This window comes from Lactuca saligna, chromosome 4 (assembly GCF_052625555.1).
Source record: "Lactuca saligna cultivar CGN05327 chromosome 4, ASM5262555v1, whole genome shotgun sequence".
In the NCBI taxonomy this organism is placed as follows: Eukaryota; Viridiplantae; Streptophyta; class Magnoliopsida; order Asterales; family Asteraceae; genus Lactuca; species Lactuca saligna.
The window spans coordinates 132,172,386-132,244,474 of NC_136420.1; the positions used below are offsets into that span (position 1 = coordinate 132,172,386).

At 36.9% G+C, this 72,089-nt stretch overlaps 1 protein-coding gene and 1 long non-coding RNA gene across 3 annotated transcripts; both read right to left on the reverse strand.

The window, feature by feature from the left end:
• Nucleotides 1-4,694: 4,694 nt before the first annotated feature.
• On the reverse strand, nucleotides 4,695-40,680 carry LOC145038817 (uncharacterized). The gene is made up of 3 exons (XR_013679583.1): nucleotides 39,687-40,680; nucleotides 38,690-38,801; nucleotides 4,695-4,882 (listed from the first exon to the last, which is right to left on the reverse strand). It is a non-coding gene; the product is annotated as an uncharacterized LOC145038817 (long non-coding RNA).
• A 20,237-nt stretch (nucleotides 40,681-60,917) lies between these two features.
• Nucleotides 60,918-65,650, reverse strand: LOC145042820 (dentin sialophosphoprotein, putative (DUF1296)). Of its 2 annotated transcripts, none has more exons than XM_078991302.1 (10): nucleotides 65,165-65,650; nucleotides 64,184-64,227; nucleotides 63,922-64,054; nucleotides 63,673-63,814; nucleotides 63,071-63,591; nucleotides 62,626-62,944; nucleotides 62,280-62,547; nucleotides 62,108-62,200; nucleotides 61,507-62,022; nucleotides 60,918-61,394 (listed from the first exon to the last, which is right to left on the reverse strand). In XM_078991302.1, exons 1-10 carry the CDS (start codon nucleotides 65,343-65,345, stop codon nucleotides 61,074-61,076), a joined length of 2,538 nt encoding a protein of 845 aa, XP_078847428.1. In that variant the 5' UTR covers nucleotides 65,346-65,650; the 3' UTR covers nucleotides 60,918-61,073. The 2 variants fall into 2 exon arrangements, with proteins under 2 accessions (XP_078847428.1, XP_078847427.1); XM_078991301.1 differs by having other exon boundaries at nucleotides 62,108-62,203; nucleotides 65,165-65,649.
• Between the last annotated feature and the right edge of the window lie 6,439 nt (nucleotides 65,651-72,089).

Genomic DNA, 72,089 nt, shown 5'->3' on the forward strand with positions numbered 1-72,089 from the left:
TATTTTTTATCGGTTCAAAAAATCTTTATATTTTATTTTTTATGTATGAAATTACATTCTGTAAAGTTTTAGTTAATCCATAAACATGGAAAATACTATTTTCTTTTTTGTTTAGTGTTATACCCAAAACATTTAGACTATGTTTGAATTTAGCTACATACATAACGTTTATTGGATATTTAAATAAATATATATATTAATTTTAAACAAACAATACAAAAGTTTTAAAAAACTTTAATCTTATTAAATAATAAAATTTTAAAAATATTTTACCCGTGGTTTCCACGGGTTGTAACCTAGTGTGTGTGTGTATATATATATATATATATATATATATATATATATATATATATATATATAAAATATAGTCACGTGATCTCTCTCTTACGTCTCTCTTCCTCTTATGTCCCTATACTTCTTTGATTGTGAAAGTCAAATGAGTTTATTAAGAATAATGTTGAACTACTTTCTTCTTGGTCAGATGCTAATATACGAAAATATGAAGCTTTTGTTATCTTCTTCTTAAACCTATTCCAAACTTCATCACCTAACATCATAAGAAAGGCTGTGTACAACTCATTTGAACGCCAAAGTAAACACGCTTTTGTTATTTATCTGTTCATGATTAAACAAGACCCACCTCCCTGGGTTTCTTTTTCATTTTCTGGCAACCCAAACCACCACTATGTACTTCCATCATTGTTAGAACAAACATCACCAGCCTCCATCCTTCCGCTTGGACCGTGACTAGCAGCCATCAAAGACCACCCACAGCCACCACCGAGCTGCTGCCAAGCTGCATCTCCGCTCCTTCCCTCTTTTCAGGTTATGAAATGTGTTTATAAACATGCTAAACATATACATTGGTTATGGAATACGCATATAAAAAAATATCTAGTCTTAATACTTATTATTGTCAAAATAATGTATTATAAACCGATTTCTTTACAATATACATGCGTTTAAAAATATTTAGTCATGTGCATAATTTATTTTGCTTACATCGAGCATGTACAAACATATTTATTAATTATATATGTACAAATTATAACAATTATATCTTGGGAATCATTCATCCATGTGAAGAAAACATTTTATCTATTTAAGCGAGTGACATACATTTTTACGGATTTATCGAACTTATTAAGCGTTTATAGTGAAACTTTACCGTATAGTGACACCCCCACCTGCAGTTGCTAGCTGCAACCTCGACTGATCAATCGAAGCGGGTGAATATTTATCTTTGGTATAACTACGACGCCTTATGAAGCGTTGTGCAAGGATTATAACTAGTCACGTCGCTCGGTTATAGGATTCACTATAGTCATTAACCAGACTCTTTAACTAGAAACCACGAATCCGGTTTCTCTGTTTATCAAGCATTTTAAGTATGAACTTACTTATGGTATAACTCTTTATCAAACATTTGAAGTATGGATTTACTTATGGTATAACTATTTATCAAACATTTTAAGTACGGATTTACTTATGGTTTAACTCTTTATCAAGTATTTAGTATGAGTTTACTTATGGTATAACTCTTTATCAAACATTTGAAGTATGGATTTACTTATGGTATAACTCTTTATCAAACATTTTAAGTATGGATTTACTTATGGTATAACTATTTATCAAACATTTTAAGTACGGATTTACTTATGGTTTAACTCTTTATCAAGTATTTAGTATGGATTACTTATGGTTTATCTATTTATCAAACATTTTAAGTATGAAATTACTTATGGTTTATATTTTTAACAAACATTTCAATCACAAAGTTACTTATGATATCTTTGTTTATCAAACATGGTTTTAAACACCAAATAAATACTTTCAAGACTCATAAAGTATCATTACTACGGTTAGCATAAAACCTGTAACTCTCACCAACCTTGTGTTGACCCTCAAATCACATGTATTCTCAGGAGATCAGTGAACCAGCCTTTGACAGAAGATTTGTTCATGGATTTTTGGGCAATCTAGTCTCATTTAGTTTTTGCTATGTCGGCCTACTTGTTAAGGAGAATTTACGAACCTATTAATATATGTATGAACCTTGTATTCGAACTTCAAACTTGAATGTAACTGCTATCTTGTTATTGTTGTAACTTGTGATGTATATTCAAATTTCTTGGGATCCATGAACTAAGTCGCGCAGCCCGGCGTATTCCGCCTCCTCGGCCGGGGGTGTGACATTAAAAATGAAATTTTTACCCTTGAATTTTGGCTTGTTACAAGTTGGTATCAGAGCCATGGTTTGAGGGATTCACGCACACTCTTGGTTGTGTCTGGACTCAGACTGAGGACTTGGTATGAAATTTTCCAAAAGAAAATGATTTTTCAAAAAGGAATTTGAAAAAGAAGCTAAAAGGGGAAAAGAACTTTGAAAAGAACAATGTGTGTGGTGTGTGCAATCAGCTGAGCTCAAGTAAGTTTCCCCATAATACCCACATATGGTGTTATGACTTGGTTTATGAATCTGTGACTTGCATGCTAGTTAGGGCTAGGGAGACGCCTGTATATGATGTATAAGCTGTGACAACCCGAAATTTCCATTTGTACGGACAATATCTATTCAATAGAAGCCAGTCCAGTTTCAGTGATTTTCAGACTTTTCCGAACAAGTTTGTGTACATTAGGGTTTACGTTTCAGGAGATATCAGGAGAGTGGATGCTCCTGGATTTGTGAAACTTGAACATTCCAAGTTTCATAATGTTATAGTCCAACTTCTGGAATAAAAATATTTTTTGTCAAAATATTTCAGGACTATAAATAGATTTCTGAATTTTATTAATTCATTATTCACAATTCCAACTAGAGAAAAGCCATTTTCTCTCGGACGGATCTTCGGGTTTTCATCCCGGATTGTGAGTCTACTTTCCTAAATGTGTTTTAATACTTGTTATATGCTTTATAACATTGTTTACATGTTTAAAATACAAGATCCGGGAGCTTACGGCCTAATAACGTTTTTGGGGTGTAAACTCCAAAACGAAGCCTAAAGGCTATCTAGTCTCGTTTCCTTGTTAGGTAACTAGTTAAGGACATTGTGTATAAACATTTGAGGCTAGAAATCATTCAAGAACACCAACCTTTTGGAGTTTACGGCCCAAGAGTTTCTTGGACCGTAAACACCATTTCCAAGGGCCAAAGGGAGCCCTAAATGACCCCTAAGGCTTAAGGCATTTACCCTCTAATGCTTGTAGCTAATTTGGACACCAAAACACTTCAAGATCATCTAGTTTTAGGAGTTTACGGCCAAGGATATGCTCTTGGGCCGTAAACCCCTTTTTCAAGGGCTAAGAGTGCCCTAAACACCCCTAAGGCCTTAAGACAATTAACCTTGGATACTTGTAACTTGAATGGGGAGAAAATGACATCAAAATCATCCCTTAAAGGGATTTTACGGCCAAGGAACATCTCTTGGGCCGTAAACTCCAAGTAAAGGTACAAATGTGTGCCTAATGTCCCCTTTAGCCTTAGACAAAAACATAGAAGCTATCCTACATGTGCAAGTGACTTAAAAGAATTAAAACCAACACCCCATAGGAGTTTACGGCCGTAAACTCTAGGGGATATGGTCCTTTGGCCGTAAACTCCCCAAAGGAGCATTCTAAGGCCTTAAACTACTTCAAGGATTATTCCAACAAAGCTAGGCTTATTCTAGGATCAATATAGCACTTCAAAACACCCAAAACCACCAAGTGTGGAGTTCACGGCCGTAAACTCAAGGAGTTTATGACCGTAAACTCCAAAGGTGGGGTTTGTTGGTTGGTGAACTCATATACAAGGTCATTGGTGCATTAAACCCCCTTTTGCCTTGTCCCGTATCAACTTAGATGCAACCATTAGGACCTATAACACTTATATAAAGTGTTTACATGTTCCTAAGTGTCTCAACTTATTTTGTTAAGTTATTATTTGGCTAATTAGTTATATATGGTCATTATATGATAACTAGGCTCGTACGTGTGAACAAGTCTCCGTTTGCCACCTAGCACGGTACCCGATACATCAATCCAATCTACTCACCACAAGTGAGTTCATACCCCTGTAATCAACCTTTGAAATGCTTTTAAATGTTTTAAATACTTTATGGGGGGGATACAAGTTAAATACTTATAGTTATTGCATCAATCACATGTGATTACATTAATCACATGTGATTAATAACTAGAAAACCAATGATTTTATCACTGTTCAAACTGTTTATCAAACTGTTTATCAAACTGTATCACTTCAAAATGTTTTACAAACTCTTTTTAATTATCAAATGCTTTTATTAAACTTTGTTTTACTTCTACTAAATTGCATGCCTATATATATATATATATATATATATATATATAAGTAATGTTTAAAGGGCTTAGGAAGGCCATCCGCCCTATTTCCTTTTCGCGCATTGAGATGTGGTCTGGTGGGATTTCGGGTGACCATCCGAGGGTCGTTTCAATATTAGTTATATATCATATATACATGTATAGACATAAAAGTACTTCCATATTCATACTTATCAGTACATCAATAGCTAGTTACCATCGGGGTAACACAGAACATATACAACTATACTAGAAACAGAACATATAAAACTATACTAGAAATAGAACATATACAACTATACAAGAAACAGTACATATACAACTATACTAGAAACAGAACATATACAACTATACTAGAAACATGACATATACAACTATATTAGAACGAGAAACATTACATATACATGAAAACGTTAACAATTGTGATCCACTGTGTCGGAGCATGCCTTAAATGTCATGGCCCGAGTTGTAGCCAGAACTCTCTTGGAGGGAGACCGTGAGTTTGCGTATAGATCTATATTGGATTGACTATCCTACACCTTGCTGCTAGCTACAGCCGGACCTGCAGGTTTGCGGGTGCCAAACGTCATTCCGTTATTACGACCATTCATTATGTCGTTGTTACCAGTCGATAGCATGGTGCAATTTATCACATTATACCTTAATATAAATCTGGTTTAAGGTAGTTAGTATAGCAGTAGTTCTTATAATACAAAACTACAGTACTATAATGATTTACCCATTACATATTTTAGTGATAACCTCACTTGAACGTTAATGTACAAACTATATCTTGTTAAATGATAGTTACACTTGAGAAATTACACACTTTTACATCAAACGAGCATACAAAACAGTTAAGCCTTGGTAGAAGGCTACTTTAATAGAAAATATTGATTTTTCTGAGAGATTCAAACTTTTACAAACAATTACAAACCTTTACATACATTTTACAAACTTATACTTGATACATGTTCAAACATTTTTGGATGACAAATACCGACACTAAAATACTTATGAACTCACCAGCTTAATGCTGATAAACTCTTTCAAAATAACTTGTATTCTCAGGTCATCAGTAGACAGGTACCGAGGCCAACTTTTGAGAAGATGGAGCGCATTCAAAACTCATCTTATTATTTTGATATACGTTATTTTTGGTGTCTATAATGTACAGAACACGCTTGTATTAAAATTATATATTTAATGCAATGGATGATGTTGTTTGCTTATTTACATTTACTGTGTTGTGATACTTTACATGACGTCCTCCGCCCCAGAACATTTCCGCCGTTCTTGGTTTTGGGGTGTGACATAAGCTGGTAGACTTGCATGCTAGTTCTGAGTAGTTAGCAATAGGTTGGCATTATATGTAAGGCTTGTAGCCTTGGAATATTAGATGCCATGCTAGAATGAGAATGATAATTGGTATTTGTAACTGTTGTGTGTATGCTTTTAAAATTGTATAAGGTTAGGATCTTATAGGCTTTGAATAATAGATTTAGCCTTATTTCCTATTCCTTGTTTGGTTGTGGTCCTAGGGTATAGTCTATTATTCGATAGTCTATTGGATCATGTTCTGTGTATAATTTGCATGCATAAGGCAGTCGGCAGTGAGTATTGATGGATGTGGATAGCGTGAGCGGAAATATGTGGACTGAATGTTTTATGGCAGTTCTTTGGGTCAGAGTGCAACTGCACGAATGTTGCTTGCTTTGTGCTGAGTGGAACTCTTAAGTGATGGGAGTCAGCTACTAAGTGGATGTGATGATATCGAGGAGGTAGATGACTGGCATCGTGGGGAGTTCTTCATCAACTGATGGCAGGGCGAGGTTGAGAACCTAGGAAAGCCTGGCAGGTGTTTTGGTGGATATTGTGTTGCTGTTTAGCAGATATTGGTGTATCACTGGGATAGATGATTTAGAGGATTCGAGAGGATTGCAGAGGAAAGTATGGATTGGTGTGGAAGGTAGTATGGGCCCATACTACTGAAAGAACACAATCCATACTCAAATCAGTGAGAGTCTTGGAGAATCTAAGAAGTTGATGGGAAGGGGAAATTCTTGGTTATGTTCTGATAGTGGGGATAGTTGTTGTGCAGATGAGGATGAGCACACATAATAGAGGACCAGGGTTTGGTCCTGGCTCCGGTAGTGAGCCAATTAGCGGAAGGACTGCCATGGTTTTGAGTTTGTCGTGGATCTCTTGTATCGAACGGCAGGGATCAATTATGCGATTTATTGCACTTTCGGGGTTTGGAGACTATGTCTTAAGGATAGTTAGTAGCCCGATGTAGAGCAGAGGTTACTCCAGCTATGACAATTCAGTCGTTGACGATTGGACTGGAAAATGGGTTAGGATGCGAGTCCCTAAATGACATGATTTCTAGAGCTCGAGAGCATGGAATTGGTTTGAGCACGTTAGGAAGGGAGAAGCAGATCGGGTGCCTATATTGAGGGTCCCGAAAAGAGACCCAAGAGTCCAGGTCAGCTTTTGAGAGGCCATCAAGGCAAGATTCAATGCAGTTCTTGTGGGAAACTGCACAAGGGTTTTCACTTAAAGGGTTTTAGTAAGTGTATATTGGGGTTTCTTTCCCCGCTTGTGCTTGGGGTTATACTTCAAACATTGTCTTATGCTATTTGCATATCATGAGTTACGGGGAGGTTAGTGAAACGTGGTTTACCTATTTGCTTGTTTGGAGCATTCAATGTTATCTGGGTCTAGGGTCGGGATCAGTTCATAGATACGATGCAGAAGGTTTACGGACAAGATTGGTGACTCAAACATTGTGCTTGAGTCGGCTTTTGGAGGCACTAAGGGAATTGGTTTACTGTTGAGGTTTGGCCTGGACATCGGTTATTTGGAGTTCAAGATATAAGCGGGGCATCAATTCAAGGCGTCTGGGATTATTAGTTTCACTAGGATTCGGGAAGTTTTTATCTGATCTTTAGGAGTGGCGTGGTCCTTGGGGGATTTAGGCCAGTAATAGAACATGCGCATGAACAAGAAAAAGGTTGTCAGAAGTTGGTTATTAAAGAGTAAGAAGGACCGGGAATCCGTCAAATCTCCTGTATTGTGAAGACTTAGTCGAATCTAAGTGGGGGAGAATCATGCAGGTATTCAGGATAGGGATAGGTAGGAGACCAGATGGGATTTCTCATCCTCATCGAGGGAAAATGGCACCTCTAGTGGCTATTTGGTTTGAGGGTTGTACGGTTTTGGGGTCTAGTAAGACTCCCCATCGTTTGAATCACGTCTTCTTGGGGATTGATAACAGAATTTGGGGAACAGATTGGGGCTCCAATCATGAATCGAGTTCATTTTGGGTGATCGGTCAAGTATTGATTCTGCATGCGTATGAATCGATAGATCAAGGGTAAGATATTAGGCTACGGTTGTGAGAGCGTTGTAAGACTGCGGGGGAGCTGTAGCATTCACTGGTAGTCAGTTAGTGTGTATAGTGTTGTAAAACTACGGGGGATCCGTAGCATTCACTAGTAGTCAGGTAGTGTGGAAAGTGTTGTAAGACTATGGTGGAGTCGTAGCATTCACTAGTGGCAGTTAGTATAGAAAGTGTTGTAAGACTATGAGGTTAGCCATAACATTCACTAGCGGTTAGATAGTTGTAGAGTGTGGTGAGACTGCGGGTAGCCATAACATTCACTAGGTTGGTAGATGGCATGACGTGTTGTTGGAACGCGGAAGGAACAGTAGCACCACTAGTCGGGTGTAGCACTGAAGATATGGAAATACACCGATTGGATTTTGGAATTACCCAGACGGATTAGATCTGGTTGAGCCAATGATAAGACTGTAGGAACGCCACTATAGTTATGAGATCAAGGAAGCAAAGAATTGCTTAAGGTCATTTTTGAGATAATTCTATCGTTGGTCATGTAGCAATCACTTTTATCCTTTGATTTGGTGACGCTAGGCTTTGATGCATGGACTCAATCTGTTAGATTGGAAGGTTGTTAGAGCCACAGTGGCATGATAACTAGTGGCAACTAGTTCCAGAGAAGGATTTTGTTCAGGAGTCATGTGGGACGACTAAGGGAGGATCATTTGGCTCCGCAACCGGGCTGAAACCCTATATATAAGACGACTGACGGATGAATTGAGACCAGGAAGGTCTCAATAGATTTTGGGAACCAGCTATGTAGAAGCATATTGCTTCAGGTAGTTCAGTGTTCGGGCAGTTCCAGCGTTTTCGATAGTGTTGGTATTTGTGTTTTGGATTGCAAGTATGGACGGAACAACGGATTCCTTGGGTTATGCCAAGTCAATCGCAGTGGGATAATCTGAGCCTTAGCCAAGTATAAGCGATATGCAAGGATATTTGGGTGTGTGACATTGTTTTATAGTGGGAACCGCGAGTGATCAGAAGTTAAGTAGTCAGTTGTGGGATAAACGGACTAGATTCAATGATAATGATTATGTACGAGTGGTCTGTCAGGGATTTAGACCATCTCGGGACAGTGGATTCCGGACATAGTACATGTGATCTTGTTGCGAGGAACTCATTCACCTACGGATTGTATGGCTTACGAAGATTGGTCACGGCTACCCTGAGAAGGCTAAGGTGTGCCTAGGGTGGTGACAATGTTACTAGAATGTTTAGGCGTGTAAGAAATGGTAAGGAATGATTTCGATGACGAAATCTAATTTAAGTGGGGGAGAGTGGTAACACCCCATTTATTAAATCGATAAATAACTGAATTAATGAATGAATAGTAACCCTAAGATAAATAATTATATATCAAAGGATGGTCTTGAGGGGCTAATTGTCATAAATTTAGAAGTTGAGGGTTGAAGGGTAAATTTTGGACTTTAACTGAAAAGAATTTGTCAAGCAAGGGGTAGTTTTGTAAAATCTGGATTAGTTTTGAAAAGATTTTAGAAGATAAGGGTTGTTTTAGTAAAATCCAAAGTTAAATTGTAAAGGGTTTACATGGATGAGGTTAGAAGGGTAAAATATGAGTTGACGTTGAAAAGAAATGTGAAGGGAGGGACTGTTTGTGACATTATGAAAAATGTTTAAGGGCGTCGGGTATATAGTGATCAAATCCTAACCCTAACCGGCCATATCATAGCCGTATCCCTCCATCCTGATAACCCCTCGTTGGCGCCGACACTATGACGTCTCCGATCAGCATCAGCCGACAATGCCTTCGGATCTCCATTCATCTCCTCCTTCTCCTTCCTTCATTCGCGACCATGTGAGGCTTCACCCACCGCCAGCCACTTCGCAAACTAGAGCGCCACCCCTATTGCACCTCCCTTCGGCGCCGCCAGTCATCGAAGCACCATCACCTGACGTCGTGTACAACCAAAGAGGGTCACCGAAGTCGGAGCCTTGAACGTAGATGCTTGGGCGATGAACAATGGGAGCCGGTGATTCGTTCCTTCTCGTGCTCCATCGCCGCTATTCTCCCCCTATTTTCTCTCCAACCATTAGTGTCGGTGCTGCTATTTGCTTGAAGACGAGCATCGCGGGTTCGCGAGTTATCTGCTTGGGGTTGCGTAACTACCAACGTGAGACCTCATGCGTCACCACGGGGTGGCTGAGACCATTTTACAACATAAAACGTAGGTGTGTGTGTCTATTGCAGTTATGTGGTGTTTGGGTATTGTCTAGCCGGAATTCTCAAAGAACAGCCACCACCACCGTGAGGTGGTGGCAGCCACCGCATGCCACCGTCGACCACCACAATGGTGGTTGCGTGTGTATGTTTATTTAGTGTAGTGTCTGTGTTATTTTGTGAGTTCATTTTAAAAATTGTAAAAAGCCAAAGGAATAATGGACGTAACTCAAAACCACCACCGTAAGGTTGTAGAGACATAAGAACATTGTTTGGCATGCGGACTTAGGGGGTGTTTGGCTTAGCTTTTCAAAGCCAAAATTGCTTTTTGGAAAAGAAAAAAAAAAGCAAAAGATGTTTGGCAAACAAGTTTTAGAAGCTACTTTTGAAGTTTTTACATAAGGAAAAGGAACTTTTTGGAAAAGTCAGGAAATCCTGACTTTTTGTAACTTTTCCAAAAAGAACTTTTGGGGTTTGAAAAGGTAAGCCAAACACCCACTTAAAGTTTGCACAGTGAACATGGTGATTTGGGTGTTCAAGAGATGTATTGATTATGTATGGTGTTACATAAAAAGGAATCTAGATCTAGTCTACATAAATAACACACACTTACACACTCAACTTTTACATCTCTCAAACACACCTTTACAAGTGGTATGAACCCACCTTATATAGAGGTGTTTATATGTCTTTCTCTCACTCTCACTAACGCATGGGTCTAAAGGCTAATGCATCACATGCAAGTGGGTTTTACAAAATTCAAACAATTACAAATTCAATTATGAATAACTTTGTACCCCAACATTCTCCCCCTAAAAGTTAGGAATGATGACCCACTTCAATTCTTCCAAAATCGAGAAACTACGCGGTCCGAGCCACAAAGGTGACACATGTCGAAACGAACTTCAATCTTCAATACTTCCATGATTCTTCAATTTGTGCTCTAGGATGTGAGACCATACAAACCGAGCATCAGCGAATGATCACGAGCTTCTCAAACTCTAAACTGATCACCCAAAAGTTGAGCATAAAAACACACCCCAAAAATCTTCAATGATTCCAAACCCATTTCAAAAATAAAGCATTTCCGAAATTCCAATTGCATCATTTCGTAAGCTTCAAAAATTCAAGGTCACTTCGGTCATCAAATCTGCGTAATATGAAAAATTCAAGTTCGAATTCCAATATAAATTTCTCCCCATTTTTATAAACGAAATTTGATTATAAAACCTGCAAGGAAAGAGAACGTGCTCTATTCGGAATTTTTTGTATCAAAACTCCTCTTTAACATGTGACATAAACTTTGTGCTTCAATCTGGAAAACCCAAAAAATATTCAATTTTTATCTTCGTTCACGGATCGCCTTTGACAAAATTTCTCAAAAATGGGTAGAAATTATCAATTTCAAAATTCTGCAGTGGCCCGGTGCGCCCAAAACAGCAAAATATGCAAAACTCTCCCCGTTTTCCAAAGCTGGGTAGAAAGCGTCAATTTGCACAAATTACAAGGGCATGAAATGTATTTTCTTCAATATTCAGCAAAATCAATCCTTTTTTCGAATTTGGGTACGAACAGCCAAACATTCGAAACCTCAGGAAAATTCTGTCATTTGTCTTCAAATCATAAGAAGAGTAACCCCAAATATACGATGAAACAATTTTCGAAGTTGGGTAAAAAGTGAAACATCCAAAACTTCTATTAATTTTCGAAGTGCCATATATTTGATGGTACAGGGGTTGAATTCGAAACACTGTCATTTGTTCACATCATACGTAAGCTTTATCAAACATTTTTTAAAATTTGTCAAACTTTCACAACTTTGATGACCATTTTCGAAACTTGTTATACCCTTCGCACAAATTCCAAACACCCCTTCGTTCAAACAAACACCATTTTAACATACGCAACATACGAAGCGTTACCCAATGAACCGTAACCTCTTAATCATCCATCTGAATCTACTGTAGATACCAACATCAACAATCGATTCATCGTATCTTCAAAATCTAAACACAGAAACCCTTCGTTATCATTTAATCATTCAAAACGAAAACATGGATTTTTTTACTCCATAGCACCAACGATCGACTCTCGACAGTGATCCCATCTCTTCGACTCCAAGCACATAGACCCTTCGTTTTCCATATACGAACACAGCTTTGCTTTTTCATTCAACATCATATCGACGGTTTATATCAAACAAATCCAGCAATCGATTCCTATTACTCTCGAAATCAACAATCAATGTGCTTCACCTGTTCGTTATCAATCCTTGACAATCGTAATTGATTTCCATTTGAAATCGGTTAAATAACAAACCAAAATCAATTTCAATTTTGACTTGTCACAACTGCGTTTGACTTTCACGCAAGAGATATTTGACACGAATGATCAACTAAAATCAACGAAATCATCATTTACCAAGACTCAATCAACAAATATTAGTAAAATTGAGTTCGATTTGATGCTTTAATGACTCAAGCGAAGTTCAATTTCAATCAAAATTGATTCCATATGAATCGTATATGAATGAGAAAAGTTACTAGAACTGTTTTGAGCTCGATGTGCAGTTAGCATCACAGATCAATGGTAACAAAATCAAGATAAAACAGAATCGATTAAATCATGAATGATGACTAGATAAAAAAAAATAAGCTCAATGAATCTGTTTGAATTATCATTTGACTATCAACTTGGGCTTCCAATGGATCAATTGATCAATAAAAGATTTTATATTGAGCTTCAATTATATGAATAGTAATCAATTTAGAATTTGTTTTTGGGCTTGAATAATCTGGTGAACAATGAAAGATTAAGGATATTGGGCTCATAAATTGTTTTCGAATGAAAAAAAAAATTTTAATCAAATGATTTTGAATTTGTTTTGGGCTTGATCAATGAAAGAAATAGATTGGATCTACAATTGGGCTTGAAACAAATTCGATCCAACAGAGACAAAATGATCAAAAAAATCAAGAACGCAATGCATGAATTCAATAGAATTAAGAGAGATCATAGAGAGAGACTCACCAAAAATTCTTCAATTGTGACAAAAGTTGTCAAACCGAGAATCGTTCATCAAAAATCACCTTGATCTTAAAGACCCGCTCTGATACCAATTGTAGAGACATAAGAACATGGTTTGGCATGCGGAATTAAAGTTTGCACAATGAACATGGTGATTTGGGTGTTCAAGAGATGTATTAATTATGTATGGTGTTACACAAAAAGGGATCTAGATCTAGTCTACATAAATAACACACACTTACACACTCAACTTTTACATCTCTCAAGCACACCTCTACAAGTGGTATGAACACACCTTATATAGAGGTGTTTACATGTTTCCCTCTCTCTCTCTCACTCACTCACTAACTTATGGGTCTACGGGCTAATTCACCACATGCAAGTGGGTTTTACAAAAGTCAAACAATTACAAAGTCAATCATGCATTACTTTGTACCCCAACAGAGGTGGTGGCTGCCGCCACTAACCGCCGTGCGGGTGGCAGTGTGTTTATTTGTGTTTGATTCGTCCAGGATGTATGAAACCCTAATGGGCCTAGTGAAACCCTAATGGGTCCAATGGCCTCGAATTGACCTAAGGATAACCCTAATGGGCTTAAGGACCTGGTTTTGGGCCTATTAGGCTAAGATGAGTTAGAAACCCTAATTAGGGTTTGGAAAACCCTAATGCCATGAAACCCTAATTTGGGACTCATCGAGACCGCATTGGGATTATTTAATGAATTTAATATAATAATTAATAATCATTTGCAACCAACCTAAGTCAATATTGGACTGAATGGATTAAGTCCTTAATGGGTTAAGTAGGAAAACTTAACCCTAATCATCATTTTATGTGAACCCCTAATTTCACTTGGGCCTTAAGTTAGACCTTTCCATTGGGCTTTGGTTACATGATTATTAATGGGTCATCCAAGAATAATCATATGGACTCTAGTATATGTTGATGGGCTTAGGGTAAGGCCCATATGAGATTTTGGGCCTAATTTGGAAAATTGGGCCATAGTTTGGGCCTTAAGGATTATATAATATTGGGCCATTAGAATGCCAAATGTTTGGATTGGACTAAATGGTTGGGCCTTTAAATGAGACCATGTAAAGGTTGGGCCCAATTTTGAAAATTAGGCCATATGATTGGGCTTTGGCCCAACTTGGACTTTAGGTCTTTAGAGTATGATTTGGACCTTGGGCTTGGAACTCAATTATTAATTAGGTGCTGTTTGATGTTGAAAGTTCGGGAGCCTGTCAACCAACAGCTAGAGTTTTATCTGTGGGATTTCAGTAGTGCGAGGTGAGTCTTCTCACCATACCAATGGGTCTAAGGCACCAAGGCCGGCCCATTTTATGATAGTTGGTATGCTTGCTATGTATAGGTGTGTGATATGTATGTATGCATGATATGCGATAGAAATAGCCTTTGAGGCTAATGGTAGAGACAGCCTTGATGGCTGATGGTAGAGATAGCCTCTATGGCTAATGGTAGATATAGCCTTATGGCTAATGGTAGAGACAACCTTTATGGATGATGGTAGAGATAGCCTTGTGGCTAATGGAAGAGATAGCCTTTGTGGCTAATGGTAGAGATAGATGCTATAGCTAGTTGATATGTGATATGTGGTAGCGGTAGCTCTTATAGTTAATTGATATGTACTGCGTTGTAAAGATAGCTTTTGTAGCTAACATGATATGTGGTAGAGATAGCTTTTGTAGCTAATGTGTTATGTGGTAGAGATAGCTTTTATAGCTAATACGATATGTAGTATATGGTAGAGATAGCTTTTATAGCTAATACGATATGTGGTATGCGGTAGAGACAACTTTTAAAGCTAATATGTTATGTGTTATGTGGATTGTGTGTGGGGGATGCTCTAGGGGACTCACTAAGCTTAGTGCTTGTGGTTTATAGTTTCGATTTCAGGTATCGTCGATTTGGAAAAGAAGGGCTCAGATTGATCGCAGTGCACACACCTATGATTTCGCAATGAATGATTTTGGGACGAACTCTGATAAATGTTTTAATTAACAATGTTTGGAATGTTTGGAATAATTGGTAACTATGTTTGGGTGAGATTAAAAATGAAATTTTTACCCCTGATTTTTGGGTCGTTACATCTCTGATAAGAGAATTGTGAAGTTCAACAACATTTGTAATAGCTACGGCAGCAACAATATCAACCTTCATAATGAGAGTTGAATAATTGCGATCAAGATTAACAACCTCCTTATCCATTTCAGAAGGAATTTCTTCAATGTTCAAATTGACATCCTCTTGTACTTGTTTCACTGCCTTAACAAAAAGAACATGTCTATCTTTTGCAATGATTCGCAAATCCTTTACTTCATGAACAAACGAATCAGGCTGCTGCTTCATACATTTTTCATTTTTCATATCAAATTGTTCCATCAAAGCTTTCAAATGGATTTCTTGAGCTTTGAGCATGAAATCAACCTCTATCCCATATACACTATTTCTATTACCAACATCATCTTGAAGTTGCAACAAAGAGTTGAGATTTTGATTGAGGATTTTGAATACCTTACCAAACATAAGCTTGTGATCAGGAATGTTCTCTTCTTCATGATCAAATTGTATGTCAAGAAAAGAAACCATATAATCATCATCATCTTGACCAACATCTGAGGTAGACTTTGGACCATCAGTGGATTGTGAAGAAAATAAAGATGTGATAGGTTGAACCATGATGTTCGAGAAGGTTGATGATATGGTAGAAGTAGGTAAAGATGTGGGTATGGTTGAAACAAATGGTGGTAGCGAAGGGGATGTATCCAAAGTAGTGGTTTCAAATGTGGATGAGAGAATAATTGAAATTGGAACAGATGAAGTTGTAACAGTTGAAATACCATGGGCTTCATGTGTCAGCACCCCTTCACCCATATTGACATTTATGTCTATAGTATATATGTCCACAGGGATGCCTAAAGTTCGAACCTCCTCCATATTGGACTTGGCAGTCGAAACCTCGGTAGGTAAATGACGATTTACCAATTTCCACCATGAAAAACGAAATTTATTATTAAGTTTTAAATGAATTAAAATTCCTAGATTCTTTTGAGATTCATTGAACTTTTCAATGGCATGTTTAAATCTCGATTATGCACTTCAAATTTATCACTGGGATGTCGAGGATCACAAACAAGGTGTGAATAACCATGCAAATTAGCTTGGTACACTTAATGTTACATATCACCTAATCAATCTTTCGGTAAACCACACACGCTCCATTGATCCATGATTAACATCAACCTACCCTTTGCCACACATTTTCAGTCCCAAATTAGTGTGTCGGTTAACCACATACGCTCCACTAACAACTTAATTAACGGGGTTTTGAGCATTCTAACACTCCTAAGGTGTGCATTCAACCCTAGATAGAATGACATACCTTTCTTGTAGCTTGATTCCTTAATCCTAAGGTGTGCATTCAACTTAATTAACGGGGTTTTGAGCATTCTACCCTTTGCCACACATTTTCAGTCCCAAATTAGTGTGTCGAGGATCTATGTTTTCTCTATTATACATGCAAACTTTCATTTTTCCAAGGTTTCATCCTAACTAGCATACTATGAAGTATATGTAATACAAAATTCTAGATAGAATGACATACCTTTCTTGTAGCTTGATTCCTTAATCCTTTAAGAGCCTAGCACCAATAGTGTGAATGCCTCAAATGGAACCACAAATCACCACCAACAAATGGAAGAATTGAGATAATATTACCTGCAAACAAAATCGGATATATGCTCTTCCAAAACTCACTAGTGATGATTTCATGTGCTAGAGGGTTTCTTATATAGTGTGGCTACATTAGGGTTACCCCATGCAAACCCTAATGTGCATGACTTTCTACATTCCTCATGCTCCATGGGTTTTAACCTCCCCAGAGTATCCATGGGTCACCACATGGGTTTAACCCAGTCGTAAGGAGTCAGGATTATTAGCCCATTTTATAAGAATGAATGATTTACACAATCAATCTCTATATATTTAATTAGTCTCTTTTGATCACAAAATTAATTCGAAATTAATTCTTGATCAACACTAATTAAATAATACGATTTCATATTAATAGATTAGAACTTATAATATATTAATAAACCATAAATAACCTCTTCTCAAAAAGTCCATCCATACAGATTGTTCTGGTGAAGTGCAACCCAAATGGATCATGCTACTCTCGGGTCAAGTACATACCAAATATAGTTATGGACTTAGACACATTATCCAACAGTCTCTGTAACGCCCCATTTCTGGTATGTAAATTTAATTAAAGTATCTTCATTTCCTAAGGAGTACTCGACGAGTTTGCACCCCGACTCGTCGAGTTGAAGCGGGATGAGCTCGCGATTTAAGTTGGTTACTCGGCGAGTCCATATGTTGCGACTCAACGAGTTTGCCTGTCTGGATGAAGCCCTAATTTCAAGGGTTTTTACCCTATTTAAACTTCATTATAGCCTCCCACCCCAGCCTACAACACCTTTAGAGCATTTCCCCTGTAAACCCTAACCCCCATTGTTGAGTTTGAGTGTGTTTGTGCTAGCTTGGAAGCTTTGGACGAGAAGGAAGGAAAGAAGGTCCATAGAAGAGAAAGGAGATCCAGGAGTTAGCTTCCATTTGTTTCTCATTCAGGTAATGAAGTTATTACCTTGTGTATTCCTCCATTAAACCCTATTTTATGCTTGTTATGTCTTCTTTGGAGCCTTTTATGATTCAAAACTTGAGATATGGACTCTCCTTTGGATGGAAACCTTAGATCTAGACGTTATTGAACTCCAGGAGCTCATTATTCCCACCTTTATGTAATCTTGGCCTTGTTCCAAACCCTAAGTGCTTAGTATTTTATGATTTTGGGTATTTTAGCCTCATACTCTTGTGCATGCACGTAAAGTTGGAAACTTTACGCGTAAAACCAGTCCTAGAAGCTCAGATCTATGATTTAGAACCACTGAAATCGATTAGAATTGACTATATAGTAATAGCATGCTTGGGACTCGACAAGTTATTCTTCAACTCGGCGAGTTGTTCTTCAGACTTGATGAGTTGTTCATACGACTCGGTGAGTCACAGACTGGACATGTTCATATGTTGAAGGAGAACTCGACGAGTTGTTCATACAACTCGGTGAGTTGGATGAAGTTAGATTCGATGTTAGCATCGAGGAAGAGCTCGTCGAGTCTTTGCCAAACTCAACGAGTAGAAGCAGGTAAAGGACTAGAATGGATGATAGGGACTCGGCAAGTTGACGGCCCAACTCGGCGAGTCCGGTCAACAGGAAGTTAACTTTGACCAGGAAGTTGACTTTGACTTGACCAGGGGTAAATAGTCATTTTACTCTCAGATTAGTTATCGGTATTTGATTTAGTGTTTATGGGATTTGTAGTAGAGGAGTTCCGGAGCAGCGGTCAGGCAGTTTCAGATTTGGCATCTCGGCAGCCAGCGTTACGAGGTGAGTTTTCCTTCTAGTAGGAACGGGTCTACGGCCACAATGTCGACCCGTCTAGTTAGCAGTAGTTCCGGACTTCGGTCTGATGCAGTAGTTCAGTGTGCTTGATGTCTGTGTGATTCAAGCATGTCTTTGTGTTATGTGTTCCGGACTTGGGTCCGATGCAGTATGCAGTATATGTGTTTATGCTAGTAGTTGTGATTATGTTATGCTATGTACAGTCAGTTTCCGGACTTCGATCCGATGCAGAAGTGTAACACCCAAAGTTTCAAAGACCAAGAAAGGAAAGAAAACCCTAAGTTTAGGGGTCGACTCGGCGAGTCCAAGGAGGGACTCAACGAGTCCGAGCGGGATCCGGGTCGGGGAGTAAGTGACCGACTCGGCGAGTCGACCAAGGAGACTCGGCGAGTCTGGTCTGTGCGAGGAAAACCCTAATTCTGGTAGTTGTATCCTATATAAAAGGGAGTTATGCCCCTCCCTCAGCCTCCATATCATCCTAGAGAAACTGTAAACCCTAGATTCGTGGGAGCCTCCATCATTTGAGAGAAATAGCTTTGGGGGAAGGAAATCTTGGAAGGGACTTGAAGATCAGGAAGGTGGCTTCAAAAGAGAGGTGTAGATCCAAGATCTACTTCAGTTTGTGTTCTTCTTGGAGGTATTAAGCTGCCATTTTCCCTTCCTTGCATCCAGATCTATTTTGTTATGAGTTTTGGGGGTTTTATGGTTGATTAAGACCCATTTCGAGTGGGAAGCTCAGATCTGAAGTTGCTACTCCAGATCTAAATGTATCATGGCCTAGAGACTCATAAAGCATGAGTTGTTGGGTTGATTGTTGAGCCCCTTTGTCTTAAACCCGAGTTTATAGTGTTTTGAGCCTAGATCTCCTCAGCCACACGTAAAGTTTGCCACTTTACGTAAGGAATAGACCTTAGAAGAGTGGATCTACAGTTTGGAGTCCATGCATGACTCAAAGGTCCTCTGCATGTATGTAGAACCGAATGGACTCGGCGAGTCCTTCGAGTGGACTCGGCGAGTAGCTTGAAGATGAGGAGGAACTCGACGAGTAGGATGAACAACTCGTCGAGTCGGATGAAGTTAGGCATGGACTCGGCGAGTTGGATGAACAACCCGACGAGTTGGTTGAAGATTGTCTAGGACTCGGCCAGTCTGTTCTTGGACTCGGCGAGTCAGATCGTGAAACCCTAAACCCTTCGAGTGGAGACTTGAATCAGTGAGTCGGGTGGTGACTCAGCGAGTTGGACAGGACAGGACTTGGACCTAGTTGGACTCGGCGAGTCATGGATTGACTCGGCGAGTCGAGTCGCGAATAAGAAAGACCCAGAGCAGATGAACTCGGCGAGTCAGTAGATAGACTCGGCGAGTAGGGTTGACCCAGAAGGTTGACTTAGGATTTTGACCTTGACCATAATTGACCTAGTGACCTTTGGAGGTCAGTTGGACTAAGTGTTATATTGATATTGGTAGCTTGAGGAGCTAGTGGAGCAGCAGTCGAAGTCAAAGGTCAGGTAGCAGTCAAAAGGATTAGCAGCAGCAGTTCAGCAGCATCAGGTGAGTTTCCTTCCAGTAGGGACGGGTCTAAGGCCACAATCCCGGCCCGTTCAGTTAGCAGAAGTTTCCGAACTTCGGTCCGATGCAGTAGTTAGTATGTTTGATGCCTTCGTGGCTCAGACAGGATTTATGTGCTATGTGTTATGTGTTATGTGTTATGTGTTCCGGGCTACGGCCCGATGTAGTATGCAGTATATGTGTTCATGCTAGTTGATATGTTATGTTATGCTATGATTTAGTCAGTTCTGGACTTCGGTCCGATGCAGGGGGCAAGGCCCTAGTTAGTCCGGACTTCGGTCCGATGCAGGGGACAAGGTCCCAGTCAGTTTCCGGACTTCGGTCCGATGCAGGGGGCAAGGCCCCAGTTAGTCTGGACCTCGGTCCGATGCAGGGGACAAGGTCCCAGTCAGTTCCGGACTTTGGTCCGATACAGGGGACAAGGTCCTAGTCAGTTCCGGACTCCGGTCCGATGCAGTTTCCGGGCTTCGTCCCGATGCAGTGGGCAAGGCCCAATATGTGTTTATATGTTATTGTATGGTATGTGGTAGTTTGGGGGAGCTCACTAAGCTTCGTGCTTACGGTTTTCAGTTTTGGTTTCAGGTACTCAGTTTTCAAAAGAGGAACTCGGGGAGATTGCAGTGCACACACCATAGTCAGTTAGCCTGGGAATGTTTGACTCTGATAATGATATTATGTTTTGAATTAATACTCGAGAATTTATGTTATGACTTATGATACAATTTTTATAATGATTCTAGTAATGCTTTTAAAGAAATTTTTTTTGTTGTCGTGATTTTTGGGTCGTTTCAAGTTGGTATCAGAGTCTTGGTTTGAGGGATTCAGATATGCATTCGAGTGTATTTGAACTCAAACTAAGGACACGATAAAGGATTTTTAAAAGAAAAACATTTTTGAAAAAGGGTTTTGGAAAAAGAACATAGAAAGAAAAGAGTTTTGAAAACGAGAAAAGGGTGTGGTGCATGCAATCAGCCGAGCTCAAGTAAGTACTCCCAATTTACCCATACAAGTTATGTTATGATCATCATTATCAGTTTCAGTTTCAGCTTCAGTAGAACAGCATGCTAGAATAAGACCAAGGATCTAGGATGATGCCTTATGTGCCTGTTTTATGTGTTTCAGCTGATAAGAATTGCATGCTAGTATTGAGTAGATAGTAGTAGGATAGCCTGTGTAGGTTATGCCTGATAGCATGAGCTTAGCATTGTATGCTAGTACAGTGTCTTGTTATGAGAATAGATTTGCTTGAGTAGTTTCCTGTATCCGAATGCTGCTTGCTTTGTGCATTATGGGATTTTGAGTGATGGGAGTTAGCCATTAAGTGGATACGCTACGTCACATGCGATCAGGGTTGAATAATCTCAGAGTGCTGGATTTGGCCCTATTGCGCAGCTCTCGTTTGAGTCTAACTGTTGTAGGGACGAGTTTGTTACTCGAAGGATTATCTGAGCCTCGTCACATGTGATGGTATCCAGGTGATGGCTAATTGGCATCACAAGGAGGCCTTCAGCAGCTGAGGACTGGTTTGGGTAGAGTCAGAGGTTCCCTAGGACAAGCCTAGGATGAGAGTAGCAGAGATCAGTAGAAGAGTAAAGGGGACTTGGTGGAGTTGAGGTAACTCTTGAGGAAAGTACGGATAGATGTGGAAGGTAGTAGGGGCCCATACTACTGAAAGCAGAGGATCCGTACTCGATTCAAGAGGGGCCGAGGCGAAACCAAGGAACTACCAGAGTATGTGAGAGATCCCTCAGCAGTAGTATGTAATTGGTCAGGGATTGTTATATTTTCAGCATGGTGACGTTGCGCGAGATATCAGTTGGTAGTTCAGGTGCAGGGGAGGGGTCTGGCTCGGGCTTTAGAGCCGGACAACTTGATGATCAGATGAGGGATTTCATCTCTGCAGAGATTATGCGCAACATCATCGATCAGACTCCAGTGATTTTCGGTTCAATTAGAGAGGCTATTGTGGAGCTCATGGACAGTCATCTTGAGGCCTTTAGGGCCGGGTTAGTTTCAAGACAAATTGGGGCTCGTCTAGGTCCCGAATCTTATGGAGTTCAGGGATCCATCAGGGAGGGAGATCCCATTTCTAGTTTCTGCTATCGGGGGGCAGGGGTGTGTGGGGCATTCTATCTCCAAGAGAAACCATTGCATGATTGGATAGTTGAGGAAGTTTCGCGAGCCATTCGCGAGGGTCTGCCAGTCATGGTCGTGAGGATCACTGATAGATTGATAGCGAGGCTTCAGGATCAGACATCTGTTGTTCAGTCAGAAGACGTTGTCGTTAGGGTAACGCAGGAGCGAGAGTCGGGCAGTGAGTCGGAATGAGGATCCGGAGGAACGATTAGCAGGAGATGTCTTCGTATTAGTAGCCGGTGGTAGAGGCAACATGTAGGGTTGTGTGAATTCAGGAGTTGGAAGTTTGGAAACTTCCCAATGTTAGTTTCATGTTTCTGGATTAGTAGATGATTGGTTTGGGAACCAAGTCGAAGAATTCCTCAACGGAACGCTAATTTCATCAAGGATATAAGATGTCAAGGTTGATGTAGCATCTGATGATTGAGGACTGATTTTGAGAAATCGGGATGAGGAATCACTAGCGGGACTAGGGATAGTCAGGATGTCCTCGGGATAGTAGTAGTAGTGTTGTAAGCCTGCGGGGGTAGCCGTAGCATTCACTAGCAGTCAGATAGTAGTAGAGTGTTGTAAGCCTGCGGGGGTAGCCGTAGCATTCACTAGCAGTCAGATAGTAGTAGAGTGTTGTAAGTCTGCGGGGGTAGCCGTAGCATTCACTAGTAGTCAGATAGTAGTAGAGTGTTGTAAGTCTGCGGGGGTAGCCGTAGCATTCACTAGTAGTCAGATAGTAGTAGAGTGTTGTAAGCCTGCGGGGGTAGCCGTAGCATTCACTAGCAGTCAGATAGTAGTAAGTGGTGTTGTAAGTCTGCGGGGGTAGCCGTAGCATTCACTAGCAGTCAGATAGTAGTAAGTGGTGTTGTAAGTCTGCGGGGGTAGCCGTAGCATTCACTAGTAGCCAGATAGTACTAGAGAGTTGTAAGTCCGCGAGCGTAGTCGCAGCCTTTTATCAGATTGGTAGCAGCATGAGCGTGTTGTTGAACGCGGGAACGTAGTAATTCCCACCCGTTCGGGTGCAGCAGTGGGAATATGGGAATCCACGGGTTAGATTTCGGATTTCCCAAATGGTTCAGTTATGGCTAAGTCAGCAATTTGGGCTATAGATCGCCACATCAATTATGAGATCAGAGTAGCAGTGAACCGTTGGGGTTCAGGTATGTTAAGGGCTACCGTCAGTCTGGGAACCATCATGTTGATAGACATGGAATGGATGATGTCAGGATGTGATGTATGGACCCGATCGGTTGGATCGGAAGGTTGTTAGAGCCACAGTGACAGGATAACTAGTGGAAACTAGTCCTAGAGGAAGATTTCATTCAGAAGTTGTGGAAGCGACTAAGTGCGGGTCCCTTGACTCCACAGTTGGGTTTGAGTTTAGTGTTTCAGGCAGCTCAGTGTTTCAGCTAGTTTAGTGTTTCAGGCAGCTCAGTGTTTCAGCCAGTTCAGTGTTTCAGGTAGCTCAGTGTTTCAGCCAGATTCGGCGTTTTAGGCAGTTTAGTGTTTCAGGCAGGTTCAGTATTGCAGACAATTCAGTGTATGGAAGGTTTCAGGGTTTTGGGTCAGTATTGTATTTGTGTTGGAATGCAAGTGTTGACGGTATAGTTGGTTGATTTGGAAATGGCAAGTCTCTCTCAGTAGGATCAGTTGAGCCTTCGGCCGAGTATAGTGATATGTAAAGATAGCTAGGCAAGTAGCTTTTCTTTCAGGATGGAAGGCTCGAGTTAGTAGGACTTGAGTAATCAGATGGGATATAAGCAAGCTATTTCCAGCAACATCGTTTCAGTATGAGCGGAAGAATGGATAGAACAGTTATAGATAGTCGAAGTATTTTCAGGAGTCGCTGGAAGCGACTAGGAGATTGCGAGGGGGTGTAGTAACCGGTAGGGTTCGGTAACCCAAATATGGAGACGTCAGTAAGGACTGGGGTGGCTCAGTTCATCCGAAAGGCGGATGAGGAACAACAGAAACTTTCGGTCAGTAGTAGTGCGGGTAAACAGTCTATGGTGGTTTTCAGTTAGTCGAAATCGGGGGGGGGGGGGTGCTCGGCACCAAGTTATGTCAGATAGGGGCGTCGGTGGTTGTTGGTGGTATTGACCCGTACTGGAATTGGCGGGGGTGATGGAGTTGGTGAAGTATAGGACCTTCACAGTTACAGAGAAATAGTTGGTTATAGAACCTTGCCTTGGGAAGGCAAGGGATTTGCGCAAGGACAGGAAGGGGTGAACCCCTATAGGTTCAGTTCAGTACTCGGTGAGTACCAGAAGGATTGCCGGTTGAGTAAGTTGGGTCTCCAGGATGTTCAGGGTCAGGGTTGACCCAAGATGTTATCTGCAGGGATTAAGGTTAGTCGGAAGGATCGAGCAAAAGCCAGCAAGGGTAGGCAGCTGGTGTTGGAATAGTTGGTTGGGTTTTAGAGGAAGCTCGCAGGCAGTGGGCCATAGCAGACTTCGAGGATGAAGTTTAGTTTAAGTGGGGGAGAGTTGTAACACCCAAAGTTTCGAAGACCAAGAAAGGAAAGAAAACCCTAAGTTTAGGGGTCGACTCGGCGAGTCCGAGCGGGATCCGGGTAGGGGAGTAAGTGACCGACTCGGCGAGTTGACCAAGGAGACTCGGCGAGTCTGGTCTGTGCGAGGAAAACCCTAATTCTGGTAGTTGTATCCTATATAAAAGGGAGTTATGCCCCTCCCTCAGCCTCCATATCATCCTAGAGAAACTGTAAACCCTAGATTCGTGGGAGCCTCCATCATTTGAGAGAAATAGCTTTAGGGGAAGGAAATCTTGGAAGGGACTTGAAGATCAGGAAGGTGGCTTCAAAAGAGAGGTGTAGATCCGAGATCTACTTCAGTTTGTGTTCTTCTTGGAGGTATTAAGCTGCCATTTTCCCTTCCTTGCATCCAGATCTATTTTGTTATGAGTTTTGGGGGTTTTATGGTTGATTAAGACCCATTTCGAGTGGGAAGCTCAGATCTAAAGTTGCTACTCCAGATCTAAATGTATCATGGCCTAGAGACTCATAAAGCATGAGTTGTTGGGTTGATTGTTGAGCCCCTTTGTCTTAAACCCGAGTTTATAGTGTTTTGAGCCTAGATCTCCTCAGCCACACGTAAAGTTTGCCACTTTACGTAAGGAATAGACCTTAGAAGAGTGGATCTACAGTTTGGAGTCCATGCATAACTCAAAGGTCCTCTGCATGTATGTAGAACCGAATGGACTCGGCGAGTCCTTCGAGTGGACTCGGCGAGTAGCTTGAAGATGAGGAGGAACTCGACGAGTAGGATGAACAACTCGTCGAGTCGGATGAAGTTAGGCATGGACTCGGCGAGTTGGATGAACAACCCGACGAGTTGGTTGAAGATTGTCTAGGACTCGGCGAGTCTGTTCTTGGACTCGGCGAGTCAGATCGTGAAACCCTAAACCCTTCGAGTGGAGACTTGAATCAGTGAGTCGGGTGGTGACTCAGCGAGTTGGACAGGACAGGACTTGGACCTAGTTGGACTCGGCGAGTCATGGATTGACTCGGCGAGTCGAGTCGCGAATAAGAAAGACCCAGAGCAGATGAACTCGGCGAGTCAGTAGATAGACTCGGCGAGTAGGGTTGACCCGGAAGGTTGACTTTGACCAGGATTTTGACCTTGACCAGAATTGACCTAGTGACCTTTGGAGGTCAGTTGGACTAAGTGTTATATTGATATTGGTAGCTTGAGGAGCTAGTGGAGCAGCAGTCGAAGTCAGAGGTCAGGTAGCAGTCAAAAGGATTAGCAGCAGCAGTTCAGCAGCATCAGGTGAGTTTCCTTCCAGTAGGGACGGGTCTAAGGCCACAATGCCGGCCCGTTCAGTTAGCAGAAGTTTCCGAACTTCGGTCCGATGCAGTAGTTAGTATGTTTGATGCCTTCGTGGCTCAGACAGGATTTATGTGCTATGTGTTATGTGTTATTTGTTATGTGTTCCGGGCTACGGCCCGATGTAGTATGCAGTATATGTGTTCATGCTAGTTGATATGTTATGCTATGCTATGATTCAGTCAGTTCCGGACTTCGGTCCGATGCAGGGGGCAAGGCCCTAGTTAGTCCGGACTTCGGTCCGATGCAGGGGACAAGGTCCCAGTCAGTTTCCGAACTTCGGTCCGATGCAGGGGGCAAGGCCCCAGTTAGTCCGGACCTCGGTCCGATGCAGGGGACAAGGTCCCAGTCAGTTCCGGACTTCGGTCCGATGCAGTTAGTTCCGGACTTTGGTCCGATGCAGGGGACAAGGTCCCAGTCAGTTCCGGACTCCGGTCCGATGCAGTTTCCGGGCTTCATCCCGATGCAGTGGGCAAGGCCCAATATGTGTTTATATGTTATTGTATGGTATGTGGTAGTTTGGGGGAGCTCACTAAGCTTCGTGCTTACGGTTTTCAGTTTTGGTTTCAGGTACTCAGTTTTCAAAAGAGGAGCTCGGGGAGATTGCAGTGCACACACCATAGTCAGTTAGCCTGGGAATGTTTGACTCTGATAATGATATTATGTTTTGAATTAATACTCGAGAATTTATGTTATGACTTATGATACAGTTTTTATAATTATGATCCTAGTAATGCTTTTAAAGAAATTTTTTTTTGGTCGTGATTTTTGGGTCGTTTCAAGAAGGCAAGGCCCTGGTTAGTTCCGGACTTCGGTCCGATGCAGTTTCCGGACTTCGGTCCGATGCAGAGGGCAAGGCCCTGGTTAGTTCCGGACTTCGGTCCGATGCAGTTTTCGGACTTCGGTCCGATGTAGAGGGCAAGGCCCTGGTTAGTTCCGGACTCCGGTCCGATGCAGTTTCCGAACTTCGGTCTGATGCAGTGGGCAAGGCCCAATATGTGTTTATGTGTTGTTGTATGGTATGTGGTATATATGGGGGAGCTCACTAAACTTCGTGCTTACAGTTTCAGTTTTGGTTTCAGGTACTCCCGCTAGCAAAGGGAAGAGCTCGGGTTGATGGCATCACACCTACCACAACTTCAGTTTTATCCTGGGAGTTGTATTCATACATTTTGTTATGATTGATACAGTTTTGTTTTGAGACCATTACTTTGACTTTTGAGTACTCATTCCATGGTTCTTGTGATATATGTATTGGATGTGATTTTTAGTAATATCAAAACGAAAAATTTTGGGTCGTATTTTGGGTTGTTACAGTCTCCCACTTGGATAAGTCTAATAACTATAGTTATAAGTATAACTTCAGGATCTGACTAGAAATCGTGGCTCTTAAATGCCTTTGTCGAACTTAGACGTACCATTTTAGATAATTGATCATAAAATCCTCTGTTCTCAAGATATCAGCCAGACAAACACATGGAACACAGTCAATCTTATTGTCCAGCAGTTTGTTTCCCGATTTCTGATTCGTTTGACATAGAACTTAATTGAACACATCAATTTAGTTCTGACCAGGCCCAACACATAAGTTAAAACAAAATCATCGAGAGGCGCAAGATATCGCTTTTAATCCTCCAAGCACTAAAAGGAACATATAAACTTTGATAGTGTATGCTTGTGCTAACTATTCATTGAACCATGCACAACAGCACGTTTTATAACATCGAGTTACCAATGCGTTTTCGTACTATCAATGTACGACCAAATCATAGTCAACAACTTATATATCTAGGTTTGAAGATTATATGATATATCTTCTCACAATCACTCGAGAAAAATTCCATGAAGTGATACAAGTGAGTGTGGGTTGATTCCAATACTCAGACCTTATGAGCACTTATGAATGTCGTAGCAATGTCCAACCATTTCTGCCAATCTACAAGCTAAATTCATGACAGTCTTGATTCAATACCTACTTCCAAAGTATGATCAACTATGGATAGTTTGAATAAACTAATTATTCTGGAAGTTAAAACATGCAAAATGAAACAATATTAAACAATTGACATGAGACGGTACCATACTAGTAAATAAAAAGCACCTTTTATTTAAGCATAAAATGTCAATTACAGTCTATCTATTACAAGTTTCGAAATAGCTATCTAATCATTAAAACTAATATCATCCCTTAGCCCAATGTGCCTCGCATGCTATAAATACTTAACCCTACTCAGTCCCTTCGTGAGGGGATCTGTCGGGTTCTCATCTGATGATACCCTCTTTGACACGAGGAGTCCTTCTATCTTGTGTCTTATGAAGTGATATTTCCTGTAGATGTTTATGGACCTGCCATGATCCCTTGGTTCCTTCGCTAAGGCAACTGCACTATCACTGTCACAGAAAATCTCCACGGGCTCCTTTATAGCTAGTACACTCCAAGGTCTCTGATGAAGTTCTTCATCCATATCGCCTCCATCGTCGCTTCGCTTGCTGCTATGTACTCTGATTCGCACGTTGAATCAGCTATAGTCTCTTGCTTGGAACTTTTCCAAGTAATTGCTCCTGTATTCAGGGTAAACACCCAGCCCGACTGAGAGCGGAAATTATCTCTGTCAGTTTGAAAGTTGGCGTCCCTATACCCCACCACTCTCAAGTCATCACTCCCACCAAGGGTAAGGACCCAGTTCTTAGTCCATTGCAGGTACTTGAGAATGTTTTTCACCAAAGTCCAGTGAGCTTTTCCAGGATTCCCTTGATAGCTGATGACCATGCTCAAAGCAAAGGCCACATCAGGGTGAGTACAAGTAGGCCTGTCGAAAAAACCCGAAACACGTTCTACCCACCCAACCCGTTCCGAATTCGAGTAGAATGGGTTAGGTAGAACGGGTAACGGGAATGAACATTCGGGTAATAGGTTAACCCGATAATAATATAGGTCGGGTTTTAGGTATGAATATTTATTTTCCGGTATACCCGAATACCCGAATTCGTTTTTTTAAATAATACCAAATATACAATGCAGTCACGTACACGCACTTCAAATAAAAGAAAACCCTTCGTTTCCTTCTTATGAACGACGACACGAAATTCGACGCAAACTTGCAAATAGAATATGACGTTGAAGCTGAAGTCCTGAACCATCATCACAATTCTCAGTTTCTCACTATCGCACGGAATGGAATTAAAAAAGTACATAACATATTATAATGATTTGTATTGTTATTATATATGTACTTGTTAATTGTTTTGAGTATTATCCTACCCGATTCTTTATTAAATCAACCAACATGTAAAAATAAAAAAAAAATAAAGAAAAAAATATCAATAAGTGTCATTTAAGAAATTTTCGGGTATACCCGTTCTACCCGAAACCCGAAAATTTTACCTGTTGACACCCCTAAGTACAAGTCATAGCATACATTATCGAGCCAACAACAGAAGCATATAGTAATTGACTCATCTCATCTATCTCATCCTCTGTACTTGGACTCTGAGTTTTACTCAGTTTGGCATTGCTCTGGATCGGTAAGTCTCCTTTCTTGGAATTATGCAGGTTGAACCTCTTCAACACTTTATTCAAGTATGTACTCTGACTATGTCCAATTAGTCTCTTACTTCTGTCTCTCAATATCATTATCCCAAGAATATAGGTAGCTATCCAAGGTCCTTCATAGAGAAACACTTTCCAAGCTAGGACTTAACCTCCTGCAAGGTTGGGATATCATTTCCTATGAGTAGTATGTCATCCACCTATAGTACCAAAAAGCTAACTATAATCCCACTAGCTCTGACATATACACAGGACTCATCCTCACTTCTCGAAAAGCAAAATTCTTTAACTTTCTCATCGAAAAAAAGATTCCTTCTGCGAGATGCTTGTTTCAATCCATAAATGGATTTATCAAGCTTACACACTATACTAGGGTACTTTGCATTGACAAACCCTCTGGCTGACTGATGTAAGCATCCTTAGCCAACTTCAAATTAAAGAAAGCGGTTTTGACATCAATTTTCCATATTTCGTAGTCATGAAATGCAGCAATTGATAACATAACCCTAATAGATTTAATCCTCGCCGTTGGTGAGAAAGTCTCGTCATAATCAACTCCTGGAGTTTGAGAAAAGCCCTTCGCAACCAGTCACACATTATATGTGTGTACTTTCCCATCCTTGTCGGTCTTCTTCTTGAAGATCCATTTGCACCTGACTGTGTTACGACTCGGTACATTGTCAACCAAGTTCCAAACTTGATTTTCATACATAGACTAAATCTCATTGTCCATAGCCTATTTCCATTTAGCAGACTTGGGGCCTGCCATGGCTTTCTTGAAGTTTTTAGGTTCGTCCAAATTTACCAATGTGCTATCACTAATAAATGTATCACCTTTTGTAGTAATATGGAAACCATAAAACTCAGGTGGAACTCTAACTCTACCGGAACGCCTCAGAGGCACAGACTCGTCAATCGGTTCAACATGAGTTTCCTCCTCAGGTTGATTGGTAGCGTTTGAGGTTCCTTCACCACTTGACTCTTGAATTTCTTCAAGGTCAATTTTCCTCCCACTGTCCCCTTGGAATACCAGCTCTCTTTCAAGAAAGAGTGCTCTCCTCGCAACAAAGACAACATTGTCACTCGGTGTGTATAAGAGATAGCCAAAGGACTTCTGCAGCTAGCCGATGAAAATACACCGGATCAATCCGAGGTTCGAGCTTGTCATGAGTCTCACGCCTCACGAAAGCTTCGCAACCCCAAACCTTGATGTGTGCTATCGAGGGAGTCTTCCCTGTCTACATCTCATGAGGTGTTTCGGCAACCTTTTTAGTTGGGACTCGATTAAGGATATGGGAGGCAGTCTCCAAGGCATACCCCCAAAATGAGACTGGTAACGAAGCTCGACTCATCATGGAACGAACCATGTCCAACAAGGTTCGGTTGCGCCTCTCAGCCACACCATTAAGTTGTGGTGTCCTAACATAGTCTAGGAACTCGATACTAAGATACTCACCACCCCGATCGGATCGACGCATCTTTATCTTCCTGCCCAACTAGTTCTCCACTTCTTGTTTATATTCTTTGAATTTATCAAAGGTTTCTAACTTATGCTTGATTAAGTAGATATAGCCATATCTACTGTAATCATCAGTAAAAGTCACATAGAAGCAGTTAGCATCCCTAGTGGCGGTTCTGAAGGGCCCACACAGATTGGTGTGTATGAGATCCAACAAACCCTCACACCTCTCACAAGAACTAGTAAAGGGTGACTTAATCATTTTTCCAAGCAAACAAGACTCACAAGTGTCATCCGACCTTAAGTCAAATGATTCTAAGACTCCAGCTGTGACATCCCCAAATTCACGGCCAGAAACGGCCGGTTTTGTTTATACTTTATTTCAAAATTAGAGTAACCTTTTAATAAAAGAGTTGTGGAATTTGTCCCAAAACAATAATATGATAAAGATTTATCAAAAGCATTTCCTTATAAATGTATTTCATTAAAAGACTCGGGATGTCATATTCGATACAGTACATAAGTATAAACAATACAATATAAGCCTTACTACATTATTTCCTATCTACAGGCCTATATCCGTAATCCCTCATCTCAACACATCACAACTATGCTCGAGCGCCACTACCTGTAATACATAAAACTGAGTGGGTCAGGCTTGGGAGCCTGGTGAGCACATAGGGTTTTCAACCCACAATAAATACTTTATTAATTTCATCAACCAACAATAACCCGATTACCCGTTCCCGTTATCCTCACATTACGTCCCTAAATACCTATTATAAGGGACCTATCCTAAGGATCATCATCGGGATGGACACTATTTCTTAAGGGGGTTCCTTAGCAATAAATGTCCTAAAGTAAACCATGTGGGGGATGGGGTACACCGGTGAACACATCGTTCACAACACCTACAGGTTGCGAGCCTGCCAGCGTTCCACTGGACTGTCTAGAAGAGTCTGTGGTTGTCATCTATACTCCGCTAGATGACTCGATCAACAACAACAACATCAAGGCCTCTCATCATTTTATCACACATCGTCTTATTACATCTACCCATGTTTTACCCCAACATTATTGTAGATATAAAATACATATACAATTTAAATCATTTAAAACTTGTATAAAAACATTCATCCAGCATAGATAGCAATTATATAGAAAATATGCACACATATCACGTAATATATAAAATACTTCATATCTATGTGTAAGATGAAAGTAACTATGCACTCACCTTAGTAGCGGGAGTAGATAGAATCTTAAAACGGTCAACGGCTCGTGATCATCGGGCTTGGGACGCGGAATGGCTTCAGAAAACAAGAGAGAGAAGGAAGATTTGGTGTAAGGATTGAATGAGCTTCGATCGCTATTTATAGGGCGTTCTGGGGCCATTCACGTTGTGAACATGATAGGTTCACATCGTGAACTTCCATGAGTCATCCCATAACCTTAACGCATGTTTTCTAGCTCTGATTAGTGTTTGTTGACTCCTCACGTCGTGAATTTTTGATGCTCACGTCGTGAATTTTTGATGCTCACATCGTGAGTTCAGTCAAATTAGGGTTTCTGACAGCTGCATCTTCGGAAGGCCATAACTTTTGCATACGAACTCCGTTTTCGACGTTCTTTATATCCACGCGTAGGTGGAGACGTACTCTACAACTTTCATTTAGACTCCTAAGGATAAAAAGTATTTTATCATAAACTAACTTTTTATGTTTCCCAGTGTCGTGCCAGTTTTGACGTGAAACTTCGACATGTCATATTTTCTTCGTTATAACTCGGATTTCGGCGTTCTTTATATCTCCAGAATCCTTGTCCCGGCCACTACAACTTTCTTCATAGATATTGGACCTATCTATTATTTTATTTTTGATGCTTATTTTTATTCTTGACTTATTATATCTTATAATTAAATATAAGGCACATAAAATCACATAATATTCAAATAATTCTTATTTATTATTTTAAAGTAGGTTATAAGTGTTGATCCTAACTATTACACCATTAAATTAATGTTTAGCCTAGAAACACGGGCGTTACACCAGCCTTCTGGAGTTGGCCTATGCGCTTCTTGTTGACATGTCCAAGACGACAATGCCACAAGGATGCTTTATCCAAATCATTAGAAGAATCGATATGCAACACATTATTTCCTAAGTTGTCTACAACCATCATAGTTTCATATACATCATTACAATGTAATGCTCTAAAATAAAAAACATCATTATAATAAGGATTTATTGCACCAATTTCATTATCAAATGAAAATGTGAAACCTTTTTTGTACAAACCATGAAAGGAAATGTGATAACTTGAACCTTTTTCCGTTTCCACTAAATGATTGTCGTTAATAAAATTTGAATTTTTATTAATTTTCCATTAAACTTCTTGGTTTAGAAAATCGTCTAGTTTTATATAATTAAATTTTATATACGAGTCGGAATCGAAAATCACGTGAAAAACCCGAAGTTCCATGAAAAACAGCACGCTAGCGGCCAGAACGAGTTTACAGCCGTAAACTTGTGTACGGTCGTAAACCCGTTTGCGGTTGGTGAAAGGTTGACCCCACCACCGACCATACCCTCAGTCTATAAATACGGGACCCCCGCCTTCATTTGAACCTTCTTGGCCGAAAACTCTTTCATTCTCTCTCTAAACTCTTGACCGTAAACACACTTTCTCTCGAAAATCATCAAAAATCATCATTTGGTGTCGATTTGGAGCATCTGGAACACGTTTTCTTCGAAATCAAACACCCTTGTTCTTGAGAGTACGGCCGTACACCTTTCAAATCTGCAAAGACCGTAAACCCTTCAAAGAGGAGTTCATGGCCGTAAACTCTTCACGATCGTAAACCCTTGTTCACGGCCGTACACACCTCTTAAGTGGTGAAAAACCCGTTTCCTCAATTCGATCAAGTCCCGGTAATATTACTTTACCAAAAGCAGGTCTTTTTCTAACACTTTATCTAATGAAATTGCTAATTTAGATACATATATGTATTTATTTGATATTAGGATTTCGTTAAGTTCCACGTACACCAACTCGAGGGTCTTCGTTTCCAGTTCGTTGATTCGACGCTTGCACACAACTAACGGTGAGTTCATACCCCTACGCTTTCATGATTTTTAAACGTTTTCAGGGGGAATACAAGCCAAACATAAACGATTTTTGGTGAACAAAAACAAAAGAATTTCAATAAGTTTAAAACTTATGCAATTGATTTAGTCCAATGATTTATACAAAATACATAGATATTTTTATCCCTTTTTTATTTTGCGGAGCATAAGGGTCTCTTTCTATTAAACAAATATATAATTGCATAGTTTCCAGAAACAATACACTAACCAAGTACAATACATTTCAGGAAAACTATAATAGGTATAGTTTGGGGTTTTCAATACACAGTTTTACGAATTCAAAGTTGAACATTGCTAAACATATAAACTATGGAAGATTTAGTTTATGATATACATTACTACATTTGGATTTCAAGAGTACAACATTTAATAATTATTTATGTATAATTATTATACTACAAGTATACAATAGATTTCAATACAGTAGATCAATACAGGACTGCACGTAAACTAGATTATACATAATTGTGAGACTCTACTTCAAAACTGTACCCTTAGGTGCACTAAACTAAATCCTATCCCAATATAACCAGAGTCTCCTGGAGGGAGAGTGTGAGATTTGTGAATAGATCTATTCGGGACTGACAATCGCACACCTGAACTACTAGCTACAGTTAGGCATGCATGCCTGGGGTGACATATGTCATTTAACCAACACCTGAAGAACGTTGTAAAGGTCTCTAGGTCATATCAAGCATGTTATATGAACTCACAATAGTATAAACTAATCATGATTTACGGGATTCCATTCTTCATTAGTTTTATTTTAATTAATAAAACTACTATACATATTGGTGGTAGCCAGGGTTTTCAAACAGAACATACTATACATACTGATGGTAGCCAAGGTTTTCAAACAAGAACATACTATACATACTGGTGGTAGCCAGGGTTTTCAAACAGAACATACTATACATACCGATGGTAGCCAAGGTTTTCAAACAAGAACATGCTATACATACTGGTGGTAGTCGGGGTTTCATACAAAGCATACTATAAAAAGGATTTTTTACAAGAATACACACACATACTATGATTGGTAGTAACCAGACATAAAAACTAATGTTTTTCCTACAGTGCAACAGGATACAGTAACAAGCATTCATAGTTAACTCTATAATTCATTAGTTTACGTATCAGGGCCAAGTATGGAGAATATTCGATAGATTGTGGAATGTATGGTTTCTGCCTCATTTCTTGTTCCTTGTTTGGTTGTGGACTTAGGGCTGATCCACATAATCAACTGTGTGTTCGATATGGTTTATACTCGGCTAGCATGAACTAAGTGGTCATAGATGGAACTGATATTATCGCACTTTTACTAAAGAAAATATTGGATTTTATTGAGAAGCATACACACATTTTTACTAATTCAAAGACAAGTTTTCAATACAAAAACATGCTTATGAACTCACCGTCTTTATGCTAATACTCTTTCAAAACCGCTTGTATTCTCAGGGAATCAGTAGACAGGTACTCCTACGACATTTTGAGAAGACGGAGGTTATAAGGACACGTCTTTTATATATTGTTATACTTTTGATGTATACGAACAATGAAACGAACATATATAAATATTCTTATCTTATGTAATGGTTGTGTTTACTTTGATTACTATGATGCAATTAATATGATAGTACACATGACGTCCTCCACCTCCGAATGTTTTCCGCCATTTCGGTTTGGGGTGTGACAGGAAATAATATTTCTTGCCATATCTCGCCATATCAGACCAGTAGCAAAAATTATTCAAATCTACTTCTAACCCACTACTAATAAATATAGAGTAAACTCCAATCTTGGTGATAGGTGAAACCTTCCTATTCCCCATTATCAAGTTTATCTTCTCGTTCTCCACATTCTTACTTCTTTTTAGGCCCTACACATCAGAACAAATGTGAAATCCACAACTTGTGTCAAGAATCCAAGAGTTAGTATGTGATGAGATTTTTTATAGAATAGTATAAATACTTGCATGGGTGAGTTTAACCTTCCCATCCTTAACATCCTGCAAGTACTTGGGGCAGCTTCGCTTCCATTTCCTTTTTTCAGGGAAATAGAAACACTCTACTTCTTTTGGGATGGTCTAGGGAGTAGCAGAATCTCCTTTGATTCCACTTGAAGAGGATCCATCAAGAGACTTTCCCTTTCGGCTCTTGGAAGGACCCTTCCTCTTCTTCCCCTTACCTTGCCTAATTACCAGAAAAGGGGCATTAGCTGTAGGAGTGGTTACAACAGAGTTACCTTTGAGACCGCTTTCGGCAGTCCTCAAAAGGCCCTGAATCTTGCTCAAAGTGACTTCTTCCTTGTTCATATGATAATTCATACAAAACTGAACATAACATGGAGGTAAGGAGTGTAGAATAATATCTATAGCCAGCTCCATAGAGTTCACATTCAATTTGAGCAGACGGTCCACAAACCTTTTCATTTTCTGCAAGTGGCCCGTGATGGGTTCACCATCCTTAATTTTTGTTTTAATCATGGAGCAAATGATTTCATACCGTTCTTGACGAGAACTCTGATGGTATCTTTCCATCAGGTCCTGGTGCATCTCAAAAGGGTAGAAGTCCTCATAGGACTTTTGGAGTTCAGGAGACATGGTGGCAAGCATGATACAAGCTACATTGGTGGCATCTTTCTCATGTTCCCTAAAATCAGCAATCTCCCGAGGAGTAGCAACAAACTCATCAATTTCCTTAAGCTACTTGCCGAGGACATATTCCTTGTCCTCGTAGAGAGTGACCATCCTGATGTTCCTAATCCAATCATTGAAATTAGTCTCATCAAAGATGACTCTCCCACAAAGGTTCATGAGAGAGAAGGAGTCGGTAGGTTTTGAGCTAGAAGTAATGTTAGAAGACATCTAAAAGAAAGAAAGACAAAGTTTATATTAGATAAAGAATCCTTAATATAACACCCAGAAAGAAATATTAAGGCTAGGACCCAACACAATATTTTACAATTTGGAAGAGGGATGTCGTAATCCAACTTGCAAAATATTTGAAGGTAGGTAAATGACGATTTACCAATTTCCACCATGAAAAACGAAATAGTTATTAAGTTTTAATTGAATTGAAATTCCTAGATCCTTTGAGATTCATTGAACAATTCAATGACATGTTTAAATCTCAATTATGCCCTTTAGGTTTGTGATTGGGATACCGAGGATCACAAACAAGGTGTGAATAACCATGTAAATGTACTTGGTACTCTCAATGTCAATTATCACTTTAATCAATGTGTCGGTAAACCACACACGCTCCATTGACCTTATGATAAACATTAAGCTACCCTTTGCCACCCTTACTAGTCCAAGTTAATGTGTCGGTTAACCACACACGCTCCATCAACGACTTGGTAAGGTGAAAAGTGTAAATTCATGGATTAATGTCAATTTCACATTTTCCTAAAGAAACTAAGATTGGGAATTTATAAAAGGTTTAGTTACTTTATAATTATCATTATACTTTTAATGAGAATTATAGTCTTTTTCCTACCTGTTCGGCTAACGACCCTCCACCAGTCAAGGAAGCGATGGGTGAGAGTGGACACCCATTAAACCAACATTTTATAGGCAGTAACCTTATAAACCCCCCCCCCCCCCCCCCCCTTATAGACCGGCTTCGTGAATGAGGCCTACGAACGGTAAAACCGACTTGTCTTATATATATATATATATATATATATATATATATATATATATATATATATATATATATAATACGTATAATATTATAATAGTAAAAGGGTTGAATTTTAATTCTTTAAAATTCGAAGGATTGGCATTAAAGTTTCATTTAGTGAGACTTTACAAATTCCGAAACTTGAGGGCATGTTTTGAAATTTGTCAAAACTCTTCAATTCCATAACACATGAGTTTAATGACATCTTTATTAGAAAAAACCTTTCATGTACCATAACATCCATAACTTGAGGACAAGTTATGGAGTCCATTAAAATCATTTGAAACATTATTTAACTAACACAATAATCAAATAATTCACAGAAGATTCAATCAAACTCATATGAACAATTCAAATCAAAACAAATTTCATGTAATTAGCCTAACCATATAAACTAATACAAAACATGAAACTTTTGACAATTATCTTTTAAATTGGATTAGCATGATTATTACCACATCAAAAACAGGTTTATAAGTTCAAAAACAGTTTAGGGTAATGATCTTAGTCCAATTTCATCCTTAAAACTCAAAAATCTACACTCTGGAGCATCAACTCGTCGAGTGTATTAATTGACTAGGCGAGTTGGTCAGAATTGTGAAGGTATTCGACGAGTTCCCCAGTGGACTCAGCGAGTCCACTGTCCAGAAAGCAGAAATTTGATTTTTAAAGCATTTCCAAGCAAGTAGCATCAAGTATATTGGAAAACAATCCTAGGCTCTTATACCACTGATGGGGTTTTGAGCATTCTAACACTCCTTAGGTGTGCATGCAACTCTAGAAACCTTGGATCTATGTTTTCTTTATTATACATGCAAACTTTCATTTTTCCAAGGTTTCATCCTAACTAGCATACTATAAAGTATATGTAATACAAAATTCTAAATAGAATTGCATACCTTTCTTGTAGCTTGATTCCTTAAGCCTTTAAAAGCCTAGCACCAATAGGGTGAATGCCTCAAATGGAACCACAAATCACCATCAACAAATGGAAGACTTGAGAGAATATTACTTGCACACAAAAAAGGTCGAAAATATAAGTATTGTGTTTGTACTTTAAGTTTTCCCATAATAATAATAATAATAATAATAATAATAATATTATGCATATTTTCTTTTGACTTAACAATGGTAACTTATTATGGTCAAGTGGACCAACTGTAGCATAATAAACATCAATTCTCTTTCCACAGTAAATGAACAAATACGTTAAGACAATAAATAATTTTTTATAAAAAAAACACGAAATATAAGCATTGTGTTTGTACTTTTAATATCCTTTTTCATCAAATAAATGGTGTTCATGCCCGGAGAGATACATAAATCATAAATTGAGTACATGTAAACCCAAAATTCCAACAAAAACTCCTTAATTGTTAGTTAAAATCTATTAAATTATAAATTAATTACTAAAAGAAGAATATAGAAAATAGTTACCAGTTCCATAAAGAACACGACAGTTTGCAGAAAAAAACCAAAGAGTGTGTGCACTCGTTTTAGCAGCCAAGATTATTATACTTTTGAATGCAGCAGGAAGATCAAACAAAATCAATTTCACCACTATTGAGATCAATGTTTACACCGATCAAAGTAAATAAACTGAATTGGAAGAAACAAACACAAGGTCACATGAAAAAAGTAATTCAGTTAGAGAGAAACGAAGATAAAACATGATGGTTTTCGACCACATTGTAACATATTACTGAAATTCAGTGAGACATATTAACAAACACTTGGTATGCAAATCAGAATTTTTTCAATTCCACCACAAGTGATGTCACCATTTATGATATACTTGTAAACCTACCAACGTAAAGGGAAAAAACAATGAAAAAACTTATAGTAAAAACATATAAAACACGAAAATATAGAAGAATTTAAAGGAAACGCCCATACCGCACAGACTAGCGGTGAATAGAGGAAAGAAGGAGTCTGTTAGCCTGAAGTCGATGAAGAAACGGAAAGAGGGCTGGCTGTATATCATGTTTTTTATTCCGATGGTGAAGGCGATAGGTAGATGATGGAGACGAAAGCAAACATTGTCCATATCCGACTGCGACCGCCGCTCCTTAGCGTGACTAGATCAGAACAAAAGAAGGGAGACTAGCCTCCTTTAAAGAAATAGAGGCGGTGGGAATCTGTAGAAGTAGAGATAAAGGAAACGGTGGAGCAGGAATGTTGAGGTGTCGAGGAAATAGAAGTGGTAGTTTGACTGTGTAAGCTAGCGAAGGTAAGCGATTGGGGTCTGACGACGTCTTATTCGCAAAATAGGTCTGCAAAAAGCCCTCGATTTTTTCAGTTGTGCAAACGATGCAAAATACTAATCGCATGAGTAATCGTCGGTCGGTGGGGGTTGATTTGTATTACAGAAAGATCCATTGAAGTAGACGATGAGGAGATGCGGTGGAGAAAAGTATTAGGCAAGAGATCAAGAAGAAATGGTGGACAGCAATCCAATTCCTATTGGCACATCTGGGATGGGTGAGGCGGTGGAAGGCTTAAAAGAAAACCACGTAGACAGTCGAGATAGAGGCAAGTATGAACAGTAGCGGCCAGGAGGGGTGAAAGTATGACGGAAGTATGACTGAAAGGGTTTTAGGAGAATGTTGAAGCAGCTGACGATCCCAATGCCGATTTTGAATGCCGGTGGCGAAGACCACACTATAAAACACTTCATCGACTACGCCACCAACATCGCCGACCATCATTCATGCAATTAGTGGTGTCGGCGTATGACGGGTCGAACTACTCCCCTACTCAACAGATTCGCCACCATCGAACCATCCTCCCCACCTTCCTGATTTGTTTTGTTCATCTACAAATAGAGGATCTGCTAAGAGAAACCTTGTGGAAGGATGGAGATGAAGAAGCGGTGGGAGATAAACGGAAGACGGTGGAAGGATCGGGATATCTAGGGCCGAATACTAACCACGGTGAAAGTAAGTTACCCAAGCTAAGTACGCTGGTTAGGTACTGTAGCTAAGGATAGAGAATTTTAATATATATATATATATATATATATATATATATATATATATATATATATATATATATTACTACTATATGCCACATAAATTGAAAGCAAATATTGCATATAATGAAAAAAATATTTCATATAATGGAAACAAATATTTGAATAAATGATTACTTAATAAACATATATTTCTTTTTCAAAATAGAATATATCCAATTGAAAACACAAAGTGAATTTATATGTATATATAGTTATATACAACACGGCCTTGTGTGACTAAATCTTACTTCCTTCAAAACAAAAGTGACTGTCACCGATTACCTGAAGTTGAACGAGAAAATTGTAAGTAATGCCCTTTCAGTAATTAATTTAGTTTTTATTTTTAGTTCGTTTCGTTTCTTGAACCTTGATGTATATGGATTATTATTCTACGTTTAAATTATTTTTCGTTTTTTCTTCGTTTAATACTTTTGAGATGTTTAAAAAGAGAAATCAAATGTACTTGGCTTCCTCTCGTTCGTTCATGTTTACTCTTTACTCACTAGAACAAGACAAGCGTAAAAAAAAAAAAAAAAGATTAACCGAGACAATTAATGGATTTCATATGTCATTAGTTTTTACTAGTAGGAAGATGAATAGGAGAAAAAATTAGAATAATATTTAATTTATTTTTATAAAGAATATGATTAATGTCTATTCAACTTTGTTTTAAAACTAAAAAATTAACTTTGTTTATAACAATTTGTTTGGTTAATAAGAATAAGATACATGTTTTAATTGATGTTTAACCTTTTCAGCAAACATCAAAAATGACGACTCCGGTTAAATATTTTTCAAATTGACCCGTTCCATAACTGTGAAGGATGCATACAAAAAGTCAGAAAAACATTGTCTGGAGTTGGCGGAGTTATACTAGAATCAATGAATCCTGACAATGGGGAAGTCACCATCACAACTACTTCTCAATCTCTTGAAGTGATACAAAATGCTCTTAAGCGTACATTTCGAAAAAAACAAATCTTTCTATTACAAGAAATTGTTCATCAACATCCACCATCTACTCTTGGCAAACAACCAAACCAAGGTCAAGGGACTTCTACTACATCTACAGTCAACAATATTCATCCTACATTAGCTAACCATCACCAAATATTCAATGATCAGGGAAATATAGTTGAGTTTACAGAATTAAACGAATAGTTGATAACTCAAGATCAACATTATACATACCCGACTATTAAAAGGGGAGAATGAGTTTATATAAATTTATTATTTTTTTATTTTGAATAATAATTAATACATAATTTCAATAAGTTAATGAGTTTGAGACAATATATATATATATATATATATATATATATATATATATATATATATATATATATATATATATATATATATATATATATATATATATATATATATATATATATATATATATAATTTATGATGAGTGAAAATCTTTCACTTTCGTCTACTACATAGTAATTCTGTGGGTGTGATTCGTTGAGTGATTGACATTTTTATTAGATTGAGCATTATCGATCTGTTAAGATACTGAAAAATTATATATATATATATATATATATATATATATATATATATATATATATATATATATATATATATATATATATATATTCGATTGTTGATGGTTCGTATTGAAATATATCGAGATTTATTATGATATGATATTTCTTACCTTGTATTGCTAAACCGTTAGGAACAATTAAATACATTTATATACTTGGGCATAAATATAATTAATGGACTAACTTAATTTGGAGTAAATAAATTACTTTATTTTGGAGAGCACATTAGATTTCCAACAATGTATACAACTAAAACATTACTTATATAGTTATATTAAAAATGAAGAGAATTATTATAATCAACATGGTATCATAGATTCTTCTGTTGGAATTGTAATGAGAAATGTCATTTTGGAAATCAGTGCTTACAACCTTTAACAGATAAAGCCAAAGGTAGTGAATATGGCAGCAGATTCTGAAGATGATGCACTCATTTGTTGTATCAAAAACTCAACGGAATCCCAGATCATGGTTTCAAGTTCATTGTTCCATCCTAGTAATTCTAGAGATGTAATGCATAATTTTTGGCAGTACATAGCGAAGATTAGATTAGAAGACAACAAGAGCCTAAATATTACTATTGTTGGGGATGTGGTCCTCAAGACGACTTTGAGTATGAACTGGACTTTGAAGAATCTCAAGTTCAGGCCATAATTGAAGAGAATTCTAATATTAGTGGGGCAGTTTGATGATGAAGGTCATCAAGTTACAATTGGTTATCAATACTGGAAACTTAAAAAAGGAAACTTAGTAGTTGTTAAAGGTCAAAAGTAGGGTACACTCTATATGATGGAGGTTTCTGATACTAAATCATATATTGTTGAAGATGTTGGGGCATCCACTCTATAACACCAAATACTTAGGTATATGAGTGAAAACACAATAAAGATGTTAGTATCCAGAGGAATAATGCCATATCTGAAGACAGTGAGGGATGATTTAAGTGAGCCTTGTGTTCTTTGTAAACAGACGAAAGTTACATTCAAGAAGATAGGTCATCCGCCTAAGTCTGTGAAGTTAGAGTTAGTTTATTCGGATATTTATGGTTCCAATTCAGCTTCTTTGGTGGGAGGATCCTGGTACTATGTTACATTCATTGGCAATTACATGAGGAAAGGCTGGGTTTATTTCTTGAAGCATAACTCTGATGTTTTCAGCATATTAAAGAAATGGAAAGCTATTATGGTGTAACGAACCACTTTTCCTTCCGTCAGGGAGGTTAGTTTTTGTTACTTGAATTATTTCTTTATATGATATTAGTCGCAATAAATTAAATGAGATGATGTTAATTAACTGAAATTAGGGGTGTTAATCGGGTCAACCCGATCGGGTTTCGGGTTATTCGGGTTGGGTTAGTCGGGTTTTTCAAAAATAATTTTTGACCCTAAACCCGAACCTATTAAGGTACGGGTTAGCCGGGTTCGGGTTAATCGGTTTTCGGGTTAAAAGGGTCGGGTTTATCGGGTTAATCAGGTATAATATTGTCTAAGAATTTTAAATGTAAGATAGTTTAATATTTTGCCATTTTAGTCGGTTAGATACTTATGTAGGCGTTGAAATTGTATCATGGAAGGAAAAATCTATTTTATGTAATATATGAAGCCACTTTACGTAAAGTTCAATCGTTTCAAAATTAATTTCAATTTATGCAAAACAAAGACGCACATACTCGAACTTGATCAAATTTCAAAAACTAAAAAAAAAATGTTACTATATGTTTCTGTAACAAGTTTCATAAACTAAAAAAAATCATTTTATTCATTAAGTATATATTCCAGCATTTATCTAATAACAGCGGGCAGACCAGAAAGGTTAAAAGTATTTTACTTGAGGATTATATATGCATGAAATATAGCTATGAGACTCACGATAAACACATATCATGCAGATAACAAATAACTTGCTTGATTAGTTGAGTTCATGATGTACAAACTGCAAGGCTAGTATTACAATATAAATATGAAAATGTTTAATTTAAAGCTGATGGGCTAGAGCGGGTTAATCGGGTTGATCCGAACCCGAATAAACGAAATATACTCAACCCGAAAGCCGACCCTATTAGGGTATGGGTTAATCGGATTGACCGAATAACCCGGTTTCAACATTAAGACCCTAATAAACCTGACCTTATTAGTCTTATTCAGGTTTGGTTCGGGTTTTTTTGACACCCCTAACTGAAATAATCAAAATTTAGGGGAATGGAATTTAATTAAATTTATTTAGAGAAAATAGAGTAATTATAATTTCTTAAAATGTTTAAATAGAAAGGAGTGGCTAGACTATCATTAAAAGAAACCTAAATTTCCATGTAACTAGGGTTAGGGTTAATGGAATACAAGGTTGATCATGTGAGGGGCTAAACGATAAGGCAGCTGACTTCCTCCAGAGGATGAAATTAAAGTTATTATTCCTTGGTAAGTCTTTGATTCTTGCTCTCCATATGTTCATACTTCAATTGGGTTGAAATTGGTTGTTATTATGAGATTGAGTTATTTTCATGTTCATTTAATTAATCTTCTTCTTCCAACTCTCAATTCTAGAGTTTATGTGTGATCAATTTCTATCCATATTGAGTGTGTTTTCTTTATCAATTGTGGCTGTGAAAATCCGTCTAAAACACTCCCTCATAAATTAGTATTGGTGCTCAAGTATTGGTTGGAATAATGAAGTCAAAATTGTTTTCTTGATGTTATGTTTCTTGTTTCTTTTTATCTCAAATTCTTGTGGGTAATTTCCTGCATGGAAGTCATGTTTTTAGCACTTCTTAAGACTCTCAAAATAGCGTCAAAAGGCCTTGATATGTGGTTAATTATGATGTAGTTTTGACTAGCAAAGATAATGTTAAATATCTGGCTTGAAGGTTCTCACAACTATTGGTTGTACTGCTTTGTATTTTTGGTCTCAAAAACCATGACTTGTGGGTTAAAATAACATCCTTGAATGCCACATAATGTGTACCTAAAGTCCGCCCAAATTCCATCTTATCATGTGTATTAATTTGGCTCTTAATGAATTCTTGGAAGATGGATGGAAGTTTGTGTTTTTTTATGTTATTTGTATCAAATTCACTTTCCATGTGGTATCTACTCTTTGGTATTTTCATTATCATTTAAATTATGTTTTTATACCTTCAATCAAGATTAATTGGGTGTAAATGGAATAACTCTAATCCATTTTATTTAATCTTTAAGTTTATGGTGGTGTGGTCAAGATCTGCAAATCTGGACAAAATTGGTAATCTTTCTTACTAGGGTAGTAGATGCCATTCTGTTCCGTTTCAGAGAAAATCACCATAAGAACAAAGTTGTAGGAAATCGAGTCTAGTTTCTAGAAAGTCCCATAGTAGCTCATTTGGAGTTACGGGTTATGTTTTATGCTTATAACATTGAAAATGGGTCGGGCTGTGAAACTTAAAGAAAAAAAATATGATCCGATAAGAATTTATGTTTTGAGAAAATATTAATTTCCTTTTTGTTTCCGAGAATTCCTAAATCAATGAAATCTTTGTAGGTAAAACACTCATTAGTTTTCGAGATAATGATAACTAAAAGGTTTATTGTCAGTTGACTCTAGAAATTTTCAAGATCATTACAACTCCCATTGATTTCTTCACATATGACGTTTCTCTTAATTAACATTCATTGATAAGCTAAAATATTCAAAAGTTCGTGTGGATTCCATACAAGGAAACACTTCACATAATAGGTCTGTTTATCCTTTGTTTATCGATTAACGAAAATATTATGTAACAATTCGTAAAAATAGGAACGATCGTACGATGCTATGTTTTAATTATTAAGCAATATGAGTATTTTATCAGAATGGTTGAAGGAATTTAACCTATTTTAATTAGATAAGTTCTTGTGAAATATAAAACAAGTAACTAATTATAAATTTTGTTACGGCGTATGACTACGAACCATCACCGGTTTGTGAAAATTAGCATATAACGTCATTTAAACGCAAAAAACTTAATTTCTATATCAACATGTCGCCAGTTGATGAGTAAGTTAAGTTCTATGTAAAACTTGTGCTTAATATTTGTGAATGATATAAATTTGACAAATATACGAACCAAAGTGGCGAAACGTATTTAACGATATGGTTAACCGGTTAAATGTCACGAAAGTATACTTTGGTCAATAAATTTTATATTTAAATAAATAGAAATATAAAATGAATTATTATAAAGCATAATTATAATGTATTTAAGTGTTTTTGAATAAAAAGAATAAAACATGAAGATTTAAGTTCAAATACACAAGGAACTACATTGTTATTTTATACTAAGAATACATGTATGTATTTGTACACATGTATTATTATCTAGTGGATGACTAGTTATGGGTTATGACTTATGACTTAAAGTGATTGCATGTAAGGAATATGGTGTCTAAATCAATTAAGATAAGAGAAATGATTAAGAGAAGTGTCAACTTAACTAATAAGTGCTTAATCACTTAAAACATTTTACTTAGAATACTTCTTAATCCCTCTTCTAATTTTCGAGATTAACACCTTTCATCTCCATAAATAGAACCTCTAACTAACTAACTAAATGATAGTTAGTTATTTAACTTATCCTATCTCTAAGAAATCAACAAGGCAAGTGGCTAGGCAAGAACACATCACATAAACTCCCATCCCATTACAAGCTAGTCTACGTTTTTCTTCTTATCTTCTTTCCCTCTTTCCTCCTAAAAATCTCAAAATCCCTCCCTCATTATTATTTCATTTCTCCAGCCAGTATTCCATGGAATAAGCTCTCAATCTTCATCTCATTTTCAGCCACAAGAACTCCCTTCCAAAGCCATCAAAATTGTGAACCTTAAGGGTTGTTGTCCCTTGATGTTTCAGCCACCATTTCACCCATCTGCACCTTCCTTTTTCTTTAGATTTTAACAACCAAATACCCTTGGAAGTTAGTTGTTATGCTACTCTAAATTAGAGACTAAAAACAGTGAGTAAACTACCCTTTTCTTACCCTTTTGCTATGAAGTTTTCGTGACAACAACATAGCTAAATCAGTGGCTTTTTTGGAGCATCAAACCAACACCCAAAAGTTTTTCATTTTACTACCTATTATAGAGATTCAAAGTATACCATATGTAGAAACTTTCAAACACTTAAAACCACTAATAAATTTAACCTTTCACCTCTCGAGAAGCTTGTGTTTTCCACCACCTTTTGGCAACATACTTTAGATCCAAGTTAAAGCTAGGTATATTCTTGATTTCTACTCTTTCTTTTTATCATCAAGTCCAATTGTTATAAATGATTTAATACATGATAAAAGTCTAATATACATGTAAGTATATGTATTTATGTGTTAAGACATCCAAAAGAAAACTCAAATCACGAGCTTGAGTGGAACCGAAAACCGTACGAAGCATTCTCAACCCGAATAACTCTACACGACAAAAGTGAGTATTCTACAGCGCCTCTTTTATTTTTTACAAGTCTAGGGGGATAATACACACTAAAAAATCCTATTTGGGTGATTTAAAGGCTTTGCAAACTAAAAATACAAGTTATGCCACTAAACATATCTAAACTTAAATTTCAGCTTTTTACAGAAAAGTTGTGGTCTATTCAATGACTGTTTTCCCTACTTGAACTTAATGGATTATAAAACTGTATAATATGCAAATAGTTTAGGTATATTCCTTTTCAAGGACTACTCGCATGTATTCATATGATTTTTCTACAATTTATGACGATTTTAAAAAAAAAATTGCCTATCATTTCAGAACATTTTCGGACCATTCTGTTAAAATGAACATTTTCACTCTGGTTAGGAATCACTTAAGGTCAGGGTTAAATTATGGACAAAGTAGACTCGTTTTCTAAGCTCTGAGAGTTTATGGATCCCAATTTCGACTCACAATGATTTTTCTATGATTCTTCTAATATCATGGACAAAATTGCCCTTTTGATTTATCTTGTTGTTTGGTTTTCAAATATATATACAAAGTTTTGTGGTAAATAAGAAATACACCAATTATGATATTTTTTAATTAAAAAATACTTTAAGAGTTACAAAAGTGTAAATTATAACAAGTATTTCTAATATCATCATGTTGAAAACCTTATAACATAAGCTATTTTGAAATATGTTGATTTTGGTCACTCACAGTCGGGGTGTTGTATAAACTTTGTTGGTCACTTACAGTCGGAGTACTGACTAAACATATATATGATCACTTACAGTCGGAGTACTATCTAAACATATATATGGTCACTTATAGTCGGTATATTGTCTAAACATTTATTATGGTCACTTACAGTCGGGGTACTGTCTAAACATGTATATGGTCACTTACAGTCGACGTACTGTTTAAACTGGTATATGGACACATACGACCGTTGTCCCGTTAGAACTTTGGTTGCTTTACATTATTAAGCATTTCAACGAGTCTTCAAACCCAAACAATCTGGAACTATAACAAAGTCCCGAATATAAATATACTAATACACAGTTGGATGAGGCTGTAAGTAGTATAAATTTTGTTTGTAGATTGTTAAATCGATTGTTAGTGTCTATTTATATAAACATTAAATATTTTGCTTCCCAAAAATATGTTAAACTTTAATTTTAATTGTAAGTATGTAACATGGATCCTCGTACTATATTTCAAGTATCGGGTCTCACAAGAAGCATATTGGTAACATTGTTGACCATGTTTTGCACAACTTATTTTGTTAAACATCCCACGTTTTATAAAGATTTCTTGTTATAAAACTCACAGAGTCAAAACCTGTGGAACCCACCAACAATTTTTGTTGGCGTATTTTAAAAATGTGTGTTCTCAGATAACTAAGGAGCTATAGGAAGGACATCGGTTCTAAGGAAATTATAGTTCCTTTCTTTTAGGAATAATCTTGAACTGTTTTTATTTACCGTTGTGTGTTTAAACTATGAATATAAAATTTCATTTCCAAAACTTTAAGGTTTGTAATATATTGATTTAAATATGTCAAGTGTTTGATATATGTAGTTGACTGTGATCCAACTGTATAATGTCGCAACCCCAGCGATTTCCACCGTCGGTCGGGGTGTAACACATCATAACTCCAATTTTATTTATGCTAGAGTAAGAAAACATTTTACTTAACATATCTCGAGGTGTTTTCAACCTTATTAGTTTGAAATGAGTTTCAAAATACGATTTGTAGTTACTATAGTATGACTCTAAAACTTGATTGGAACAAATTATGAAGATGATCGACCCATTTCCATTAATGTTCGATTCCTCTTCTTAGTCATACAATTGTACTAAGATGTTCGTTGAGGATCATTTGTGATATAAAACCATAACCAATAAGGTGATCATAAAACATGATACTTAAGTAATCTCCTTTCCTCTCAGATTGGAGAAAATTTTATATTTATGCCTAATAGATTCTTCTTATTCCTTCTGCTACTCTGAATCTTTTCAAAGTAGCATAATATAAACACAACCATATTTACTGAAACATCAATAAATCATAACAAATAGAATTATCATCCTTTGTGGTGGATCTAAAGAGTTCATATCAACATGTACTAGATCCATCAATCCTTCACTTGCCTCACATAAACATGTGATCAATGAACTAGTTATATTGTTCCAGTGAACAAGATTCTCATACATTATACAATGTGTATTATATAACACCAAGTATTTTTTCAGTTGGTGATGATATTTCTTTTCACTTGTTCAATTATGACAATACCACACACGATATTTTAAGAATCAAGTCTACAATTAATATTCGCAATATTATAAATGTAGCCAACACTTTCATAAATGTCCTTGCAAGGAAATATAAATAAGGTGACCAAATAAACCAAAATTTCACTTTATTGAAATTAAATGAAAAGTTGGAATTGGTCCTTACAATGCATAAAATGAAAACCATGTTTCTAGATATCTTCGAATAGTAATAGCAATCTATTAAATTATCCCAACTCCTTAGTAGTATCTCCAAATTCTGATCTTCGAACCATGTGAGCAAAGTCCATTTCTCATTATCAAATTTAGCTTACCTTACTCAAGATTACTTCATTCTCTTAACCGCTTTAATACTATCAAAATGTGATCATCAAATCATGTATTAAGAGTGTATGAATAAGAACTTATAAAATAATGGATTGTAACAACCTGTTATTTTAAGTCTATGTAAATCAAACTTGTTCAAATAAAAGTCTAAACTACAATAGTATGCAAGTAAATTAACATCATAACTATAATACATACTTTGTTAATCATACTTATTTATAAGTTATGAACACTTATGTTGAAATCTACACATTTATAACTCAATATACAAGTCAATATAAGTCAAGGGATTTAAGTTTAAATCACAAACTGATACAAACAAGTTCACGGTCCAAATTTTGAAACAAAAAGGTGTTCATGGTTGGAATCAAACTGTGAACCCTCTTAAAGGGAAAAAAATCTTGAACTCGATTAGAACAAAGACCAAACCGTGAACTTAATTAGGAATAAAGCACAAATCATGAACACCCTCTTTCTAGAAGATCATTGACCGTGAACCAATTTTCCTTTGACCGTGAACCCATTTCTTTGCCCGTAAACACTTCATGGATGGGTGAAAATACCCCCTCTTGGCCGTGAACACTTCATGGTGGGGTGTAAACCCTCTTTTGGGGAGTAAACACATGCAACTTGACAGTAAACATCTATCTAGCTTATCTTAATTCGTTTTCCCTATAAGATAATTCCATTTACCAAACCAAACGCCAACTCAACATCCTCACTAAGTTTCCTTCATATATAAGGTGAGTATTAGATTATTTGTTCGTTTACACCTCCAGCATACGAAAACACTTCCTTATTAACTCTCAAATTATCAAATTCATTCAAACAACTCCAGTGGAATTTGCTCCAAGTCATAATAATCTTTGGTAAGTTCATACAAAATCCTAGTGTTTTCAAAACCATTTTATGATTATTAACATCTTAATCACACATTAATATGTGTTTAAACATTAGGATACGGCTATCGTTACGTGTTCTAAATCAAAGTTCACCATTTCCTATTTCGTTATCAACCTCGTTATTACATTCGAGGTTAGTTCATACCCCTAGATTTCAATAACTTTTCCCATAGTTTTGGGGGGAATACAAGTAAAACACAAGAAAATTGTGTTAATATACAACTTATTGTTTTATATTTGATTATGTTAAAATATCTTTAGGTATAAATATCAAACATACGGTATAACGTTATTACAAACTTTATAGACGGATTACATGCAAAACATGTTAAAACGAAATGGTTATCATTTTCAACGAAACAATACATTTAATCTATAATAAGTATAGTTTGGGTTACATTCACATTATTTTACCCTTTCAGGGAAAAGAAACGATTATATACAAAATACGATTATTTTTATATACTATAAACATAACAAGCGGAGTAACAATTTCATGTATGAACGTTTTCATTACAAAACACATATCTCGTTGGAAATTTGTGAGTCATTCGTCTTCAATGGACCTACCAAAGGTATCCATGGAAGTCCTGTTTTATAACCCGAGTCTCCTCCCAGATAGTGTGTGATACTTGTGTTTAGATCTATACGGGACTGATGATCCCGCACCCTGGTTGTTAGCTACAACACGGCCGACAGGTTATGGTTAAAAACGTCATATCTTTTCGACGCCTGAAGAACGTCGAGGCAGGAAATTCATTAATAGCACGATTATGAAAACTCACATGATAAACGACAAAACGTTATTTTTACGTGAAATCAATATTATAATTATTTTACGTAATTACTTAGCTCTTCAAATGGTTTTATTTCCGAATAAAACTGCATGTTACATAACTAAGTATGGTATATATACTTGCACTTTTCGGTCTTGATTCATATTAGACTACAGTTACAGTTCAGTTTACAGTTTACAATGTACAGTTTACAGTTTACAATTCACTTTACAATTTACAATTCAGTATTATGGAAAATATAGGATTTTCCGGAATAGATACGATTACTTTACAAATAAACAATTTACACTTCAGTTTTATGGAAAATATAGGATCTTCCAGAATAAATACAATTACTTTATAAACAAACAACTTACAATTCATTTTATAGAAAATATCAAATTTTCTGGAAACAAAAGTGATTTCATCTCATTGAATGGCATACATTTTATACAAATGCTTAAGAACTCACCAACATAATTATTGACACTTTTTCTCAAATAACTTGTATTCTCAGGAAACCGGTAAAAACAGGTTATCAACAACATTTGAAGATTTGACACTAGGGTGTTAAACAAATCTTTTGACATCATTAAACAAATCTTTTGGAAACATGTAAAACATACAATAATGTAACCTCTCAATTACGTATATGATGGTTGTGTTACTTTCTTTACTATTCAATTGTTATGATACTGCACATGATGTCCTCCACCCCCAAACGTTTCCGCCATTCAGGTTTGGGGGTGTGACATGGATGTACCTAAAATAGAGTCACACGACTTGACTTTACTATCTCTAAGATCTTTTAGGTATTTTGGGCAGCTTCATTTCCAATGTCCCTTTAATTTGCAGTAGAAACAAAGGGGATCTTTGAGGTCAACATATGGAACGGTCCCAGAGCTAGCCTTTCTCTTTATCGTACGCTCAAACAGTTTGATCTTGGATGACCCCTTTCCACTGGGAAGAGAAATATTTTCTGGACCAGCATTGTGACTACTTTATTTGTCCATGGAAGCCTTGGAATTAGACCCAATATGTGACAACTGGGAAACTTGGAGTCAAGCCAAGTCAAAAGATGTATTATGTATAAGTAAAAACACATTGTAACTTTGTTGCATTATATCACCGTTAGCCATGAGGGCATGCTTATATAAGTTATATATAAATATATGAATTGAAACCCATGTTGAATTAAGTTTAAATAAGTCAACATAAGTCAAAAAGGTTAAGTTAAAACCATAGATAAATACTCTACATACGAGATTTCAGTATTTGGAATCTAGAAACATTTGAGTTTTCTAGGAATCTAGGAAGCAAGTGGTTTTCGTCTTGTAGAATCTTGTTTCAATTAGGGTTTTCGGTTTTGGGTTTTCCTCTAGGACCAAAATATACCTTATGTGGGGCATTCAAGGTGATTTCGGTCATGCTAAGACCGAAATAAATCTCATTTTGGATGAAATCTCCAAGTGGTGGCCAAGTGGTGCCACTTGATTTGCTGATTTAGCTTTCCAAGGTGATAATTGTGCATTTCAACGCAAAAATCAAGTCATAACCTTATCCTACTCTTCGTATTTAATCACGAAATTGAGACCATTCCCAATTCATTTTCCAGTAAACATATTACACTTCACAAATTCTCTCTCAAATATCAAGCCTAATTTCCTTCCAAACTCAAAGATCAAACATCCCCTGGAGCTTTATTCTTCAAACTAATACCTTAGGAAATCATTGTAAGTTCTTATGATCTAGTGTTTATGCAACAATTTCATTACTAGTTCCATATATTCACACAATATGTGTTTAAACTATTAGGATATGACACCCTTCACGTATTCTAGACTCGAAGATCACCGTTTGTATCTCATTATCTAACCGCAATCACACATAAGGTGAGCTCATACCACCACATTTTTCAAGATTTTTCTGTGTTTTAGGTAGGGGATACAAGTAAAACACAAGGAAACTTGTGTTAAAATACAAATCGTTTATTATGTTTTAGTATATTTTATACATGTTACGTAAAAAGGTTAAATAACATTACTACCAAAATTATAAATGTTTACATGCAAAGTGTTATAAAACAAAGGTTTTCATTTTGACGAAACATACATTACAAACTATAATAAGTATAGTTTTTGGAAATATTCACGCTATTTTACCCTTTTGGAAAAAATAAATAATTATATAAAAATATAATTATTTTTACGCTACGAAAAGGTAATACATACATTTACAAGAAAAAGGATTTTCATTTCATTTGACGTAAACCTGTTAATGAATAAATTTGTGAGACATTTGGCTTCACGGTGCTTTTTAAGTACTTCATAAAGTCCTGTAATTGTAACCAGAATCTCATGTTGGGAGAGCGTGATACTTGTGTATAGATCTATATGGGACTGACAATCCCGTCTCCTTGAATTGAGTACGAATATTCTGCTTCCAGTAGTACGGGCCCATACTACCTTCCACGTCTATCCGTAATTTCCTCAAGAAGTGCCTAAACTCAGCCGAATTCCTCTATAACCAACAGTTTTCTCACAACTAATGCTCCGAGCACTAAATCTCACTATGTTTTTTCTAGGGAAAAACTCAACACCACTATCCGCCATCAGTTGCAGAAGGAACTCACGCTAACCTCCTCTAACTATCTCACAAACACAATTACATATTACATAAACTAGATAATTCTTCGAATGAGAGGTCTCTCACTACAACAATTGGAATCAAACAAGAGTTGCGCAATAGAGTTAAAGCTAACCTTCAAAAACTGTTTAGTTTTCATAATATGTAACTTAGCATATTTGGTTACTAATTAGCTGAAATCAGCAAGAACTCCTAAAAGCACAAAGTAAGCAGCATTCGAGCATCAAGTAATCAGAACAGAGCATAACCTAATCAGCTCATCATATTACTGATTGATCAGCACTAGCATGCAAATCTATAAGTTCAAAAGGCAGGCATACAAAGGCATCTCTCCTAGATCCTTATCCTTAATCTATCATGCGATTCACAAATTCACAATTCAAAACATATCATAAACATGTATGGGTATTTTGGGATAACTTACTTGAGCTCGGATGAGTGCATGCACCACACTTTTTTCACTTTTAGAAATCCTTTTTATAAAAAAAATGCTTTTCTTTTGAAAATTTCCATCAAGTCCTTGGTTTGAATTCAGACACACCTAAGAGTGTTCCTGAATCCTTCAAACCAAGGCTCTGATACCAACTTGTAACATCCAAAGTATGGTCCCAAAAATTTTTATTTTATAATAGACAAAAAATAGTGTTTTCAAACATCATTCGTACATCCCATCAAAACAATGTACCAAATACATCTAAATCATAGTAAATATGAAATGCGGAATCTATGTGGTGTGTGTAACGCAGTCAGCCTGAGCTCTTCCCCTTGGAACCAGAAGTACCTGAAACATAAACTGAAAAGCATAAGCACAAAGCTTAGTGAATTCCCCCAAAATACCACATACCATACATATCATGCAATAATGAGATACGAGCCCCACCCACACTCAGATAATAGTGAGATACGGGCCTCACCCACACTCGGATAATAGTGAGATTGGACCCCTGCCCACACTCGGATAGGAATAAGATATGGGCCCTGCTTACACTCATATAACAGGCCCCGCCCAATAGATATACATATACAAGTACATACAAGTATCACACATACAGCAAGTATAATAACATAACTAAACGAGGGTCGGCCTTAATGCCTTAGACCCGCTGAACCCGGTGAGGAAACTCACCTCAAAAAGCTGATCGAAACGAACCTGACTACTGGTCCTACGGCTCTTGAGCTAACAATCCAAATAAAGATAATCAACAAAGGGATCTACCTCATTAACCAAAAGTCTCTACTTAGGGTAAAAGACTATTTTACACCTAACATAACTTGGTCCTTAAATTAGGGGTAAGCATGGTGCGGTTTGGTGCGGTTTTTTACCAAAACTGAACCGAAAACCGCAACTTCGGTTTTTCAAATTTAGAAACCGCACCGTTCGGTTTTATATGGTTCGGTTTTTGCGGTTTTTTGCGGTTCGGTTTTTTTGCGGTTTTTTATTAGTTTTTTTTTTTTTTTTTTTTGTCTTTTTACAAAAACTCAAGTAACTTAGCGAGTTACTTTGACTCAGCTGATGAGTGCTAATGATTTATTGGAGATAAACCGATACCACCATCTCTTGGTTTGAAATCAAATTACATAACAACTCATCTAACATGTTTCTAATGTTTGAATATAATACGAATTTAATATATTATTTGTTTCACAAGCACATACAATAATATCAATTAATGTATTCATAAAAATGATACTATATCACTAGTACTCTTCATATTTAAATGTTAAAAAATGCCATAAATATTATTTGTTATTGTAAATACCATTGAATGTATGCTTAAAAATATACAATCATCCTCTGATAGATAAGATAGATATTTATATTTATAGAAATTTTAATTGTCATAAGTTCTTGGTTCTTACGAATATCAACACTTAATATATATATATATATATATATATATATATATATATATATATATGTGTGTGTGTGTGTGTGTGTGTGTGTGTGTGTGTGGTGCGGTTCGGTTCGGTTTTTGCGGTTTTTGCAAGACTAGAAACCGCACCGCACCGAGTATTTTCGGTTTTTGCAAAACTAAAAACCACACCATCGGTTTTCATTTCGGTTTTGGTTTTTTGGTTTCGGTTTATGCAGTTTTTTTGGTTTTTTTGGTTTGCGGTTCGATTTTTTCTCACCCCTACCTTAAATCACAACCCATGACCCAAAAGATAAACAATCCTATGAAGCCCAAAATATGGTCTAACTTCCAATTGGTCCCAATCCTTTCGCATGGACCTTAGCCCAAGGCCTAATAATGTTTCTCTAGTATATTGGTCCATTTCGAGATGGTCCACCATGGCCCAAGTCACTAATCCATGGAAGTAACCCAAACCGAGGCCCAAACAACGCAAAGCCCAATTCAGTGAGTACGCGGGGCATACTCATTTGTACGCTAAGCGTATAGGTCGCATGGCTTGTACGCTGCGTGTACCACTTTCTATGCCCATCATACTCTCCTATTAAGCCAAAATCCCAAAAAGCACTTAAACCCTTAACATCTGAGGCTCCAACCACAGATCTGAGTCCAATGAAAGGTCTTAACCTATAAAGTCGACCACTTGGCGGCTTGCATGCCCCCAAAATGAACCTAAACTTGGAATATGACAACCTACTTCCTTATAAATGACCAATACTCATGCATGGATGCTTCAAGACCTCCAAGATGGCAACTTTATGACTTAAGGACTCAAATAACACCACGAGTGGCAAGTCTAAGCTTAAGAAACGACCTTGCTCAATAAATCTTCATCCATGGGACCAAAAAGGTCTAAAACTCAAACATAAGATATCTAAGCATTCATAAGGAAAGTTCTGAACTTTATACCTCAAATAGGTGCTAAATGACGATGATGATGATGATGATGATTCGGTTCTTCAAGCCCAAGCTTTATTAATTCTCCTTCACCAACTTCCTCTTCTTCTTTACAAGGCTTCAAGCTACCAAAATGATCTCCACAAGGTGAAAAACACACAAGGATGATAAGGGTTAGATTTTAGGGTTCCTGAGCTAACGAGGCTGATAAGGAGGTTGTGATGTGGGACATAATGACATATTTATATGGCTTGAACCCTAAAAATTTGGGTTTTCAGTTAGCACATGTACGTTGCGCGTACTACTTTGTATCTTGTGTGTGCGTGTATGGCTCCGTGTTTTCCTTGATCCAACTACGCCTCGCGTATGCCAGGCTTACGCCCAGCGTACGGCTTCAGCTAGCCCAAACACGAAAAGGCCCAACCTCTAAGCCCAAACAACTTCATGGACCGAAACAATAAATGCAAGATTAAATAAATTAGCAATACCTTGGAATCACGGATGTTACAAATCAGAGGAATCAAGTTGTCTTGTCTAAAGACGTGAAGCATCGGTAGCGGCGTATTTTGGGTTTTTGTATAGGTGCAGGTTGAGGGTTGTATAGGAACCTCCCTGCCTTTTTTCTGAGTAAGGTTTTGGGTTTCAAAGCGCTACCCAAACGCCTGATAGGATTGAGTTGGCTAGTTCAGCTTGTGGTTATTATGGCTAAGTATTTTGGTGAATAGTTGGCAAGACCATGGGAAGGTCCCATGGAAATCGTGGAAGTATTGTAAGACTGCGGTTTGGTCTATAGCATTCATTGGGCTGAGTTAGGTTGTTGTGGAGGTGTTGTAAGACTACATGTTGGCTCGTAGCATTCACTAGGTTTAGGTAAGCCTTTATGGGAGTGTTGAAAGACTACAGTCTAGCCCGTAGCAATCATTAGGTCGAGATAAGGCCACTACAGGAGTGGTTGTAAGATTATGGGATGGCTACAGCATTTTTATAGATTTGGGATAGGTTGCAGGATATTTTAGGGTCGGGTGTGATGTAAGACTACGACTTGGTTTATAGCATTCACCTAAAGTGAAATGGACTTGTTATTTTCCGTTGTTGGTTGGTCACTTGCCTAATGTTTTGGCAGGATAGTTGTTGGATCCATGTTGACAGGTAGGTTAGGATAGCCTTTTTCAGTTAGATTCTTGGTTGGAGTCTCAGCGCGCGAACGTGTGTGAGGTTTCCGGCTTCAGCAATCGATCGGGGTTTCTGCGTTTCATTTTATTGGAAGGACAACACGAAACCAAAAGGATCTTGGATGGATCGAATTTACGAACTTTTGGTCAGCCGGATGCAATGTATGTGTTGGGGGTAGCATCAATGGTTGGCGCTGGTGTTGGGAGCCACCTTCGTATTCAGGTGCAAGGTTGTCGAAATTGGCGAATGGTTATGGATTTTGTTTCCCAGATATCAGTAAGACGATGCAGGGTCGAAGAGGTTCTGGTCGGCTTGGGTTGTGAATTGAGATCATCATGGATGTAGTTTGATATGGTAACGTTTTCAGAAGGAAGTCAGCTATTTGAAGTGATTCTTGTTCTTCAGTGTTGCATTGGATTTTGGTAGCTCGGGCGGCTTTGACTGGTGTTGTAAGAGTAAGATATAAGGACATATTTCGAGGAAGAAATCAAAGTTAAGTGGGGAGAGTTGTAACATTCAGTTTCGAGATGTATCTTATTTTGGGATTTTGGACCGTAATTCGACCATGTAAAGATCATGGGATTCAAGGGAATAGAGTTTACACCCTATTAGATGTCGACGATGTTGGATAAATGATTTAAACATTGAACTATATTTTCGAGCTAAAGGGGTAAAATAGCAAAATTAATATTTCAGACTTCTTGCATGGATTATGATTTTAATTCAGTATGTTGTTATTCATAAGTGATTGGATAGAATTATGAGACTCAACAATATCTTCGCGATGATATAAAGATCAGTGAAATTGGATTTGAAACGAATAAGTTATGGTTGTTTAAAGTTGGAGTTGTGAAATTATTATGTTTTTTTAATATAGATTAATTTTTTAAATCTTGTTATTTATTATTAACTTTATTAAAATTATTTATTTATTTTTGTTTGTATAATTTGTAAAATCTTTTGGTTTTTCAACGGCAATTATATATATTGTTTATTATTTTTTTGAAAATTTATTGGTTTATATTTATGACGTTTGTACATAAACTTTTCTATTGTTTAATAGAAAAGTTTGATATAATCTTCTTTTTTTGGGAATTTCGATTAGGTTTGGTGTAACTCGACGCCAATTTCGGAATAGCCTGTGTATAACTCGAAAACGAACAAAATGTCAAAAAATACATTAAATTACGTATTCTAATAATACATTTAAAAAAAAATCTCAAATCATAAAGATGAATATAATAATAATTAAATTATAAAAATACACTCAAGTTTTTTACTTTTTGTTTGTTTGCATTTTTTTGACATCTTATTTGGATTTTCTTTTTTAGTATTTCTGATATTTTTTGGAATTAATTTTTTAATATTTTTTTTGACATTTTAATCGTTGATATTTTTTTAACATTTTGCTCGAATATCTTATTTTTATTTTTAATGTTTTGGTCGAATATATTTTTTGTAAGTTTTCTTTGTCTATATTTATTCTAAGATTCTATTTTTAAAACTTATTTCGAATAAAACACTAAAAAACTTGTGTTAAGACAAGTGGTAGAAATAAAATAATTCAATAATATGTATATTTTTATAATGATAATGATGTTTAGATATTAATTAGTTTTATTTTTGAATAATTATGATTTTAAATACTTTAAATATTGGATTTAACAAAAATAATAGAAAATTAACATTTTTTCTAGTTATTTATGAAGAAATAAATATACATAATGGTGTGACTAGGATCTTTTGATTTTTTCAACATACCTTAAAATTAATTATTAAAAAAGTATAACTGAAAAAAATGTAATTATTATTCTTTATATTTTATCGGTTAAACAGGTTAAAATGGAACTTTTATATAACCAAGTAAGAGATATTTAAAATTTGAAGGTTGAGACAAATTTAAAAAATAGATTTGAGATATTTCTTAGTATTTTATAGCATCAACCCTATATACCAAACGACATACTTTTTGTTGGTGTTGATGAAATTAAAACCAGGTGTTACTCACCAAAACCAAGAAACACTCAGTTTGATTTTTATTTTTATTTTCTGTTATGAAAACGGACAGAACAAAATTACACGACACAAAAAACCAAAAACAAATGAAGCTAAAAACGACTTTTTTCGGTTTATGTTTTAGTATAATAATACCAGACCTAGCTATATTAATTAACACCTGTATCCTTGGTTAACCCATTATTATTTTAGGAAATTAAACAAGACCTTATGCATCATTGATAGGGGAAGAACCATTTTTCATAAACAAAACACGAAGAAAAAAAAAAAAAACACTTCTATAACTAAAATTCAATCCCCATACAATAATAAAAACCCGATATCCATATCCATAACCACCCACCCTCTCCTCTCAAAAGTTCCCTGTCCAACTCATTTGACCTAACTGCGGTTGCTGATAACCACCAACTTGGGTTCCGGGAGCCCCTGCCGCCACTCCAACACCAACATTGCCGCCCATATGGTGGGGGCTGGCAATAGCACCCGGTTGTTGCGGGTGGTATAACCCCGGGAATTGCATATGAGAAGATTGTCCCGCTGCATTAAATGAAGCGTGTGCAGTGTGTGAAGGTAGATACGCGCCATGTGGCGTTTGTCCCGCCATGTTGTAGTATGATGCCGATTGTAGACTCGGAATGTCCCTTGGATTCATCCAAAGTTCAGATGTCTCCGCCTGGAATGGAATCAGTCATTACATTCCATTGTAGGAATGGAATGAGTTTCTTGTATTATATAAATGTAAAGGTAAACTGTGAACAAAACAGATTAATAGCAACGAGGTTTACCTGAGGATTTGGGACATAAACATTCCCATCTTTGTACTTAAGCCGGGCGGAATCATCAATTCCAGAGGCACTTCCGACAACTCCAGGAGTGTTCAACGCGTAGCCATTAGGACTAGTAAAGCTCCCGAATCCAGTAGGGCTGCCAGCTTGGAGAGATTTATACTGTGGAATCGCGTATTTCATTCCATTTGCATTTACATGAGGAGGAGGAGGGTTGACCCCAGGCATGAGAAGGTAGCTACTACCACTAGAGGGGTGAGGGTGGGGGTGGGGGTGGGGGTGGGGGTGAGGGTGGGGGGAATATGTAGGGTTGTTAGAGTACCCCGGCATCACCATTGGTGGGACATAAACAGGGGAAAGGAATTGGCGATATGGCATTAGATTAGCAAAGTGAGGAAGATGAACTTGTGGATACATTTGGGCCACTTGTTGTTGTTGTTGTTGTTGTTGTTGCTGTTGTTGTACCATGGGAATTGTGGTTGCAGGAATGGTGTTAGCCACATGAGAAGTAAATCCCTGTGGAAAAATAAACCATTCCATACCTCTCATCAATCAGAATCTTCAATTATATATTAAAATGATTGGTTTAATAAAACTTCACCTCTTGAGGGACTTGAAGCACCTGACCCCTGACTGATTCATCAGTAGCTGGTCTGAAATACGATATATCATATCCAGTTTGAGGATCATACGCCTGCTATAAACAAATAACACAACATTAATTAAAACAAAATAATAAACTATCAAAAAAGAATAAAAGAGAGTATACTAACTGAAAAACTTGGCAATTCTGAAGGGGGTGGTTGCTGCTGATGTGGCTCTGAAGGTGCATATGAAGGGCTGCTCTGTCTCACAAGTCTAATATTTGTGTAATTTTCCATGTTTTGTGAACTTGAAGACTCCAGTCTTTCATTCGATTGTTGTTCTGAAACAGGGGAAACGGAACCGGAACCGGAACTTGGGACAGGTTCATCTACCGACTCGACGTGGGTCCCACCAGATGGTTCGTCTGAAGAGACTGGTGATGAGCTGGCTGATAAACTGTCATCCACTTCAATATAAGTAACATTGCTATTATGATTCATAAGGAAAAAAAAAAAAAAACAAATAAATAAATACCTTGCCATAATAGGTTGTTCAGCATGCGACACTTCGACAGCTTGGAATCCAGAATTCTGGGGGGAATCCTCGATTCCGAGGCTGCCAAAAGTGAGGCGAATACGGTCGGTTTCGGAAACACGGATATGTGCTGCGATAATGACGTTTTGATCCTCGTGTGCTGTGCTTGAATTTGGTAATTTATCTGATTCTGTGGTCATGTCCTTGGAATTGTTGACAAGGGTAGATGTGGTCTTTTTTGGTGTTCCAATAACTCCCACTTCAGTAACACTTGGTTTTTGACTTGTTTTTGGTTTCCATTCCTTATTTGCTTGAGGGGCTACATTTTAAGACAACCATATGTAACCAATAATAGCAATGTGCTTACTACTTACATTATAACAGTTTTTTTTACTGATGTAGCAATATGTAAATAAATATCAGGAGCAAAAATGTAACTGCATACCTTTCTGATGAGTGACAAGTTGTTGATGTGGTCTGCTACTATACTGATTATTGAAGGATCTTCCACTTCCACTTCCAGCAGATACAATAGGCACTGATTCAGACACATTTGAGTGAGATGGTTGTTCAGTCTTAGAAATGGCAGGAAAAGACCTAAATTGCCCCTCTCTTCCTGATTGAGAGTTTTCAGAAGATGTGTGACGTGGCCTAACACCAACTGCCCCTACTTCGCGTTTTATGGCACCAACATTTGCAGCTGGTCTGGATGCAAGAGAGGGGATATGAACAGGGTCTGAAGAAGAAGAATACACTCCTACTACTGAACTGTTTGGTGATGTCACAGAAGATTGTTGTGAATCGTGTGTTTTTGTTGCTTGTTGGACAGGTGGCATCACATTAGAAACTACAGGTCTCTTACCACTTGAACCAACAGTTTTTACTTGTTTGGGGAGTGAAGAATCAAGTGGAATGTTTTGGGATTGAGAAGAATTTTGCTCTGGATTTTTGGAAGTCTCTGAGGAACTGCATGATTGTGAATGCCACATGTAATAGACAAAAAATTAATCTAAAGTTGAATGGTGATAAGGGTAAAAACGTAATTACCTCTTTTCAGATATGTTTGAGATTAGTGGCTCTTTAGTGGGGACAGCTACTGAGGGTTTAGCAGGAGGCTTCATATCTCTATGTCTGTTTTGATTGATTCTGTTGTCTCTCACAACACGAAACTGTCTACTTACTCTTGTATCTAGTGAGATTCCAATCATTAACAGGTGATCAAAAGAAAGAGTAGATAATAATAATAATATGATTAACTTGAGTATGAAAATGTTAAGATATGAAAGAATAAATTACCAGGTGCATTATTCCAATTATAACCTGGCCTTCTAGGGTTACGTTCTGGATATGTATTGGGCTTTATCTCTTGAACTGGTTGTTCAGTGGGCTTTCTTGGTTTTATAGGCACAGGTGCCTTGAATGGTGTAACCTGAAATAAAGTAAGTGTAATATTATATTATTATATGCAAGCCTTCTGAAGTAGCATTGATTTAAGAAAGATGCGTGATTCTTTATTTGCAGAAAGAAAGCTTGAATATGAAAAGTTAGGAATACAAACCTCCTTCTTTTTATCTCTTTTCCTTTTAACTTCATGAAATGGATCTGATAAAAAAAACAACAAATAAATTAAGAAAAAGCATAAGTAGTTACACAAATCAACAGTAAGAGTAGCATGAGAAGCACAATGTTCTTTCTGCATATATCAAAATTGTACGAAGTAAAAACTGTCCTTATTGCATCTTCCAGTTTCCTATTAACACAGGTAAAGCTGTATGTATATTCTGTTTTATTTGTAATGGTTTATAAAATTTTGATTCCTAACAGCATTTATGTGCCACAAACCCCCTGTATTCAGTGACATCTTATAAGAGTTTCCATGATGCCACCAACCACCTTATTCAGTGCCATCTTAAAGAGATTTGTGATTATTTTGATTTTTTAAAAATGGCTCTGTATTAAATATTGTGTTGCCATTAGCAGTGGGTCTAATGCATGAGATAACACTGAACATATTCCTGATTGTTGGGTCTACATATTGCTACTTTGATGACACAAAGTTGCAATAACTGGAATCAGAGTGCATGAGTGCAAGAAAAGACCATAAGCAGAGCACACGATGTGCCACTTTCGCATAAGTTACACAATTTTTGGCGATAAACAAACAAACTATCGCCTTCTTGGCTTTTCTGTGGACTTTATCCATGCTAGTACCCTCCATTGTTTAAATAACGAAAGAAACAAAACCAAAGTCATGTGAGACTACGATGAAGAAAGTGCCAGCTGAACAAGTAATTAGTAAAAACAAAGAATTTGCCAAACCCTAAAAATGAAGTCGCTTCATATTGTCTAAGCTTCTCAATTGAAATACATTTTAATGCCCCTACATAGTTTTAAATTGTGATATCCAACTACAAGCCCTTAACAGATTCCATCAATACATCTACTCCAATTCTATATTACTTGGGCAAATCAATCGAAACGGTGACAAACAATACGGAAGCATAAACAAACCAACTAAAGAAATTCCATGTAACAAAACCTTGATTTAACAATTTCTGAGTAGTCTCGTTAGGATCCATATTGGCCTCTTTAAGGGCAGAGTAAATATCAGCATCCGAATGATCACCAACGATTTCTTTGATCGATTGAATCGTTCTACGAACACCAGCTGATAAATTCTGTGTCCCGTTCCCCCCTTCGATTCGCGAACCAGAGACCATCTCCAAAACGGATTGAAACCACAACAAGAACACAAGAAAAAAAGAAAACAAAATGCGTTGTGTGAAGGAAAGAGTGGATTATGAACAAATATTAATCGAATGTCAATTAGGGTTCAATACTGATACGTTTATAAGCAAAAAACGAAGAAGAAACAAAGAACGGCAGAGGGGTAGAGTTTTGAGGAGCGAGGGTTTTGCAAAGATGATTTTAGGGAAGAGAAGGATGGGAATGGGAGGGGGTAATTTTGCGCTTTTTTAATTTTTCAATTTAGGGGTTTGGGAAGAAACTTCCCCCAACTTTAGCGCCTCCCTCGTCTATAGAAGGAAGTCCGAAGTTTGTTTCTTCTATCAAGTCTTTTTTTTTTTTTTTTTTTTTTTTTTAAGAGATGCTAAAGCAAACATTTTTATTTATTTATTTTGTAAACCTTATAATCCGTGAAAACGAGGATGAGCTTTAAAACCATTAATATAATAAGATAAAATTTTATTTAATCATATAATTGATATTTAATATATAATTAATTAATGTGAAGATTAAAATAAACATAAAATTTTAAGATAGAATTTAAAATATTGTTTTCGTATATAATATTTGAAGTTTTATCGATGGAATTATCATATTTATCTAAAAACAACAACTTCAATTATTCTCTACTCTTTACTCTGGATAAAACAACATATTATTACACATGTGTGAAAACTATCGCAAAAACAAATCAACATTTAATAATGATTAACTTTGACTTTTATTTATTGTCATATCAAAACAATCAACAAAGAAAAGTTATCATCTTTTGAATTTGAATGGTATTTTTTGTCTCACGGTATTAAAGACAATCTTGAAATAAAAGTTTGATTTGTGATATTACTTCTAATTATAACCATTGTTTCTATGACATGATTACCCATGATACCTTAAGTCTAACCCTATTACATAATCTATTTTTTGGTTGATTTTTCTTAATAACACAACCGGAATATTGACTTTTAAAATGGGACCTAATGCTTCAAATGCATGTGAGTTGCTAACATTACCATAACTTAACACATCATTTAAAGTTGGACCCAATGCTTCAAATGCATGTTTATGAACAATATGTCCTAAATAATCAAAGTTGTTTGTTTTAGTAATATGGAGGCATCGGGTTTCAAAGTGCAATCCAATACTTCAAATGCAGGCTTATGAACTATTATGTAAGCTTGATTTTTTGGGATTAATCTTCAGTTATATGATTTTAAATATAGAATGTTTCATTATATGTTAATGTTGAATTTGAATTTCATTTAAAGACAATATTTTTGTTAATTATAGGAAATTATAATTTTCATTTATACCTCAATAAAACCCGTCATTAATTAGTATGGCGTGAACAATTCTAAGATGTGTTAAAATGATGACATGTGGCATAACGGATACTAAAATGATGACAAGTGTCAAAATAAACATTAAAAAATGGATATGTTGCAAAGTATGATGTGTTTATTATAAGTGATAGAAGATATATATGTTGACACTTTTTATAGAACTTTACATAGAAAGTAAATTAAGATGCTTATTTTGACAAACAAATAAAATTATATTGCTAATTATTGCATTTGGACCATCAAATAAAACATACATAAATGGTGTGTTTATGTAACGTCCGTATTTCTAGGCTAGGTATTATCATTTATGTAATAGTCTAGGTTAACCCTTGTAACTATTTTTGGAGTATTAATGATAAAATATTTGAGTATTATGTGAATTATGTGTTTATTTTCTTAATTATTATAATTTAATGAATTAAGAATAAAATAAGCGTCAAAATTAAAGTATGAGATAATCCCAATATCTTTGCATAAAGATGTAGTGGTCGAAACAAGGATTCCGAAGATATAAAGAATGCCGAAATCCGAGTTATAACGAAGAAGTTATGACCTGTCGAAGTTATGACCTGTCGAAGTTTCGCGACAGAACCGGCAACGCTGAATGACATAAAAAGTGAAATTTACGTTAGAGCAATATTTAGCCTTAGTGATCTAAACGAAATCCGTAGAGTTCGTTAAACTGAGAGCGTGCATAAAAAGAACACCAAAATCTGACTTCGTATGAGGAAGTTATGATTTTTCTAAGTTTCGACTTAGCAGTATGCAGCCCGAATACTCGACTTGAGACCGAACTATTTTTAGCCGAAATAATCTAAACGAGAATCAAAGTTCTCGTTAATTTTAGTGAAACGATGAAAAGACAGGCGAAAACGGACATCGGATGAAGAAGTTATGAATATATAACGGAGCTTTTCTGTCCCGGCCTACTAAAAATAAATAATAAAAACAAAGTCAAAATTAGCCAACGGAGTCTAAACAAAAGTTGTAGAGCGTAGTCTCACCTACGCGCGGATATAAAGAACGTCGAAAACGGAGTTCGTACGAGGAAGATATGAATTTTTGAAGTTTATTAAATATTTTCGGTATTTAATTTAAATAAAAAATACCGATATTATCCAAGGGGGGGGGGGGGAAGTCAGCGGTCTTATCCCCATTACGCCCAACGTAAATCTATTTACGCCTAGCGTAAATCGGGTTTCAGCCCCTATAAAAGGATGTCGAGGGCAACCGATTCTTTTGCTTATTTCTTCCATTTCTCTCGCGTTTTTGCATCGTTTTTCGTGCAAGAATTATCCCGAAGCCCCGGTATCATTCCCAAGCCCCGAAGCAAGTCCCGAGGCCCCGAAGATCCCGAGAAGTGAGATTCCCGAGCCGAAGCTCTGCCCGCGAGGAGCCCGGATTTTGTGGAGATCTTCCAGATCTGCCGAAGAATACTACTTCTATAAGCCGTATTATTGTCCGATCATCTTCTGATCAAGTGAGTGTATGGTTACTTTCTTCTAACGCATAATTATGAAGTTTTTTATACGAAATACGTGTTATGTATTGTTATATGCGTGAATGTATATTCACTTTCTTCTATCTCATAGATATGATTTATTCTCTATGAAATACGTGTTATGTGTATGTGTCTCATATGTTGTTTGGAATATGTGTTGAATGAGAATGATATACAAGTTTTAAACTATGTATAAATATATATTTTTATCTACTAATATGTTGGGTAGAACATGGGTAGATAGTTGTGTGATAAACAGATGAGAAGCCTCGATGTTGTTTTTTATTTAGTCATCTAGCGGAGTTTAGATGACGACCACAAACTTTTCTAGACAGTCTTGTGGAACGCTAGCAGGTTCACCACCTGTAGGTGTTAGTGAACTTGGGTGTTCATTCGATGTACTTCATCCCCCTCATGGTTGCCTTATTTGACATATATTGTTGGGAAAGCTCTGAAGCATGTGTTGTCGGCCCGATGAAATATTCTTAGAGTAGGTCCCTTGTGTTAGTTATTTTAAAGACGTAAATTGAGAATAACGGGAATGGGTAATTGGGCTATTGTTGGTTGATGAAAATTAATTTAATAATTTATTGTGGGTTGGAAACCCTATATGCTCATCAGACTCCAAAGTCTGACCCACTCAGTTTATTTGTATTACAGGAAGCGGCGCAAGGGCATAAGATGGATGAATCATCAAGTTGTTTTGTTTACAAGTATATATATATATATATATATATATATATATATATATATATATATATATATATATATATATATATATATATATATATATGTTGAATGACATCCCAAGTTTTGATTATGCTTTATGGTTTGTATCGGAACATGATATCCCGAGTTTTGATTATATAATGAAAATAAATTTCTTTATGAAATGCTTTGGTAAATATTATTTTATCACGTTTTGTTTTTGGGAACAAATTCCGCAACTCTTTTAAATCAAAAGGATTTACTTTGAAATTATTCTAAAAGCATAAATGAAACCGGTCTTTTCTGACCGTGATTTTAAGGATATCACAATCTAAAAATATTCATAAACAATGTGTTTAAATAAAATAACATAAATGGGCCCTCTTACACCAAATTTATATAAATGATAGCTTATAAAATAAAATTACAAAAATAAGTGTTTTTAACTTCGTTTACTAAAAATTTAGTTTGCCGAGACTTTGGTCTCTTCCAAAAAAAGACTTTGTTTACAAACTTCTTTGCGAATAATGAGTGATATTGGTTTAATTAATAGTTTATATTTGACAACTAGTTTCCTCTTAGATATATGATTGTTCTTATGATTATACTGCTACTGACATTGATTGTGATATTATTGACACAATATTATGATTGTTTTTATGAAATTACACATTTTAAAGTTATTAAGTTATGGTCAAGGAAAATTGCATAGAAAACAGTATAAATGATTAAAAAAGTTAATGTTGGCAAATAGTAATTTTTGAAAAAAACTGCATAGAAAATAGCATAAATGATTAAAAAAGTTAATGTTGGCAAATAGTAATTTTTGGAAACATGTCGTGAACACAATATTTTCAAATTTTATGATCTTAATAAAAATGAACATTAAATCAAAAAGAAAAATTGTAGCTTGTTTATTGTTTTATTTAATTACAAAAACACAACTCAATGTGTAATTTTCAATTGTTGTTTTGAATTTAACATTGTAGCTTTAACAAAAAAAAATGGCAATCATTATAAGAAAAAACCATCCACGTTTGCTATTAGTTCAAAAATAAATTATTATTTACTATAAAGAGCATTAAGTTTCCTGATCGAATTTCGGACGACACCTACTTATATGCATATACGTAATCATACCGTTATTGTGTTGTTATTTTGTTACATTTGATATGTTAAATATTTTTGGCACACTCCAAGTCCTTGAACTAATTTACCCCTATGGAAACCAAATATCATATTCTTTCAAACATAGTCCGTCTCATATAAAGGTACATGCAAAGTCTGAATAGCATAACTCGACGAGTCTGTGAAGGGAATCGACGAGATGACTCGGCTTATCATGAGTCTGAATAGCATAGGAACTCGACGAGTTGGGTCAACTGGAAGTTGACATTCACTTTGAATTGGATCAGAACGCTGACTTTGACCAAGGGTAAAATAGTCATTTTACCCTTAGAAGGATTTTTAGTTTTTGACTAAGTGTAACTTGTGAATTTATAGTCGAGGAGTCGTTGGAGCAGCCATCAGAGATTCCTCACTTGTGATTTCAGCAGCCAGCTTGAGAGGTGACTTTTCCTCCAGTAGGAACGGGTCGAAGGCACCAATGCTGACACGTTTATGTGTGTTAGCATATACCGGACTTAGGTCCGATGTCGGGGTTAGCTCGATGTAGTTTATATGTTTATGTGTTCCGGACTTCGGTCCGATGCCGGGGCAATCCCGAGGAAGGTCTCTATGCTTGATGTCTTTGTGATTCTTGCATGTATTGTTATGTGTTTCGGACTTCGGTCTGATGTCGGGCCAAGTCCGAGGAATGTTTAGTTATATGTTATGTGTTATATGTTTCGAATTTCGGTCCGATGTCGGGGCAAGCCCGAGGAAGGTTGAGTTTATATGTTTATGTTTTAAGTTATATTACATGCTTGTTGATATGTTATATGTATACCGGACTTCGGTCCAATGCCAGGCAAGGCCTGCTGCCGGGTGGGGCCAGATGCCAGACTTCGGTTCGATGATGTGTGGGGCCCGATGTAGTGGGCAAGGCCTAATGTATGTTATTAGGTGTTTATGTGTATGGTATGTGGTTGTTTGGGAATACTCGCTACGCTTCGTGCTTAAAATTTTCAGTTTTGGTTTCAGGTACTTCCGGTAGTAAAGCGAAGAGCTCGGGATAATAATAGTGCACACACCATTCATACAGTTTGGGATGTTTTAGACTCTTATATTTTGAGACATGATTTCTGATACAGCTTTTTGTATGATGATTTGAGATATGTAACTTATGATTTTATTGTGATGTTTGATGGTTTATGGTTTTCTTAAATAATTTTAAAACAAAAATTTTGAACCATATTTTTGTGATGTTACAAAGACATAAGGCACCTGAAAGATTAGCATACTATGATTCTTTCTTTAGGTAACAAGTTATGTGGATACGAATGGAGAAGGGTGAAAATATCATTATCATACTCTATGATATATGCGTGAATAAGTATGTCACTGATTTGAATATCAAACCCATTAAATGATGAATATGCATGACAATTCCAAAAGGCCTAACAACGAACCAGTGTTGAGAACATGATGGACAGAGAAAAAAATGAAGGCAATAAACACTCTAATTTTGAAGATATTTGCAACATTTTTGTATCATAGCATGTAACGAAGTTCCCGATCAATCTAAATCACAATGAATTGTGGATGAATTCTGAGATTTTTGGAAAAGTGGTAGGCATTTGTATTGCAAGGAAATTATCGAATGTTGGGAAACGATATTTGTTTGTTCAATTCTCGGTGTAAAAGGTGAAGTGGAGTTGGAAAGAAAATTGTGTAGAATATGGATTGAAAAGTATCATGTGTATGCTTCTAAAGATGGAATCTATACGGATACCAAAAAATAAACAATGGAAAAGAATACCATGAAAGGGAACAACAAAAATGGCATGTCAAAAAGAAGAATGTTGAGGGGCATACTTAAAAAGGGAAGATGTAGATGGTGAACGAGACACTAGCAAGTCTATGGTAATGTCACTAGACTCAACTAACATTTATGGTATTCCAAAATCTGCATGTGTGCCTTAGGTGAAGTTAAAGTCATGAGGATTATTACTAATTTACCTATAATATGTATGAAATAAGGCTTTAGAAATATGGAAGTGCAATATATT

What these genes read in the sequence shown, in the direction of transcription:
- LOC145042820 (XM_078991301.1), bottom strand. Translation starts at nt 65,345, where the DNA reads ATGGTCTCTGGTTCGCGAATCGAAGGGGGGAACGGGACACAGAATTTA. An exon ending in TCAGAAATTGTTAAATCAAG is followed by an intron (nt 64,228 to 65,164) that starts GTTTTGTTACAT and finishes TTTTTTTATCAG; the next exon opens with ATCCATTTCATGAAGTTAAA. An exon ending in ACTTGTCACTCATCAGAAAG is followed by an intron (nt 62,945 to 63,070) that starts GTATGCAGTTAC and finishes CTTAAAATGTAG; the next exon opens with CCCCTCAAGCAAATAAGGAA.